The sequence below is a fragment of the Nycticebus coucang genome, chromosome X (genome assembly GCF_027406575.1).
Source record: "Nycticebus coucang isolate mNycCou1 chromosome X, mNycCou1.pri, whole genome shotgun sequence".
Lineage (NCBI taxonomy): Eukaryota > Metazoa > Chordata > Mammalia > Primates > Lorisidae > Nycticebus > Nycticebus coucang.
The window spans coordinates 89753052-89825140 of NC_069804.1; the positions used below are offsets into that span (position 1 = coordinate 89753052).

A 72089-nucleotide genomic window follows, 5' to 3' on the forward strand; every position below is an offset into this window, starting at 1 on the left:
CCAGATGCAAGGAAGCTGTTATTCGGCTGCCATCTTGCTCCACCCACCTCCTATCCACATATTTTTTAAAAGCCATAATTTTGCACAGCTAGAGTATTTTTTTTTTTTTTTGGTAGAGACAGAGTCTCACTGTACCGCCCTCAGTAGAGTGCCATGGCGTCACACGGCTCACAGCAACCTCTAACTCTTGGGCTTATGCGATTCTCCTGCCTCAGCCTCCCAAGCAGCTGGGACCACAGGCGCCCGCCACAACACCCGGCTATTTTTTTATTACAGTTTGGCGGGGGCTGGGTTTGAACCCGCCACCCTCGGCATATGGGGCCGGCGCCCTACTCACTGAGCCACAGGCGCCGCCCAGCTAGAGTATTTTTATAAGTAAATGTATTTGTTTAACACAGTCATGTAATATATGGAAGTATAGGCAGAGACTTTGCAAAACTAAATGTAGCACAAAGGGCTACATGCTTAAAGAAAAGATGCTATGTAAACATGTGTCATTCCATATATAATATTTAATCGTGCCGATTAGAGGGTAGTCAATACAAGATGTAGTTTAGAGTTTAGAATGGTATGAAATGGCTTTCCACTCCCTTGTTTCCACTTCCAAACTATTTTTGTGCTATGCTATAAATAACTATTTTTCCCACTATCAAAATAATTATCAGGGCACAAATCAAACAACTGAATATATTACTTTGAAAAAATTACAATACAGAAGTTTGGTAGACAATTTTTATTATTTCATGTGAATGTAAGTTGACATGTAGAATTGATTTTCTCCACTTTGTTCTAAATAAAATTCTGAAATGCTGTTGTCTTCTTATAATTCTAAAAAGTTTTCAAAATATAAATTTAAGGCAGGGAATAGTTTTCATGAGAGGTTTTAGTTTTATATAAAAATGAGATTGTTTTTGTTGCCAAAATTATGAAATTTAAAACAGATTTATTTCTTTAAAAAATCTCTTCTACTGTCCACAATGAATTTTTTCAGTATTAAGGCAGTTCCTTCACTGTCATAAAAATATTTGTAAGAATTTTTACACAATGAGCTTTTCTTTTATGTAAGAGTTGAGATGTATGTAATAATTTATATATTTGATATAATTTGTTTTAGAAGTTCCTAAAAAGGTGAAAATGCATAAGAATAGACTAGTTAATTAGGAAGTATTGAATTGTAACAGCACACAGAATGGCAATAACTGCAAATCCTATCACAAGGATTAGAATAAATGTATCCTCACTCATCTCTATTCCGGGCTTTTCATCTTTGTTTTCACTACGGTTGCTTCCCCCCTTTCCTCCACTGCCTTTGCCAGGTGCTGGCTGGTGCTTATGAGTTGATAAAAGAGCACTGGGGCTATATGATCCCCAGAGCTCTTGTATCCCAGCAGAATTTTGATATTGACGTCCAGCGCAGACCTTGAAGCGATAATGTGAATTTGTCAGAAAGTTGGAAAAGGAGAATGAAGTGTTTGGTCCTTTGTAAATCTAAAGGAAAAAGAGTCAAAATGAAAATAGTATTTTGCTAACAAATAAAATAATGTATGGTTTTTGACAAGAGGAAAAATATGAAATCATTGATCTCACAAATATGTTCACAACAACAACAAAATTGACTTTTACAAAGCCTCTAAAAGTCCTGAGGACCCAGTACTGTTTTGGAAATTTTGTTTAACGTAAGAAATAACAAAGAGTTAAAATTGTTAAGGTTTAGTTGCATTGGGTTTCGAATTGGGATGTATAGGGTAGTTGATGGAACTGAGAAATACCAAATAATTCAATAGTAATAAAATAATTAAATGGATGATCTGACTGTCCTAAAATAAATACTTAAGTACATAAGCTTTAGGAACTGGATGAAGCTTTTGAATAAGGTTTAGTTACTTTAAACATCCTAAAATAATATCTTACTCCTTCACAAGAGCTCAATCCCCACAGTATATAAAACTATAAATTTTTAAAGACTAAATTTGCAAGGACATACCAGGTCAGTTCCTTTATCACTGGTAAGTTGAAGATTATAAACAATGGGATCTCCTTTTATTGGCTCCAAAGACTCCCATTTGATCTCACAAATATTGCTATTCAGCTGATGTAATTTAGGTGCTAAAAAAAGAGAATTTCAGATTAGAGAGTTCCCATTTTTCCTGGGTGATGTTGAATACATTGTAACCTCATACAATTCCATGGCCATTAAAAAAAGCCTGTATAGGCTTAATCTAAGAAGTATATAACAGTTCCTACTGTAAAGCCTTTTACTGTACCATCAGGCATCTTAATAATTGTAATAAAAACTTTAAGAAATTAAAATGATCAATAATGCATTTTTTGATTTTCTAGTAAGATCTCATTATAACTTTTATGGTACATTATACATTTGTAAGGATTTTTAACATATATTAATAATTTTATTTTAATATTATGGAAAATGTGTGAGGTAACTAGGGTAGACTCTTTATTTCATATAATTAATTGCTGTACACATTAGGGAAATGGTGCTTAACTATACAGGACATTATTCAGGAAGAGAGTAAGGCATTATTATGGTCTTAGACAAGTCATGTTTAATTGTAAAATGTTCCAGTTAGCTTTACATCAAAGACAAATTATTTTCTAATAGTGATTGGACTCATGTGTGGATCAAGTAGAACAACTAAATCTTACAATTAAAAGGAAAAAAAAAATCATCAAACCCCAGGCTCCAGTGACAGTAAATTGGACTCTTTGTTATATATTCTTAATAGCATTTTATTTTGTTATTCAAATGAGGAGAGTATATTCAGAGTGTCAGATATTGATCTTACTAAGCTTATATAGTCTTATATTTCAGCTTTAATCACACCTATCAATAAATATATTTTGTGAAATAATCCATTTGAGAAAAGAAAAGATATAGCAATGAGTGGATATCATGACAAAGTAAATGGGAATCAAGAGTCTACAATTCTAATCTTGGTTCTGCCACTGACTCAGGATGTCCTTTAGCTAAGCAACTTACCATTTTGGAGACTTAACTTCTTTCTTTTGAGAAATGACAGTGGTGGTAGAGTGATTGGCTTAGATTACATGATCTCTAGGATATTCTAAAGATATTGTGATTGTAGGAGTTTCATTAAATCCTATATCGCCTCTTGAATCCATAAGTAGTACTAGTCTCTTTTGGTATTGTATTGTTAAATATTTAAAACAAAAAGTAAAGCTGAATTTTGTATATGAACTATTGGAACTCTAAGACATCTTTTAGTGTCATGGCTTACAATTCTTACCTTTAAGTGTGGCTGGTGGAGTTTTGGTTGTAGTGAAAGTATAGATACCAGACAGTGGTCCTTCACCAGCTTCATTACACGCTTGGATTTTAAATTTGTATTGAGTATATTCACCCAGTCTTTGCACTTTGTGAGTCTGACAAGGTCCATGGTAAATGATAGAAAATCTGGAGATGGGGAAGGAGATGAGGGAAGTAATATTATTAATCAACAATTATACAGATGCAAATAACTATTTGTATAACTAACTTAAAACTGGTTTTAAAATCTCAATGAGGCTTAAGTAAATAAATTAAAACTCAGATAGATAAAACAAAGAAAAAAATCAGGTTGTAAGTATCATAATGGCAAGGTGCTGGCTTTCATACTTTTTGGGTAATCTCTATTCCTTGACACTTAATGTGTGTTATATAAAGGGAAGAATAATTTTGGAAGAGGCAAAAAGAGAGAGATCAATTATGAGCAAGAATTTAAGAAACTATATCTAACATGGTAATACCTGATTTCATATCTGTTAATTCATTGAAACCACTTTGGATTATAGCATGAAGATACATTTTAACTACTCAGGCATAAACAAGAATAAAATATTGTCTTTTGCAGCAACTTGGATGAAACTGAAGGCCATTATACTAAGTGAAGTATCACAGGAATGGAAAAACAAATAGCGTATGTTTTCAAAAGTGGAAGCTGTCATATGAAAGCCATAAATTAGTTTCATAGTAGGGATGAGTACATTGGATACTTTTTTATAACCTAAGAATATGGGGAAGGGGGAGAGGGAAGGGAGGGAGGGGGAAGATGGGCAGAGGGAGGGTGATGGTGGGATTACACCTGCGGTGCATCTTACAAGGGTACATGTGAAACTTAGTAAATGCAGAATATAATCGTCTTGACATAATAACTAAGAAAATGCCAGAAAGGCTATGTTAACCAGTGTGATGAAAATGTGTCAAACTGTTTGTAAAACCAGTGTATGGTGCCCCATGATCTCATTGATGTACACAGCTATGATTTAATATTAATAAAAAAAAGAAATAAAATCTATAAAATCCAAAAAAAAAAAGTGGAAGCTGAACAAAGAGTATACATGATCATACAGAATGGTATGATGGACATTGGAGACTCAGAAGAGGAGTGGGCAGGAGGAGAGTGAGGGATGAAAAAATTACCTTCAATGTATACTATTTGGCTGATTGGTACACTAAAATTCCCAGAATTCACCATTATATAATTCATCCACATAATAAAAAACCACTTGAACCCCCTAAACCTATTTTAAAAATATGAAATTTTAAACCAATTTTATTATAATACATATTAAAATAGTAAAAGTAGGTTACCTGCCAGAACGATCTCCCATTAACAAGTTGTAGCTTATAAGGGTGGAAAGCAACCCCTTGCTCACAGGGTTACCCCATTTCAGTTTGAGGCTCTGGTGTCTAGAGACCACACAATCAAGATGTGGAGGCTCAGGTGGCAGTGGCTTAGTTTTGGTTCTTATTGATTGGCTAAAAGGGCTTAGTCCATAATGATTGATAGCTTGAATTCTGATTCTAATGTTAAGAAGAAAAAGTTAAAATATATTAATTTATATTTAGAAAATAAAATAATTTTCTACATATAACCTAACCCCCCCCAGTAACTATGTAGACTATTGACCAACATATTGTACTAATTATTAGAGACAAATATTCAAAACAAAAATCTTGAATTTGCATAATCACCAATTGTTGATGAGAAGGAAAAACTGGCTATTAGTATGTTAAATTTGTCCAAAACAGTAAAACTCACTTTCAAAGCGAGTTTTAAGATATATAAGATACAAAAGACTATATAAGATATAAAAATGTAGATCTGATCAAATTCTCAAAAAGCCTTCCATTTACCCAAAGTAAGATACATGTGACTTACTTGTATGTGGTGTCAGGCTGTAGATTTTTCAAAAGACACTCTGTTACTCTCTCAACAGTCAAAATTTTTCTATTTCCATATTCAATGTTATAGCCAGTGATTGGAGAGCCATGGCAGTCTGGTTCCTCCCACTGAATAGCAATGCAAGATGATGCCAATTTGGCAGGCACTTTGTTTCCAACTTCATGTAACATTGGTACTACTGCTGGTATTGTTGCTGGTGTGGTTACTATGCCAGTTTCTCCAAACAGTCCAACCCCAATTATGTTTACAGCCTGAAAGCATATACTTGTTAGAGATTCATTATTAATTTTTGTTCATAAACTGTATTTTTGCATAACAAAATAAATGTTCATGAACACATAGTCTAAAAATGTGGTCCGAAGTTGTTGAAATACGTGATGAAATTTTAGGTGGCATATTTAAGAAGGTGAAGAGTATAACCTCAGGATGGTAAGTGAAGAGTGCCAATACAGACATTTCAGAAAAAATATGTCCAAACCAAACTCATCAATTACTCCACCAAATGTTTTTCTTTTCCTTCATCTTGTAGTTTCTATTTCTGTTGGTGGTAGCCAGATGTTCACATACATTCACCAAGTTTCACTAATTTTATAAAAATGTTTCATTTAGAGGTCATAATAGCTTCACATGTACTCTTTGTCCATTTTCCCCCAAAGTAATATTTTGTATAGCTATAGTACAATATAAGAACCAGGAAACTGATGATAAAATTCATTGGAATTATTCAGATTTCATCAGTTTTACATGCACTTATATGTGTGTGTATTGAGTTCTATGCAATTTTTTTCACATGTGTCCTCATATGACCACCACCAAAGTTAAGATATGGAAGTATCCTTTTGTTATTTATCCTTTTATAGTCACAATAACCTCCTTCCCTCTCCCTCTTTCTAACCCCTGGCAACCATTAATTTGTTCTTCATCTTTGTAATTTTGTCATTTGTAGAGTGTTATATAAATAGACAAATTCAGTATGTAAACTTTTCATATAGGTTTTTTTTTTCACTCAGTGTAATTCCCTTGAAATCCATCATAATTATTGTGTATATTGATAGTTTGTTCTTTTTATTTTGGAGTACTATGCTATGGGATGGATGTACCATAGTTTGTTTAACCATTTACCTGTTGAAGGACATCTCAACTATTTCTAGTTTTGGGTTCTTACAAATAAAGGTGCTATGAACATTTATGTAATGTTTTTTTTTTTTTTTTTTTTTTTTGTGTGTGTGTGTGTGTGTGTACATAAGTTCTAATTTCCCTGAGATAAGTGCCCAAGAAGTCTGGGTATATAATAAGTCATGTTCAGTTTTGTAAGAAACTGTCATAATCTTTTCCAGAGTGGCTATAATTCCCACCAGAAATGTATGAGTGATACAATTTCTCCACATTCTTGTTAGTATTTGATGTTGTCACTATTTCTTGTTTTAGCCATTCTGATAGGTTGTCATGGCATCTCACTGTGTTTTTCCCTAATAGCTAAAGATGTTGAACAGTTTTTCATGTGCTCCTTTGCCATCTGTTTTCTTAAGTAAATTATATGTTTGTGTCTTTTGCCCATTTTCTAACTAGGTCATTTGAATTTTTAATTTGTTGTGTTTGAAGAGTTCTTTATATATTCTAGATACTTGTCCTTTGCCAAATAGGCTTTGCAAATATTCTTTCCAAGTCTGTAGCTTATCTTTTTATCCTCTCCACAGGACCTTTTGTAGAGTAAAAGTTATTAGATTTGAGGAAGTCAAATTTATCACTTTTTGGTTTTATGGCTTACACTTTTGTTATCAAGTCTATTTCCTTTTTGTTTTTCAACCTTTTAAATCTATGTTTATATGGATGGAACTGGAACATATTCTTCTAAGTAAAGTATCTAAAGAATGGAAGAAACAGTATCCAATGTACTCAGTATTTTTATGAAACCAATTTATATTTAATCAAGTATATTTTTTAAATTATTTGCCTAGTCATAGATCCTAAAGATTTTCTCTTATGATTTTTCCTGAATTTTTTTACTTTTATGTTTTCGTTTTTATTTTTCTGTGATTCATTTTAATTTTTGTATAAGGTGTGCGAAGTTTAGGTTGATGTTCATTTTTTGCCCATAGATATCCAATTTGTCAGGCATAATACGCTGAAAGCCTATTTCACTTCATTTGCACCTTGTCAAAAGTCAGTTTGACATACTTGTGTGAGTTTATATCTAAGTTCTTTGGTTCTTTATTCTGTTACATTCACTTATGTGTCTGTCTTTCCACCAGTACCACACTGTTTTCATTGCTGTGGCTATGTAGCAATCTTTAACATTGGATAGAGTGATTTCTTTTACTTTTTTTTTCTTTCAAAATCAATTTATCTATTTTAGGTCCTGTGCCATTTCATATAAATTTTAGAGTGAGATGTATGTCTATAATAACCTTACTAGGATTCTTATAGAAATGCATTATACCTATAGATCAATTTGGGGAACACTGGCATCTTTACTAAGTTGAGTATTCCTGTCTATGAACATGGTATATATATCTCTTATTTATTTAGGTTGCCTTTGGTTTCTGTGATCAGCATTTGGTAATTTTCAGAATCCATACACTGTACACATTTATTCTCGGCCTATCCCTACATATTTCATGTTTTGTGGAGCAATTATAAATAGTATTGTGTGTTAAATTTCTGTTTCCGCATGTTCATTGTTTGCATACACAATTGTGATTGATTTTTGTTTGTTGATCATGTATCCTTGAACCTTGCTGAACTTAATGAATTAGTTCTAGGAGGTTATTTTTCCTGCATTCCTTGGGATAATCTATGTAAATAATCTTGTCATCTGAAAAATGGGGACACTCTTAGTGCTTTTTTTTAAATTTCAAAATTAAAGGGGGTAGAATATTTTTGTTATGTGGGTACAATGTATAATGCTAAAGTCAGGACTTTCCATGTGTCTGCCACCAGGATAGTAGTCTTAGTTCCTTTTAATTTGTATACCTTTTATTTCTTCTACTTGCCTTATTGCAGTGGCTGAAGCTTCCAGTAATGTTGAATGGCAGTGTTGAGAGCTAACATCTTTTCCTTGTTCCTGGTGGCAGGGAACAGCATTGAGCTTTTCACCATTAAACATGATGTGAAATGTAATATTTCTATAGAATTTCTTAATCAAGTTGGGGAAGTCCCCCTCTGTTCCTAATGTTCTGAGATTTTTTTTTAATCATGAATGAGCATTAGATTTTGTCAAATGTGTTTTCTGTGTCAATTGATATGATCATATAATTTTTCTTCTCCAGTCTCTTGATATGGTAGATTACATTGGTTAACTTCCCAATTTTGAACCAGTTGTGCAAACCTGAAACAAATCCCACCTGTTCATGGTGTATAATTATTTTTATACATTGGTGAATTTCATTTGACAATATTTTGCTGAGGTATTTTTATGTTTAAATTAATGAGTTATTGATCAGCAGGTTATTTGGACTTGGTGTAATAGTAGCCTCATAAAATAAATTGGGAGTGTCCTCATCTTCTATCTTATGGAAGACAATGCATAAAATTAGTGTTAATTTTTCTTTAAGTGCTTTGTAGAATTCTCCATTGAAATCATATGGGCCTTGGGGTTTCCTTTTCAGGACTTTTAAATTTATGGATTCAATTTTTTGATGACTGTAGGTCTATTTAGATCATCTAAATCATGTTGGCTGAGTTTCAGTAGTTTGTGATTTTTAAGGAAGAGTTCCATTTCTTCTACATTGTTGTATTATAAAGTTGTTCATGAAATTACCTTTTTCTTTTAATGACCGTATAATCTGTAGAGATATCCATTTTTTTCTGTTTTAGTGATTTGTATCTTCTTTCTCTTAATCAGTCTTATAAGCAGCTTATAAATTTTATTGTATTTTTTTGGAGCACCTGATTGTTGTTTCATTGATCTTCTCTATTGTTTTCCTGCTTTAAATTTCACTAATTTTCACCCATATCTTTTTATTTCTTACCTTCTTCTTCCTTTGAACATATTTGATTAATCTATAAAGTTATTGCTCCTCCTACCTAATAGTTGAGATACTAGAAACTTACATAGATTTTATTTTATTTTTTCTTTCACTTGAAATGTGAGCATCTGGTGCTGTGAATGTCTTTTTCAGCACTGCTTTAGGTGCATAACAACATAGGTGGGATTTTAATTTTAACCTGTTCCATGCATTACATTTTTTTGTTTGATATTTATTTTTTGATCCATGGATCATCCGGAAGTCTATTGTTTAATTTTAGAGATATTCCTGTTGATAATATGTTATTGATTTCTAGTTTGATTCCATTATGAACAAAGAACACACTGTATGATTTCAATTGTTTTTCATTTGTTGCAACTGTATTATGGCCCAGGATATGACCTATTTTGGTGAATTTACTATAAGCACTTGAAAAAAGAATGTGTAATCTCTTGTTGGGTAGCATGTTCTATATATGTTTATGAGATCTCAATGTTGATGGTGTTATTCAGTTTCTGCATATCCTTGATCATTTGGTTTAGTAGTTTTACCAATTGCCAATGGAGGGTGGTTTGAAGTCCCCAAGTATACATGTAGATTTTGCCTATTTGTCCTTTCTGCCTATTAGTTTATGCTTCATGTATTTTGAGGCTCTCTACTCTGTAAGGTTTGATTTATCCTTTTATCATTATGTAATACATCTCTTTGTCTCTAATGATTTCTTTCTCTTAAAGTCTATATTATCTAATATCCATGTAGGCACTCAGGCTTTTTGGTTGTATTACTGATGGCATTGTATATCTCTTTCATTCTTTAATGTCTAACATTCCTAGATTATTGTGTTTGAAGTAAGTTTCTTTGTAGACAGAATATTGTTTTATTATTTTAAATGCACTCTGCCAACTCTTTTTTTTAAATAGATTTAATTCTTTTTAATTGTTTGAGATTCATTGAGGGTACAAAATTTAGGTTATACTGATTGCATTTGCTAGGTAAAGTCCCTCTTGTAATTGTGTCTCTCCTCCAAGACATGTGCCATACATTATGACCCCTATCCCCTCTCCTGATCACCCATTTCCCTACCCCACACCTTGCTTTAGATCATCTACTGTCTTCAAATTAGAATTGAGTACATTGGATTTTTGCTTCTCCATTCTTGTGATGCTTTACTAAGAAGAATGTGCTGCACCTCCATGCAGGTTAATATAAAAGATGTAAAGTCTCCATCTCTTTTAATGGCTGAATAGTATTCCACGGTATACATATAGCACAGCTTGTTAATATATTCCTGGGTTGGTGAGCATTTAGGTTGTTTGCACATTTTGGCGATTATAAATTGAGCAGCAATAAACAGTCTAGTGCAAACGTCATTTTGATAAAAAGATATTTTTTTCTTCTGGGTAGATGCCTAGTAATGGTGTTGCAGGATCAAATGGGAGGTCTAATTTGAGTTCTTTGAGTGTTCTCCATGCTTCCTTCCAAATAGGTTGTATTACTTTGCAGTTCCACCAGAAGTGTAAAAGTGTTCCCTTCTCTCTACATCCATGGCAGCATCTGCAGCTTTGAGATTCTGTGATGTGAGCTATTTTCACAGGGGTTAGGTTAATCTCAGCGTAGTTTTGATTTGCATTTCTGTGATGATCAGGGATGATTACCATTTTTTAATGTTTGTTATCCATTACACTGTCTTCGTCAGAGAATGTTTTGTTCATATCTCTTGCCCAGAGGTAGATGGGATTGTGCTCTTTTGTTCATTAATTTGAGTTCCCTGTAGATTATAGTTATCAACCATTTGTCAAATTCATGCCCTGCAAATATCATTTCCCATTCTGAAGGTTGTCTTTTTGCTTTACTTGTTGTGTCCTTAGCTATCCAAAACATTTCAGCTTAATTAAGTCCCATTTGTTAATTTTTGTTGTTGTTACAATGGCCATTGAAGTCTTTGTCATAAAATTTTTCCCAAGTCCAATGTCACCAGGAGTTTTCTCCACCCTTTCTTCTAAGATTTTTATCATTTTTTTTGTCTTAGATTTAAGTCTTTTATCCATCTTGAGTCAATTTTTATGAGGTGTGGAAGGTGTGGGTCGAGTTTCATTCTTACATGTGCTTATCCAGTTCTCCCAACACCATTTGTTGATTAGGGATTATTTTCCCCACTGTATGCTTTTGTTTGATTTATCAAAGATCAGATGGCAAGTAGAGACTGATTTCCTCTCTTGGTTTTCTGTCCTGTCCCATATGTCTATGTCTCTATTTTTATGCTAATTCCATGCTGTTTTGATTACTGTGGACTAGTAATGTGGCCTGAAGTCTGGAAGGGTGATGCTTCTGACTTTGTTTTTATTGCTAAGAATAGCTTTAGCTATATGGTTTTTATTCTGGTTCCATACAAAAAGAAGTACTATGCTTTCTAGTTCTTTAAAATATGATGTTGGTATCTTAATGGGGATTGCATTGAATCTGTAGATTGCTTTAGGTAGAATAGACTTTTTTTTTTTTTCTGTAGAGACAGAGTCTCACTTTATGGCCCTCGGTAGAGTGCTGTGGCCTCACACAGCTCACAGCAACCTCCAACTCCTGGGCTGAAGCGATTCTCTTGCCTCAGCCTCCCGAGTAGCTGGGACTACAGGCGCCCGCCATAGAATAGAAATTTTGATGATGTTGATTCTTCCCTGGAAAGAGCCTGGTATATTCTTCCACTTGTTAGTGTCTTCCACAATTTCTTTTATTAGGATTTCATAATTCTCTTTGAAAAGATATTTTACTTCCTTTATTAGGTATATTCGTATGTCCTTCATTTTCTTCGAAGCTACTGTGAAGGGAGTTGTGTCCTTAATTTGCTTCTCAACTTGGCTGTTATTGGCATATACAAAGGCTACTGGTTCATAGACATTGATTTTATACATTTTAAACCGTGAGACATTACTGTATTTTCTGATGACTACCAGGAGTTTTGTGGAGTTTCTATGGTATTGTAAGTATAAGATCACATCATCAGAAAAGAGGGAGAATTTGACCTCCTCTGCCTCAATTTGGATGCCCTTTGTATCCTTCTCTTGCCTGATTCCATTGGCTAGAACTTCCAGAACTATGTTGAATAATAGTGGTGATAGTGAAAATCCTTGTCTGGTTCCAGTTCTAAGTGGTAAAGCCTTCAGTTTTACACCATTCAGTATGATGTTAGCTGTGGGTTTGACATAGTTGGCTTCAATCAGCTTAAGAAATATGCCACCTATGCCTACTTTCTCAAGTGTTCTTGGTAGAAAAGGATGCTGAATTTTGTAAAATGCTTTTTCTGCATCTATTGAGAGGATCATATGGTGTTTGTTTTTGCTTCTATTGATATGATGTATTACATTTATGGATTTGCATGTGTTAAAGCAGCCTTGCATTCCTTGGATGAAGCCTACTTGATCATGATGTATAATTTTGTTTTCAATGAGTAGTTGCAATCTATTAGCTAAGATTTTCTTTATTATTTTTGCATTGATATTAGTGAAATTTTTTGTTCTACTTTTTGATTGGGTCCTTTCCTGTTTTTGGAATCAAGGTGAAATTTGCTTCATTGAAGTGTTGGGGATAGTTCCTTTCTTCTCAATGTTTTGGAATACATTCTGCACTATAGGTAGAAGCTCATCTTTGAAGCTGTGATAGAATTCTGATGTGAAGCACTCTGGGCTTTTTTGTTGGAAGCTTTTTTTATTGTTCTGCAATTTCAATGCTTGATATTGGTCTGTTCAAGATATCTATTTCTTCCTGATTAAGTCAAGGAAGATGGTAGGATTCCAAGTATTTGTTCATTTCCTCCACATTGTCCAATTTTTAAAGATTTAATTTTTCTATTTCTAGTTAATCTGGCCAATGGTTCATCAATTTTATTTATCTTTTCGAAAAATCAACTTTTCATTTGATTAATTTTCTGAGTGATTGTACTGTTTTCAATTTCATTTATTTCTGATTTAATATTGGTTATTCATTTTCTTTTGCTAAAGTTTGGGATTGGATTGCTTTTCCTTTTCCATTTCTTTAAGTTGATTTATTAGATTGTTGATGTGTTCTCTTTTGGTTTTTTTGGATATAGACATTGAATGTTATAAATTTCCCTTTTAGGATTGCTTTTGCAGTGTTCCACAGGTTTTGGTGTATTGTATCTTCATTGTTGTTATGCTCAAGGAAGTTAATGATGTACTTTTTAAATATACTCTTTGACCCGACTATCATTCAGCCTAAGGTTGTTTAGTTTCCATGCCTTTGTGTAGGGATGAAAATTTTTGTTGGAGTTGAGATCCACCTTTATTGCCTCTTGTTCTGAGAAGATACAAGGTATATTTTAAATTCTTTTGATTTTGTTAAAATTTGATTTGTGTCCTAGGATATGATCTATTTTGGAGAATATTCCATGGACCATTGAGAAGAAAGTATAATTATTTAGCCTTAGGATTGAGTGTTATGTACATGTTTATCAAGCGCAGTTGTTCTAGGGTCATGTTTAAGTCCCTTGTATATTTGTTTAGTTTCTGTGTAGAGGATCTGTTCAGATCTGTAAGAGGAGTGTTAAAATCCCCTACTATTATCGTGTTATGGAATATCATATTGCTCAGACTGATTAAGGTCTGTTTCATAAATCTGGGAGCATTTAAGAAGGGTGCATAAATATTTAGAATTGAAATGTGCGCTTATTGTATTGTTCCCTTGACCAATATGAAGTTTCCATTTTTGTCTTTTTTGACTTTAGTTGCTTTAAATCCACTTGTATTTAAAAATAAGATTGCACCATCTCCCCTCCTTTCCTATGATTTTCATTTGCCTGAAAAATTGTCTTTCAATCCTGAGTTTTACTTTGTCTTTCAAGACTAGGAGTGTTTTCTACAGACAGCAAATGGATGGCTTGTCCTTTTTTATCCAATCAGACAGCTTGTGTCACGTCAGTGGGGAACTCAAGCCATTAACATTTATTGACATAATTGATAAGTGTGGTGGAGTTCTATTCCTCTTACTTTGTGATGATCCATTGCTTAATTTTATCTTTTGCATCATTGCAGAAGATAAGTTTTGTCCTTTAGTTTCTGGGTGTTTAGATTTCTGGTGGTCCACTGTGATGGTCATTGTGGAGAGTAGGTCTAAGTATTTCCTGTAGAGCTGGTATTATTGTGGCAAAGTTACTCAATATTTGCATATCAGTAAATGATTTTATTTCTCCATCAATTTTATTTTATTTTTTATTTTTTTTTTGCTTTTGTTTTTTTTTCCTTTTTTTATTTTTATTAAATCATAGCTGTGTACATTAATATGATCATGGGGCACCATACACTTGGTTCATAGATCGTTTGACACATTTTCATCACACTAGTTAACATAGCTTTCATAGCATTTTCTTAGTTATTTTGCTGAGACCTTTACATTCCACATTTACTAGAATTCACATATACCCTTGTAAGATGCACCACAGGTGTAATCCCATTAATCCCCCTCCCTCCAGTGGCTCAAAGGGGGTAGGGTGCCGGCCCAATATGCTGGAGGTGGTGGGTTCTCCATCAGTTTTAAAGCTTAGCTTAGCAGGATATAGAATTCTGGGCTGAATTTTTTTTTTAAAGTAGATTAAATTTACATGACCATTGTCTTCTGGCTTGAAAAGTTTCACTTGAGAAGTACATAGTCACCTTGGTGGACTTTCCCCTGAGGGTTCATTGGCACTTTTCCTAGTAGGTTGGAGAATCTTCTCTTTCATCTTGAGTTTGGACAGGTTCATGACAATGTGTCTTGGAGAAGCTCAATTTGAGTTGAGATGACACAAGACCCCACCTCCACCAAATAGAGAAGAAAATAAAAAATACTATAAATCAAATCAAAATAAACAAGCAAAAAAAACCTTAAGGGATAAAATGGGGAGGGATGAATAACAGTGGCTGAGAAACTAATAAAAATAAAACCCTTATAATTAAGGAACACAAAAATAAAACATTATACATACATAAGAAAAATGAATAAAAAAAGAAAAAGAAGAATCTGGTGGGAAAAAAGGAGCAATTTTTTTAAAGAAAAAACTATATGTATCTCTTCATACACATAAATGTATGGATATATGTATATGGGTATAGATATATAGATATATCTTGCTGAATATTGCCTGGGCAATAGGTGACCTTCTGGGTTGTGAGATGGTAATCACAACACTGATTCAAGTGTATAAGCTGGAGACTGGAAGCCTCTGCTGACTTCTTTGCCCTCAAACCCCACAGGGTTGGCAGCCTGAAGCTCTCCTCATAGTGCTTAATAAACATTCTTTGACCTTTCCAAACAGTGTATCTTGGTTGGTTAGTGGCTTTCCCAGGAAAGCGTGTGTCACTTGGGTCTCTCCAGATGTGGCTGCCTGCTTATCAGGCACACCAAAACTAGCCTTGCTCTAGGACCCTGAGGGCCAAGCCTGCAAGGCATCTCTCCCACAATGGCTGCACCCAGCCTGCAGCTGAACAATGAAAGCTCTGCTGTGCCCCAGTGGCTTAGTTCTGGTCTCTGGGTGCTGTTCAAAGTCATTTCTTCACTCACTCGAGCTCTCCCAATGTAATCAAAACAAATTGCCCATGTCTTAAACAACAACAACAACAACAACAACAACAACAACAACCACCACCACCACCACCACCTGCAGGGAAGGCCTTCCCTGTCTGCAAACTCTCACTGCCACTGCCGCTACAGCTGCCACAGTCTGCTGGCCTCTGCCTAAATGCAAACACTTGCTAATTCTCCACTGCTTTCATCCTCCTCATTGGGTTCTGAAGTCTCTTGCTGCCTTCCTGTGCCCCTGAACAGATGTTTCTGGGCAGGGCCCACAATCCACAGGTGCCTGGAGGAGTCTTCTCTCCCTAATCTCACTACGCCTGGCTGCAAACAAGCTGTCTCTAGTTTGCCACTTTGCTCTCCACCTCCTGTCTTTTAATTGACAATATTAGACCATATGCGTTTAAGGTATTATTGACATGCTAAGCCTTAATATTATTGTTGTTTTCTGTTTGTTCCTTCTGTTTTTCATTCTCCTGTTTTGCTTTTCTTACCTTTCTGTGTGATAATTGAATACTTTTCAACATTCCAATTTGATTTGATTTATTTATAGTGTTTTTAAGCATTTTTCTTAGCATAGTTTTCTTAATGGTTACTCTAGGTATTAAAATATACATGTGTAGCTTATTACAGTCTATTGGTATTAACATTTGCTACTTTGAGTGAAGTTTAGAAACTTTACTTCAATTTAAGTACCTTTACTTTCCCCAGTTTTAAAATATGACCATCTTAAGTATTTCCTCTCTATGTATTTAGTGCCACAACAGAGGAGGTTATAATTTTTGCTTCTTTAAGAAGAAGGATGGTCAATTATATTTATCCCCATTTTTACCCAAACCTTCTTCTGTTATTTACTTTTTGTGTAGAGAATTTTCATTAGCTATTTTTAAAAGGTAGGTTTGCTGGTAACAAATTCTCTTAGTTTTCTTTCATTAGAGAATGTACTTATTTCTTCTCCATTTCTGAAGGATAGTTTTGCTGGATATGGATATTGTCAGTACTTAAAAATGTGCCACATTTTTTTCTTGCCTCCATGGTTTCAGATGAGATATTCACTATCATTTGAATTGATATTCCTCTGTAAGTAATGTATAATTTCTTTCTGGGTGCATTCAAGATTTTTTTCTTTGACTTTTTCCCCTAGAAGTTTCATAATGATGTGTAGCACAGATTTCTTAGGATTAATTGTATTATAGGTTTACTTGACTTCTTTAATCTCTTATTTTTTACCTCAAATTGGAAAGTGTTCACTATTCCATTATGTACTTTTTCAGTCTCACTGTTTATCTTCTCTCTTTCTATAATTCTGACTTTAATTTATGAATATCACCTCTTTTGTTATTGTTTCATATGTGCCTGAGATTCTATTCATATTACTTCTTTCTAAATTCTTTTTGGTAATTGGGTTGGGTAAATTCTAGTAATCTATCCTCAAGTTCACTGATTATAATCTTCTGTAATCTCTAATATTGAGCCTTTCCAGAGAGTTTTTTATTTTGGCTGTTGTATTTTTCAGTTCTATGATTTGTATTTGGGTCTTTTCTATAACTTATTTATTTGTGGATTTTTTTCTTATTTTTAAAATTGGTTTCATGATAACTCGTAGTTGCTTGTTGAAGTATTTTCATGATGGCTGCTTAAAATCCTCTTCAGATAATTCAAACCTCTGATTTATCTCAGTGTGCTATTTATTTTTTTTTTATCATTCAAGTTGTTGTTTTATTGGTTCTTGTTATAACAAATGATTCCTTATTTATTTTGGGCATTTTGAATATTATGAAGATCTGATCTTATTTAACCAGTTTCTATTATTCAATCTTTCTAGAAATATAGCGAAAGTGTTGAAAGGGACAGAAATTTAGTTCCTGTCTAGGCTCTACTACCACCTTCTCAGAAAAAGTAGGGCAACTATTTGTGCTGAATCCTTGCCTCTGAGTCGGAGTATAAGGTCAGCTCCATACTCGGTCCTTCTGATACCATGGAGGGAGTAGTAGAAAAATTATCCATACTTCTTTGTTCATATAAAGTGGAGTGAAAGCATAGCCCCCACCTGGATATTGATGACACCTGGAGATAAGTATGATGGAAGTAGGTGTGTCACATAGCATAGCTTCCCTATACCTGGATCTGCCTTGTTGATACTGAGTAGGGGTGAAAGATGAGCTCTCCATTGAACCTTATTGACACCAGGTGGCAGGGAGGTGGTGGGGAACTTCAGTACTGACTAGAACTGCTTCCTATATCCTCCTTCAATCTCACTGCTGCTAAGGGGATATGAAGGTCTGCTCTTTATCAGACCTCACTGACACAAGGGTAGGAGGAAAGAGAAGTGTGGACTAGCTTGAATCACATCATTTGTTCAGTCTTTTGCTACTGTGTGTGGGTAGAGGCTTAGCTTGCCAATAAACACCACCTCTGCAGGCAATTAGAATGTTGCTGCTTGTTTCTATCAGAGATGTATAGTAAATCATCAGGTCCCTGCTTGGACACACTGTCACCAGTCTGAAGGGGAATGGGAGTAGAGAACCACCCGCTTTTGCCAATCAGTGGATGAAAGTTTAACATCCTGTTAAGCCCTGCAAAAAGTATTGCATGGGGAAATTGGAGTGTATTTCTTGCTTCTAGGGTAGGTTGGATGGCTGGTCAGCTTTCTGCTTGGTATGTTGAATCCCAGTAGCTGGGGGAAAAGAAGGGATGTTTATGGTTTTTCCACTAATGTTTGGATAGAATAAAGCAAGTATTGCTAAGGTTTTCTGTTGTCAGGCTGCCCTTTTTCCTGGTCACTTTGCTGAAGGTAACAAGTTTTTTAATGGAGTTTTTTTCACTGTTCATCCCTGTTGGCAATTCTGAGTTGGAGGCTTCTTTAGCATCTCCTTTCTAGGATCTATGTGAGGTAATTAGTAGTGGGTTTCACACAAAGGGTTTCACTACTACGTTTTTCTTTAAGTTGTCAGTTCTCTAGGAAGTCTGCTGCCTTCTATCTCCTTTCAGAGTATTCTTATGCTTGTGTGTTGTGTTATATATTAATTTTTAGTTGTAAGAAGGAGAATCTGGGAGTAAAGAGGCTACTCCATTTTGGCAAGAACATATCCCATGGGTTTTTATTTCCTTAATATCTTTTAAAACCAATAATGTCTCAGCATTCCCACTTTCATAGCCTGAATGGTCATAACCTCATCACCTATACTTTGAACTATTGAAATGACCTCTTAACTAATAAATATATATTGTGAGAGAATTTTTTTCAATACAAAAAACAGGGATACTCCCAAAAATATGAGAAAGGATATAAAAATTCCTTAAAGGCAATCTGGGGGATGGAGCTTAGATGCATAGTATTAGGGATCAAGTTATGAGTTACAATTCTATAAATCCAGAAGAGGAAGAGATCACTTCAATATATGGTTATCAGGGAAACATATATGCAATAACTGAGTTTTAAGATATGAGATAGGCAGAGAGCATAGAATGAACAAAAATACAAGGCATATAACTGGATCCACCTTGTTGATACTGAGGTGGTGGTGGGGTAGACTTGTTTGTTTGGAATAAAGAGTTTCCACGTTTTTTTCTAATTCGTGTTAATTATCACTTTGAGTGTTTATTAAATATACTTATTAGCAAACATCCGGATTAGAAATTTTGATCCAATAGATATAATGGGAGGGTAGGAATCAATATTTTTAACAAGATTTCACATGATTCCTAAGTTTAGGAAAATTTTGGAAGCACAGAATTGCAGAGAAAATAATGGCCAATCTAGTTGGAATGAAAATGTAGCTACCAGATTATGTGGGACTTCAAATGTTAGGTGAAGGAGCTCAGAATGTTGGCACTGAATATGAGCAGTATTTAAGATTTGAAATTCCGTGACTCCATCCTTGTTTCTACACTAGAAATGCTGCCAATATTATGAATTTGTATACCATAGGTTAATAGTTGTTGACAAATGTTTACATTGGAAGATCTGTCAGTGTTACCTGGACTCTGCAAAAGTATGTAGTTGCAGGAATGAGGCCTTTAACTTCATAGCTTAGGCAAGGACCAGTGTAAATCAAGTGCATTGATTCTTCAATTTGTCCCCATTCTAGTCTGTAATCAGTGATCTCAGCACCATTACATATAGGAATCTGAAAGATATAACAAACACACAAATTGAGTTCTTTCTTTTTAAGTGGTTACTACATGAGATACTGTGGAGTGTTACAACACAATCCTTTCAATGACAAAGCTTATAATTTATTAAATCATATGAGATATAGACAAGTGTAGAAATAATTATACAAGGAAGAACACTAAAAGGCTCACATAAAATTAAGAAAAAAGATCAGCTAAATCCACATATTAGATAAATGCCTTTAAAATTATTAAAATTATTTTCAAATGGGTTACTTAAGAAAAGTAAACTTAAGATATACTAATGTTGTTTAATATTACTATTGGCTAGTGGGATCAAAAAGAAACCCTAGGGTGGGTCCAGCAGCTCTCACGCTTGTAATCTTAGCCTTCTGGGAGGCTGAGGCTGAGGCTGAAGAATTGCTTGAGCTCAGGAATTTGAGACCACCCTGAGCAAGATTGAGAATCCATCCCTATTTAAAATAGAAAAATTAGCCAGGCATGACACACACCTTTATCTCCAGCTACTTGGGAGGCTGAGGCTGTTTAATATTACTATTGGCTAGTGGGATCAAAAAGAAACCCTAGGGTGAGTCCAGCAGTTCATGCTTGTAATCTTATCCTTCTGGGAGACTGAGGCTGGAGAATTGCTTGAGCTCAGGAATTTGAGACCACCCTGAGCAAGATTGAGAATCCATCCCTATTTAAAATAGAAAAATTAACCAGGCATGACATGCACCTTTATCTCCAGCTACTTGGGAGGCTGAGGCAGGAGGATTGCTTGAACCCAGGAATTTGAGGTTCTGGGAGCTAGGCCAAAGCCATAGTACTCTAGCCCTGGCAGTAGAGTGTGACTCTTGGCAAAAAAAACAAAACAAAACAAAACAAAAACAACAACCAAAAAACAAGTAAACAAACCCTAGAACTCTCTGGCCTTTATTCAATGATGTGATCAGCCCTGTCATTTATGATTGACAGATCAAGGCTTTTGTTTCACTGCTAGAATTTGGGAAAAGTGAAAGAAAAATTCATAGACATTTACATGGCTAAATAATAGACCAGTTTTTATTTTTTGAGCTTAATTACTTTGAAGGGGAAATATTCACATGGATGCTAGAAATGTTTGTATGTTTCTTTCTTTTTTTTTTTTTTTGTGGTTTTTGGCCGGGGCTGGGTTTGAACCCGCCACCTACGGCATATGGGACCAGCGCCCTACTCCTTGAGCTACAGGCGCCGCCCGTTTGTATGTTTCTTAAAGCTTTATTACATTAGCCATATTTATACTGACTCATACTATAGTGTTACATGAAAATAAATAGGACCAGAGATTTCTCAATGACACTTTCAAGAAAATGCTAAGTTCTATTAAATGATTTATCTTTATTATTTCTTGTTTTGGTCTTAGAAAGTTAATTAGTTACTTATTGATAGTCTATTTGGTTTCCCAAAATTATTATCCTCCTCAACAATAGGATCTAGAGAGCAGGATCTCTATTGCCATAATCTTCCTAATACCATTAGTATCAGGGCCTGGGTGTGTTGTAGAAACAATGTTCCAAGATTTGTGGGTTCCTAACTCTAAACTCTGACTCCTTACAGAATTCTAGATGTTCCAAAAAATGTCTAAGCCAATTATATTTTTATATTACTAAAATTAATAAAAATAAATTGATAACATACTCCCCAACTAACAACAATACAGGTTGGACCTTTGCAGGTTAGCACAGGTGTACCACATTGTGAAGGAGGGCCTGGGACTGGTTCAATTTCACATGTCATTGAATGAGATCCAAACTACAAATAAACAGCAAACAAACAAAGAATCAAACACATGAATGATTGTGCAAGAATGGTCACTCCCCAACTTGACAATAAGTAGAAGCACATATTCATCCAAAGTGAAATAAATTACAAGTGTGATAACTGAACAATATAACTTCCCCAGTCCCAAGCCATGGTTGCTGCTTTTCAAAAGACACTATAGATATCTAAGGAATTAATTTACTCACTATACATCTCACTTCTGAGCCAGGATGCTCTTGTGTGTCATCCTGGTTACCTTTTGCCTTTTTTACATAGAGTGCTTCAGAGTTTCCATTATCAAGGGAATTCTCTAGAAAAATACGCAAAATACACTTATTTCTTTTTGCAAATAGTTTTAAGGGTGTTTCTTTAATATGATACAAGATAATTTAAGAAGACTGTATGTTGAAACACTTAAGGTAACAGAAAACTCAAAATACATTAATTTGTGTCAATTAACTTTTTAATTTACATTTAAAAATTATGGTTTCAATTACTATGTAAGAAACAATTTGCTGAGCAATATTTAATTTTGTTCTAAAATAAAATAATTTGCTGTGCTTTAATAACATTTAATATATTAAAAATCAAAAGTTAAAAACAGGAAATTTAGGTCCAGTCATTAAAATCACACAAAGAAGCCTCACCCCCTCGGAGGTTTATTTCTCTGGACGTTGTTTTACCATTCAAGAGTGGAGGATGACAAGATGGAGGAGAAAGAGTAGGTGTTTGAATAATCAATATATCTGAAGGCTAAAAGAAAACAGAACACCTTATGACCATACTGAATTCAAGTTCTGTTTTATAAAACATTTAGGAATATGATACAGTGCATTTCAGTCCTCAGCTTAAAAACTTTCCCTCTTTCTTTTCTCACCTTGCTTTGACCTATTGGTGAAGTACAAAAGACTCTCAGTTTATATGCAGTGCCAGGTTGCAGGTGAGCATATAGAAATTCCCTTGTATTTCCATTATAGATTATGTTCCAGAGATTCACTGAAGGGATACAAGCAAATTTATCCAATGTATTTATAAGTAGCTTATAAAGTTATGGTTTCCCACCATTTCTCATTTATATAATAAGAAGTAACCATTTTGGAAATTAACTTGGTCCAATTACCTATTTACAAATAGTTAAATAATGTATTCTGGTAGAATTAACCATAAATATATCAGTCATAATATATCAGTAAGTAAACATGATATGTTACTAAAAACTGGACATATCCAAGTAAGTTCTGGGGTTCAGATAATAGTATTGTACCAATGTCAATTTCTTGGTTTTGATATTTGCACTATGGTTATATGAGATATTAATATCAGCAGAAGCAGAATGAAGGGTTTATATTAGAAATCTCTGAGCTATTTCTGCAACTTCCAGATGAGTCTAAAATTACTTCAAAATAAAATCTTTAAAATCTAAAAAAATCATTATGACTTACCATCTGAATTTTCACTAACTTCTAAACTGTAATTTGATATGTATGTTCCACCATTATCTTTGGGTGGTTCTGAAAAAAATTAAAATTAACTTCAAAATCTTCCAAAGGAAAGTTATGCTATAAATTAACAAAAAAATTTACATAGGGAAAAATACAAACAGGAATATTAATAAAGACCATACATATTAATAAAGACCATAAAAACATAATCAAATTACATGCTTGTAAGATTGGGAATAAAGCATTTAAATAATATTTTAAAATTATTTGGAAGAGACTAAAAAGCTAGGTATATATGCTTTAAATTTGATCTTTGTAGTTTAGAGGAAAAATAATTTATATATATATATAATTTCTTGTTAACTTGACATTTATTATCGATGTGATCTTCTATTTGTGACTGCTAATTACATGTACTCTTACTTGGAATGATGATAATATTTAAGGACCCATAAATATTCAATAATTTGTTCATGTGTGAATTAATGAGACAGCAATAGAAAACTCAACAGAAAACTAGAAAAAGTAAATGGTTTGCAACTAAATTCATTTATATGGTAGACTATTTCACATATAAATGATTAAGAGAATATTTTATAAATCTAGGGGTTATTAGAGGAAGATTTCTTTTCTATAGTTAATATTAAGACAAGGAAAATTTTAATTACAAAAACTGTACTTACCCCATCCAATTTTTACTTTGTGTGCATGAATCTTTCCCTTTACAAATGGTTTTCCAGGGGATCCAGGCTTATCTGGACAGGTAGTATATTTTACTTCTCCACTGGGGTTGCTTCTTCCTTCCATATTGTAGGCAAAGATCTGTTTGAGTAAAAGAGAATACATTGTTTGACCATTATAAATAAGTTGATTTGAAACTGTTCATAGTTTATAAATATAAAGAAAGTTATTTGAGTGGACTAAATACAAAATAAAGTTTAATTTAAAACAAAGCCACTTGGTAGGAGGCAAGATGGCCAACTGGAGCCAACTTACACAGAGGCTCCCATCTAGAAGGAGAGTTAAAGAACAGAAGTTTATCAAATAAGCTGATAGTTTGGAGCTGAGCCAAAAGAGAAGACTGAAGAGTGCACATCACTCCTGCTGAGGTGAGCTGTGACCCCAAGGAAACAAACAATATGTACAAAACCCATTGCCAAGCGGATGGGAGTCCCCTCTCCCATGAGAATGGCTTGCAGTGTACTTTCTACAAACAAGTGAGCAGATTTCAGATCCCTTCTTATTTTATCTTGTGAGAGAGAGCCACTAAAAACCGGATCTCCTTCCCCAGACAGGAACCACTTGTGTGCCTTGGCATTCTCCCACCAGGAATAAAACTGAACATATAGTCTACCTGCAATTCTGAACTCATGGGGGAAGACTGTCCCCCATGGAGTCCAGATTCTTGGGCAATTTCTTGAGAGGTATGGGCAAGGCGTGGGCTACTTGATACAAGTCTGTACTGAATCAGCAGCATGGGTGTAAAGTGGGGATTGTGGAGTGAGAGAGCCAAATGGGAGAAGGAGAAACAGTGCCCTAAGCAGAGCGCAGTGGTGGTGGCAGTGGTAGTGACAGTGGCAGTGGCAGCAACAATAGGGCTCACACTCCTGGTAATATTTTGGAGAAACACTTCCTGTCTCTCATAGCAACCAGAGGGAGCCAGGCCTCTAACCCAGCGGCAGCTATGGGTGGAACAGATCGGGGATGGAATGTAGGCCCCATGAGCAAAAGGTATGCCCGAAGTGGTACCTGCCTGGGCAGGGCACAGCAAGGACTGAAACAAATATGAATGCGCAGAGGCAGCATACTCTCAGGGTGTGGCTGAGTCAGAATTGCTGCTTCTGTGAGCCCAAGATGCACCCTGCCCCCAGTGGAGCATATCTGGGATAAGAGCATGCATGGCAGTGCATTAACCCAGCGTGGGGCAGGAACTGAGAGCCCTTTGTGCTCTCATAGTGCCTTCCCCAACACAGAGTGCAGCAGAGACAGAGACACAAGCTCCGTGAGAATTGGTGCAGTGGTAGCAGCACAGGGCAGGGCTTAGTCACAGCTTCTGTGAACAAAATTTGCCTGGCCCGCAGTGGAACACAGCCCAGACAGAAATGCAAATTCCGTGAGAATAAAAGTGGCAGCACCATCAGTCTGGGGTGGGGCTGGAACTGAGTGACACTCCCTAGCTTCCATTGAGCACCCAAGGTAGTCAGGCTTCAGGTCCCCTTGCCTGCTGGTGGCCTGATTGAGGAGACATTGATCTTCCTGTGACTGTGGCAGGCACAACCCCCTGGCACATTTGCTTATTGGAGGGAACTGGGCCACAGCTCTGTGGGGTTATGAGTGACTGGGTGTGATGGAGGTGCAGGTGGGGAAGAAGTCATCAACCTCCCCAGACTAACTCATTTTCTGGGTGGACCTTTCTGACTCCACAGAGCACCAGATTGAGCCACACTTGACCTGCCAGAATATCCCTGCTATCCGGTTTCTGGAGACCTGTTGATCTCTCCCACTTGATCTGCATTTGTGTTGACTGGGACAATTGGTTAGAAACTTTGGCCTGGGTCTATCACCCAAAGAACCTCCAAGGAGGCACCCTGGTTGTGTTGTAGTGGGAAGGTTTCATTTTCCTCTTCCGGTTCTTGCCCAAGGGTGGCGGGGTGTCTTAGATGCTTGTATTTCTATACAGCTGAGACTTCAACCCAGAGTCAATGATTCACTAGGATCAGACAGAGACCAGCTGAATACAATAGAGAGCCACCTATCCCCATCACAACAAGCAGGTCCCCAGAGTCTCAGGCTATAGTACTATAAAGATCCTTTGCAAAGCTATAGGGGAAAAACTGCAGTAAAAAGTCCCAGCTCTTTGATAAATGGCTGGTTAATCACAACTCCAGGAGCCCTCAATCCAATTTCACTTTACCTGCTCATCTAGCCAAATGGTGAAAAATAATGCTGAGGGAGAATCAGTGGAAAAACTCTGGCAACATGAATACGCAGAGTAGATAAACTCCCTGAAGGAATGACAAAGCAGACACACCAGAAGATCCCATTCATAAGCAAATGGCTGAGATGTCAGAAATTGAATTCAGAATTTGGATGGCAAATAAGATTAACAGAATGGAAGTAACATTGGAGGTAGAAATTCTAGGAATAATTCAAAAGTTGTCTCAAGAATTCAACCAATTCAAAGAAAAAAATCACCAAAGATTTTAACACATTGAGAAAAGTACTTGTAGCCCTCCAAAGTATGAGAAATACAGTAGAATCCCTCAGTAACAATGGAGCAGGCAGAAAAAAGGATTTCTGACATTGAAGACAAAGCGTTTGAATGCTTCCAAGTGCTCAAAGAGGAAGAGAAGTGGAGAGTAAAAACAGATCATTCTCTCAGAGAGCTGTGGGACAACTCCAAAAAAGCAAACATTTTCCCTATAGGAATTCCTGAAGGTGACAAGGTTGTTCCAAAAGGCTCAGATGCTCTATTCCATGAGATAATTGGGGAGAACTTCCCAAATATCACAAGAGATACTGAAATTCAGATAGCAGACACATTCAGAACCCCAGCACAACTCAATCCAACTAAAGCATCTCCCATATACATTATAATTAACTTCACCAAAGTTAATATGAAGGAGAAAATTCTGCAAGCAGTCACAGGTAAGAAAACCATAACCTACAAAGGGAAGAATATTGGAATGACTGCAGATCTCTCTGCTGAAACTTTTCAAGTGAGAAGAGGATGGTCATTGACCTTCAACCACCTAAACCAAAATAACTTTCAAACTAGGATCCTATATCTAGTTAAACTGAGTTTGATTTATCATGGAGAAATTAAATACTTTAATGACATTCACATGTCAAAGAAATTTGCCATAACTAAACCAGCTCTCCAGGATATTCTCAGACCCATCCTCCACAATAACCAGCACAATGTTTTACCACCAAAGTAAATTCACTTAGAAACTTTTGATCAAATTTCAACTTCCACAGTGGCTTAAGGATTAAAAATGTCCATTGGACTTTCAAAAAACTCAACACCCAAAATTCTACCAGGATTATCAAGACTCTCAGTTAAGGTCAATGGCTTAAATTGGCCTCTAAAGAGGCACAATTTGGCTGACTGGATACAAAAGCTCAGGCCAGATATCTGCTGTATATAAGAGTCTCATCTTATCTTAAAAGATATAGACTCAGGGTGAAAGGATGGACATCTATAATTCAGGCAAATGGAAATAAGAAAAAAATCAGGTGTTGCAATTTTATTCACAGATACAATAGGCTTTAAACCAACAAAAGTAAGGAAAGATAAGTATGGTCACTTCATATTTGTTAAGGGCAACTCTCAACATGATGATATTTCACTTATTAACATCTATGTACCCAAACAGAATGCTCCTCAATTCATAAGGGAAAACCTAACAGACATGAGCAACTTGATATCCTCCAACACCATAATAGTTGGAGATTTTAACAACCATTTGGCAGTGTTGGATAGATCCTCCAGTAAGAAACTAAACAAAGAAACTTTAGACTTAAACTTAACTATTCAGGAATTGGATTTAATGGACATCTAAAGAACATTTCATCCTAACAAAAGTGAATACACATTCTTCTCATCGGCCTGTGGAGCATCCTCCAAAATTGATCATATCTTAGGTCACGAGTCTAAACTTAGCAAATTTAAAAGAATAGAAAATTTTCCTTGTATATTTTGGAACATCATGGAATAAAAGTTGAACTCATTAACAACAGGAATCTGCATACTCATACAAAAACATGGAAACTAAATAACCTTAAGCTGAATGATAGTGACATCATAGATGAGATTAAGAAGGAAATCACCTAATTTTTGGAATAAAACTATAATTAAGACATGAACTGCCAGAACCTCTGGGATACCAGAAAGGCAGTCCTAAGAGGGATATTTATAGCATTGCAAGCCTTCTTCAAGAGAACAAAATAGAGGAAGTCAACAACTTAATGGGACATCTAAAGCAGCTGGAAATGGAAGAACAAAGGATTAAACAACAGATAAATGAATCAAAACATTGGTTTTTTGAAAAAGTCAATAAAATATATAAATCTTTGGTTAACCTAAACTGAAATAAAAGAGTAAAATCTCTAATTTCATCGATCGGGAATTACAGAGGCGAGTTAACAACAGACTCCTCAGAAATCCAAAAAACTGTGGCACCTGTGGCTCAAAGGAGTAGGGCACTGGCCCCATATGCTGGAGATCGCAGGTTCAAACCCAGCCCTGGCCAAAAACTGAAAAAAAGGAAAAATAATTTAAAATAAAATAAAAATAAATAAATGAAAAAAAGAAATAAAAAAAAAATTTAATGACTACTACAAAAAATTCTATTCTCATAAATATGAAAATCAGAAGGAAAGAGACCAATACTTGGAAGCACGGCATCTTCCTACACTTAGGCAGAAAGAAGTAGAAACGTTGAATAGGCCTATATCAAGTTCTGAAATAGCATCAACTATACAAAATGTCCCCAAAAAGAAAAATCTGGGACCAGAAGGCTTCACATTGGAATTCTACCAAACCTTTAAAGATGAATTAGTACCTATATTATTTAACCTTTTCCAGAACATAGAAAAGGAAGGAATACTTCCTAACACATTCTATGAAGCAAGCATCACCCTGATCCCCAAATGAGGAAAAGACCTAACAAGAAAAGAAAATTATCGACCAACGTCTCTAATGAATATTGATGCAAAAATATTCGGTAAAATCCTAGCACATAGAATCCAGCAACACATCAAACAAATTATACACCATGACCAAATGGGTTTTATTTTAGGGTCTCAAGGCTGGTTCAATATATGTAAATCTATAAATATAATGCATCACATAAACAAAATAAAAAAGTTCATATGATTCTCTCAATTGATGTAGAAAAAGCTTTTGATAATATCCAGTATTCTTTCATGATCAGAACAGTTAAGAAAAAATGGATATAGAAGGGACATTTCTTGCTTCCTTCCTTTCTTTCTTTCTTTTTTTTTTTTTTAATTTTGCAGTTTTTGACTGGGGCTGGGTTTGAACTCACCACCTCTAGTATATGGGGCCTGTGCCCTACTCCTTTGAGCCACAGGCACTTCCCTAGAAGGGACATTTCTTAAACTGAGAGAGGCCATCTAAAGAAAACCCACGGCCAGTATTATATTGGAGTAATACTGAAAACATTTCCACTCAGATCAGGAACCAGGCAAGGTTGCCCACTGTCTCCACTGCTTTTTAATATTGTAATGGAAGTCTTAGCCATTGCAATAAGACAAGAGGGGTGATCAAAGGTATCCATATCGGGTCAGAGGAGATCAAACTTTCACTCATCGCAGATGATATGATTGTATACCTGGAAAATCCCAGCGACTCAACTACAAAACTCTTAGTAGTGATCAAGGAATACAATAGCGTCTTTTGGGCTACAAAATTAATACTCACAAATCAGTAGCATTTATGTATACCAACAATAGTCAAGCTGGAAAAACAGTTAAGGACTCTGTTCCTTTTGCAGTAGTGCCAGAGAAGATGAAATATCTGGGAGTGTACCTAACAAAGGACATGAAAGATCTCTATAAAGACAACTATAAAACTCTGAGAAAACAAATAGCTGAAGATATTAAACGTAAATGGAAAAACATACCATTCTCATGGCTGGGAAGAATCAACATTGTTAAAATGTCTACATTACCCAAAGCAATCTACAGATTTAATGCAATCCCTATTAAAGCAACTCTGTCATACTTTAAAGATCTGGAAAAATTACTATTTCATTTTACATGGAAATAGAAAAAACCTCAAATAGCCAAGACATTACTCAGAAATAAAAGCAAATCAGGAGGAATAACGCTACCACACTTCAGACTATGCTATAAATCCATAGTGATAAAAACAGCATGGTACTGGCACAAAAATATAGAGGTAAATGAATGGAACAGAATTGAGAAACAAGAGATGAACACAGACACTTATTGTCATTTAATCTTTGATAAGCCTATCAAAAATATAAATTTTGGGAAAGATTCCTTATTTAACAAATGGTGCTGGGTGAATTGGCTGGTGACTTGTAGAAGACTGAAACTGGACCCACACCTTTCACCTCTAACAAAAATTGACTCTCACTGGATAAAAGACTTAAACTTAAGACATGAAACTATAAAGATTCTTGGAGAGTGTGCAGGGGAAACACTTAAAGATATTGGCCTAGTAGAATAGTTTATAAGGCAAATCCCCTGGGCAATTGAAGCAATACCAAAAATACATTACTGAGATCTGATCAAAGTAAAAAGCTTCTGCACTGCCAAGAACACAGTAAGTAAAGCAAGTAGACAGCCCTAAGAATGAGAGAGTGTATTTGCATGTTATGTTTCTGACAAAGGTCTGATAACCAGAATCCACAGAAAACTCAACCTTATAAATAAGAAAAGAACAAGTGATGCTATTTCATTATAGACAAGAGACTGAACAGAAGCTTCTCTGAAGAAGACAGACTCCTGGTCTACAACAGACACATGAAAAAATGCTCATCATCTTTAATCATTATAGAACTGCAAATCAAAACCACTTTGAGATATAATCTAACTCCAGTAAGAGTAGCCCACATAACAAAACCCCCAAACTACAGATGTTAGCATGGATGTTGAGAAAAAGAATCACTTCTGTACTGCTGGTGGGAATGCAAGCTAGTATGTTCCTTTTGGAAGGAAGTTTGGAGAACACTCAGGGATCTAAAAGTAGACCTGCTATTTGATCCTGCAATTATTCTACTAGGTGTATATACAAAAGACCAAACATCACTTTACAACAAAGATATTTGCACCAGATTGTTCATTGCAGCTGAATTCATAATTGCCAACTCATGAAAGTAGCACAAGTGCTCATTGACCCATGAATGTGGTATATGTATACAATGGAATACTATGCATCATTTAAAAAATGGAGACTTTTGGGCAATGCCTGTGGCTCAAAGGAGTAGGGCGCCAGCCCCATATGCCAGAGGTGGTGGGTTTAAACCCAGCCCCGGCCAAAAACTGCAAAAAAAAAAAAGGGAGACTTTACCTCTTTTATGTTTACATGGATGGAGCTGGAACATATTCTTCTTAGTAAAGTATCTCAAGAATGGAAGAAAATGTATCCAATGTACTCAGTACTTTTATGAAACTAATTTATAGTTACTCACACTTTCTTATGAGAGATAGATCACAACTATAGCCCAGGATGAAGGAGAGAAGTGAAGCGGGGTGGGAGGGGAGAAGGGAGGTTTGATAAAGGGAGGGTAAATGGTGGGACCACACCTGTGGAGTATATTGCAAGGCTACAAGTCAAATCTATCAAAAATAGAACATAAATGTCTTAACACAATAATTAATAAATGAGGTGAAAGCTATGTTGATTAGTTTTATGTAAGTACTCCAAATTGTATAAAAAAATCAACACATTGTAACCCACCAAAGCATAAATGTATTCTTGATCTATGTGTATATGACTTAATTAAAGGGGAAAAATAAAACAAAGCAGCTCATTTTTCTCTAGTGAAGATAATATTTTATGTTAAAATATTACAGATTTATACATTATAGTCACATACCCTAAACTTATATGTAGTACTTCTTTGAAGATTTCTTACAGTGCAAGAGAGATCTTCTCCATTGTATTTAGGCTTAAAACCTAACCCCTGAAATGAAAGGCAATGAACTTAGGAATCAGGAAGGCTTGGGTTCAGGTTCTAATTTTAACTTATTTTTCATATGGGTGATTCTGAGCAAGGTCCTTAGTGTCTCTGAACTCTAGTTTCTCTATATAAAGAAATGAAGCTAATTTCTACTTTGAAGGACTAATTTTTCTTAGGATTTAATGAGACAATGTGTGTGAAAGCACTTAGCATATTTCTTGCAACATAGAAAACTTCTTAATATGAGCTACTCTATTTAAATTGGGGTAAAATATACATAAAATTTTCATCTGTTCTATAAATTGATTAGGGTATTCAATATAGAATTGAAAGTTCAGAATGGAATTAAACAGATGCCCACCTACATCAGGAATCCAGGGAGAAGAGGAAGGGGTAGAATTATGTTGAGGTGCTCAAGATCTGTGTGACCACCCAAGGTTATCTGGTATAGGCCCAAAGTTGAAGAACTGACACACTTCTCTAAGTCTCTATGCTATAGTTATAGCTATTGCTGATTCTAGCTAATTTGCAGGGACTTGGGTACCTTCAGATCTCCCTGTGTAGGCTTGCCTAACCTTAGCTTTGTACTGTTCCCATCAAAAACACAGAGAATCAGGAATCATTCAGTTCCTGACTGGATTGAGTAGAAAATAAATTAATCAAATTTAAAATATTTTCAAGTGTAAATTTCATAAAAAACTAAAACTGAGGTAGATGATTAAAATATATGTAAAGAAAACTTACAGATCCTGCTTTGTCCATTTCTAGTACATAAGTTAGAGTGTCATTTGGGTCTCTGTTAGCTGGGGCACACCATTCTAGCAACAAATTACAGATTCCTGCTTCTTTTAGCTTTGGAGGTAAAGGTGTTGGAGGCATAGTTCCTGAGGTATGGAAGACTGCGATTTCACTAAAATCACTGAAAAATAAGATGAAAATATTAGCTTCAGTTTCTTATTAAAGTATAGAGTTTTAAATATTGCAAATAAGTCAATGTACCTCAAGCCAAAGTTATTTTTGGCAGCTAATCTGAATGAATATTTTGTAGAAGCATTCAGTTTAAGGATCTTGTGTTGTTTCATGGTACCCATATAGCAACTTTTGAAATCTTCACCTTTTCCCTTAATAATAGACAGAAAATATTAGTGTCATAAAATGTTATAATTAAAAACAAAAAATCATAACAATAATCATTCAGAAATAAGTGGTTTTAAAAATAAAACTGTATACCTCATCCCATTCCAAAAGGAAGCTCTTTATTTTGGAACCATTATCATTGGCACCCTAAAAATATCAGAAAAATAAAATTATGATGGGCTGATTTTAGAAGGAATACAAATATGCTACATTTATGTATGTGTATTCATATGATGTGTATATACATTTAAAGTGGTATAAATTACTGTAAAATTAATCTGTTTATAGTTTGGTTTTGAAGCAATCCAGATTTTAAAGTAAAAATTCACTCTTTACACTCTACAAAATGCCCAAATTCTCTTTTGTTATGTTTTCTAAATTGTATACAATGAAAAAAAGGGCTTAAGTAAATTGAGAGGAGATATTAGTAACTACAATTATAAATAACTAAATTTAGTTTATAGAAATAGATAATTCAACTTTAATAATTACTAAAATATTACTAACATTTTTCGATTTACTTGGTTCTTGGTATAAATACAGAGATGCGATATTACTATAGAGAAGAAAAAGGGCTAAGGAATTAGGTCAGATGAGGCATGTATAATTCCATATTAAAAATTCAGGACACAGTAGAAAAATTGTTTTTAAATTATGAAAACATGTTGAGGTGGTTTCAGTAGTAAAAGTCTTACTTTCCACTGTAAATTAAGGCTGCTCTTTGATCGGTTAATCAGCTTGGGTGCAAGTGGAGGGTCTGGTTTGCAACCTGGGGTTGTGAAGCTAACCACTTCAGACATAGCTCTGTGTTTTGAGCCTCTTACGGTGGCGACTCTAAAAATGTAACGACAATTATTGCAAGCTTTTAAATATTTATCATAACATATGTACTATATGGCAAATATGGGATTCCATATACATTTTCTAGGAGCTAATTGTAAAAAATATACTAATGGAGCAAAGTTGAATAGATTCTCTATAATGATTCCCAAAGAACCTCTCACTTGTTCTAAATGAAAGTGAACTAATGCTGGATTTGGGGGTAGGTTGTTTTGAATCATTAATGAAAGGCCACAGGGCTGGCAAATAGCAGGGATGACTACATAAAATATAAGTAGTCAACTGGTACAGACTGAGGAGTCTGGCTGGATACAGAGTAGGGGTAGGTTGTGTAGGACGGAGTTCTTACCTTAAAAAATAGGCCATGGATGGTTGTAGATTAAGTAGGGTAAATGTAACTCCATCACCACTGTGAAGATAACATTTGTTTATAATGGACATTTCACATATTTAAAAACTCAGTAATCAGTCCCAATTTTATACATTTAACTGGCAAAATTAGAAGTAAATTCTCCTTAGAGTTCAGATAACTTTAACTAATTATATATTCATACAAAATAGTGAATTAATAATTCAAAATACTTCATTTGTGTGCCAAATTAATAGAGCTTTAAGAAATGAAAATTTACCATTTTACAACTACATATTCTTTGTACTATAACAGTGCAAATTTACCTTTAATTAGCTTATTTTGAGTAGTATAGATATGAAAAGCTTCAAAGACACAATTAAACATGCAAGTTATTCATTCAGTCACACAAAGCAATTTTTCTGGGTTGGGCACTTATCTGCTATGGTGAATAGAATGACTGTAGTCCCACACCAACATCTTCCTGAGCAAACAGTCACAAGGACCTAAGTGTACTCTGAAGAAATTCCATCAAGTTCTAGACCCTAAAATATCCTACAAAAACCTAAAAGATTGATATTTCTTTCTTTCTTTCTTTTTTATTTTTTTTTGCAGTTTTTGGCCGGGGCCGGGTTTGAACCTTGGTATATGGTGCCGGCGCCCTACTACTTTGAGCCACAGCAGCTGCCCAAAAGATTGATATTTCTAAGTGAAGGCTGATACTTCTGAGGAAAGGCCACATAAGGTGATTAGAGCGATACGTAAGATCAATTTTATAAAAATAATAATGATTTTTGCAAAGGGCATAATTTTAGAAAGAGATCACTGTGTAAATTTACCCAAAAGTTATTTTATTTTATTAATTAAAGATGGGAGTCTTGCTATGTTGTCCAGGCTGGTCTTGACCTCCTGGCCTCAAGCAATCCTCCTGCCTCAGCCACGAGAGTCACTGGGATTACAAACATGAGCCGCCACATCTGGCAAAAGTTAATTTTATAAATAGCTTTTCAACACATTTTATGTATTCATATTCCCCTACCTAATATAGAAGATCATGTATTATAATTCTCAAAAAATTTTAGTTATGGGTGGTGCCTATGGCTCAAAGGGGTAGGACACTGGCCCCATATGCCGGAGGTGGCAGGTTCGAACCCAGCCCCGGACCCCCCAAAAAAAATTAGTTGCTAATTATAAAAAAAAACACCTTTGCACAATATATAGCTAATTAAAATCATCACTTTGAGTCTCTGAATAAAGATGACAAATTCTAGTAAATAAAGTTTAAGATGTGTTTTTTTTTTACAGTGTGACGCAGACAACTCCACTATTTCTGAACTACGTGTGGTCTAGTTGTTTTGTGGGCATAAGAATTTTTCTTTCTTCTCCACTTGGTATTTAATTTTCACAGTATTTCTCTTAGTTTGCTGTTTTTCAGATTTCATGCCTATTCAGTTCAGAAGTTTCTTTGGAGTGGCTGGTTGTCCTCTTTCTGTATCCTACGCTGTATTTCCCTCTCAGCATCCTGCTCCTATCTTTTGAACACATTTCTAAGTTCATCCTGCTATCATAGCTTAGACCTTATAATTAGCTCCTATAATGAATTTATTCAGAAAGCCCAAGTTTTAAATTACCATTGCAATATAAATACCTTGCCTGTGTAACCAAAGCCTTACCATTATGGGAAACTTTCTAAGTAAAAAATGAAAAGGCGAATTAGAGAGAGTCTTTTCTTCCCTCAATCTAAACTTTCCTAATCATAAGTCTGTAAACTGAAGTGAATGAATGGACTAGATATTTAAGATCTTTCTAAACTCTAATATACTTATAATCCACTGAATTTTGTAGACTGGCTTGGCAACCTGCCACCATTTAGAAAAATATTTTTATAGAAAAATGTATTTCAAGTTTAAAAATAAATTGCAGAAAAACCTTTAGAACTTAGCCTAGGTAAGTTTGGGACTGTATGCTTAGAGAGTATATTTGAATTGAATATAAGAAATTATTAAAAAGAGACTTACATATAAACGTTTCTATATTTTCCATTTTTACCACTGTTAGATATTGCCAATTCAAATGTTACAGGAGATTTAGTACGATAACATTTCTCAGAATCATGCAAATTCCATGAAATAACAGCAGATCTTGTTTGAATATCAGAAACCTAAAATAAAAAAAATTGAAGTAGCACACTTAAAAACAGCATAATCTGTAAGTTATGATGTAGTCTTTCCATAAGTCTTATTCAATGCTAATTATATTGTCATAGTAAGTACTTAAATACTGTGATTAAATAATGAGCCATTAATCCTATCTTTAACAATATTAAACTGAATCTTTATTTATTGAATTGCTAAAAGCTTTAACCAGGTAAAGGCTTTAAACTAAAACTGTACTAGAGAAAAATACTGGTGAATTTGCATGTTTTATACTGACAAAGTAAATTCAAAGGAATCCTTAAATATTCACTTTACTTACTAAAGGTTTCTCAATGTTGAAACAGCATGACTTTCCAAGTTCTATTTTGCATTCTAAAAGTAAAAAAGCATCCCATATAAAATATTACATTAACAAAGCCAAGAGAAGGAAATTAGATGTCTATTATCAGCTACAAACATATTATCTTTAAGAGATCTACTAAACACTTAATAGCAATTTACATTAAAAGGTTTAAAAAAGGAGAGAAATCTAAAGCATGTACTATTAAACAAATTCTAACAAAAGATAAACAAAAGTCCCTAATTTAAATACAACCATGTAAGCTTCTTTGGATCATGGAGTAATTTGCAATGTTTCACTGGCATGCAACTAGAACAAATTATGTGCATGAGGAATCATTTCTTTGTGATTTTAAAAGGCAGCTCAATTGTGGTTTTTGTACTTACCCAGCCTTAAAAAGGAGGGAAAAACCTGTCTTTTGCAACAACATGGATGAATCTGGAGGACATTATGCTAAGTGAAATAAGCCAGGTATAGAAAGAAAAATACTGCATGATCTCACTTACATGTAGGATTTAATAAAGTTGAACTCATAGAATTAGAGAGTAGAATGATGGTTATCAGACTGGGGAGATTGAGAGGGAAGGAATGGAAAGTTGATCAAAGAGTACAAAGTTTCAGATAGACAAGAGAATAAGTTTTGAGATCTATTGCACAGAAAGGTGACTATTATAGTCTCAATAATTATGTATTGTATATTTCAAAATAACTAAGAAAGTAAATTCCAAATGTCTTAGATAAAATATGATAGGTAAGTGAGGTTATGAATGTGTTAATCATCTTGAGTTGAACATTCTACATGGCATACATATGTTAAAACATGGCAGTGTACCCCATAAATGGATACAATTATGATTTGTCCAACAAAGACAATATTAATAATAAAATGTAAAAAAGTAGAAGTAGGGGCACAAAGAATACAAGAGGAAATGAAAGTAGAAAATGGCACCTAATATTAAAAATGCACTAGATTCCCAAACTAATGTTTAGGATGTTTATTCACTGGCAACAAAACCAAACTCCTGATCTTACCTTTTTCTGACACATTTGGTGATGGGCTCTTGTTTTGTTTTTTACCTGATTTCTGCTTGATGTTTTCACCTCCTGCAGCTGTCTGTTTCTTTCCATGACTAGTCTCAACCTGAGCTCTGACAGTATTGGAGATGCTGAGAGTATTATTGGAAGTACTGAAAGCATTATAAATGGCAGAAGTACTGGGAGCATTTTCAGAGATGGAAGTATTCAGAGCACTGTCAGAAACAGAAGAGCTTAGAGTACTGTCAGTAACTGATGGTCTGGGAGTACAGTCAATTGTTGATTGCCTAGGAGTTTTATCACAGATGACAGTCTTTGGAGAATAATTAGTACTGGAAGGGCCCAAAACTCTATTAGTGGTGGCATGGCCCAAGGTAGAGTCTATGAGTGAAGTGCCAGAGGCATGGTCAGTGGAAGAATTACTGGGAGTTTTCTCAAAAATATTAGTGCTTGGAGGTTTGTCAACAGTGTAAGTATTGGGAGTATTGTCAGTGTAAGTGTTTACATTGTCCACAGTGTAGGTGCTCAAAGTATTGTCAACAGTGTAGGTGCTTGGATCATTGTCTACAGCATAAAAGCTTGAAGTATTGTCAACAGTGTATGTAGTGGGAGCATAGTTCATAGTGTAAGTGCTTGGAGTAGCAGAAATACTGGAAAAATTATTGGTTTTGTTCACAAGCAAAGAAGTGTTGTTAACCATATAGCTCTTTTTGTGTCCACTAACTTGGCGTTCTCTCACTTTTTTCTTTATATGTTCTCCCATTTTAGCAGCTCTTTCATCTAACTGGTTATAATTTGCTCTTCCATGTGAATAGGATTCTAAAAGAGATAATTGAATACTGTTTAATAATTATAATAATTACATTTCTCAAGTTATTTCTTATCTAATCAATAAAAAGAACATCGCTAAGCCATGTTTTACCTTAAAATTTTTTACTTTGCTTTAAAATAGTCATTAGGTATGTGTGTGTTTATAATGTATTGATGTGTACCAAAGGAAAACACAAGCAAATATAGTGTTTTCCTGGGTAGTAACTCAACTTCCAAATTTTAAGATCTTAATATGGTTCTAATGTTGACCCCCCACTGTCTTTTATATTCCTAGTATAGGGCATTAAAAATTTAAGACATTTAAAAATGGCTTTTCAGTCTCATTTTATAGATGCAGTCCAGTAAAAATGAGAATCACAAATCACGTGCTATATCGAAGTAAAGCAAATATTTGTAGAAAGTTCTGTTTAATGAGTGTTTTTCTGAATATTTATCTCTTAGGTTTCTTCCACTACCTAAGGATAACATACATGCACAAAATGCAGTCATTTATGGAACTGTTACTATCTTCCATTTTGTTTATTTTAATAATTCTCCAAAGCTGCTAATTTTAATAAAATCAAGGTATTTATTGTTTAAGAAAAATATATATTACCATGATGCTCTTGGTATATAAATGTTGCTGGTGATGGTGTCAACAGTGGTGGTAGTGGTGGCGGTGGCAGCTGCTGTGGCACAGTTTCTTGAATGTAAGGTGGTGGAAATTCCCTGTGAGCTGGGGGATTCATCAACTGAGGGGCTTGTGGATACATAGAAGAGGATGGTGTTATGAAGTATGATACTTGTTGCATAGGAGCAGGCATGGACGTGTGATAGTCAATTGTCTGAGGCACAATAATAATTTTGCGAATCCCATTCTCTTCCACTACCTAAGATGGAAGATAGAATCATATAAGTATATTAGAATTCATGAAAAAATCATATTTTTTCAATTAAGTTTTGAATTTATATCATATGCTCTTAATTCAGAAATCTAAAGCATCAAAAACCGATAATCAAGTGACGCTATAATGTCAAGAAGTTAAGATAATTCTTCCTTTTCCTCATGGATATTGGTTCTAAAGAGGTTATTTTTGACAATAGATAATATATTGACATGGTTCAAAATGATAAAGTATAAAAAATGCATGATTAAAAGTTTCCCATCTAACCCTCATCTGCTCAATAGTAGTTATCTCCCCAAGAGAGAGATAACTACTGTTCTTAGTTTCTAGAATCCTTTCAGAATATCTTTATGTCTATATAAACAAATAAGAATGGAAATTTTTATTTCTCCTTCTCTTTTAGGCATGTGGGTTGTTTCTAGACTTTTGTGATTACAAATAATATTATAATGAATAATCTTATATATTCATTATTCAAAATTTGTGAATATATATCTGTAGGATAAATTTTTAAAAGTAGTTCCTAAAGTAGAATTTCTGGAAAGAAGTTATATTCATTAATATTTTTATTAGATATTTCCCAATAGATAATCCATTGAGAATTAAACCATATTATATTGACTTATTTAGCATGTTCATCATCTCCATAGCTGTGTAATAGACACAACCAAATACACCACTAAGGCAAAAAGTATAAAGAAGCATAAAAAGGCATATTCTCAATTATAAAATTTCTTAGGCCATGGGATATTTTATTAATTTCCATAGGAGCCATACCTCCCTGCCCATTTTAGATGTTTGATAAACATTCCAGGAATTTCTTAAGTGAGAATGAAATACTGAGAATGACATACTACTGAACTGAAAATATAATTTTAATGACTAAAGCACATCCACTACAAAAGCAGTTACTGCAGCAATTTTAATGAATAATTAAGATAGGTTAAAGTACCCAAAAGCAAAAAAAAAAAAAAAAAAAAGAAAAGGAAGATTAATGAATAGCAAGAGATCCAAATTAATTAGATGAATTAGATACCATTTACAAGACAATCTAAGGGAGGATGAGTTTTAGAGATTTATTTAAAAGCAGTTTCTTTTTAGCAGTGATGATAACAGTAAAGTGAATTAATAAATAGTATTTCAGAAGTTCTCTTATCATAGACTGACATATGACAAATGTTGAATGATAACTTAGAGCTAAACACCAAATAAAAACCATAGTAGCATACCTGAGACATGTAGCCATTAGGAAGATATATTGGTGGCAAAGTACCACTTGGTGACATCAGAGGTACATCGGCAGGTCCTGAAAGAGAATTATTATTAATAAAAACTTTAATAACTTTAAACAAAGTCCATTACATCAGCCGGTTGACTTTGCATACCTTCAAGCTTAATAGCCAGCCATTTTGAAAATGTATGTTGTTTACTCACAAAGGGGACTTGGTCAGAGTGTAGATGAATCAATAAAAATCTATCACAACCCATGAAAAATATACTGAGTACTGGGTAAAATTTATAAAAATTGTTGGTCTGCTAATAAAAATGAACTAGCAGCTTTCTGGTATAATTGTAATTTTACTTATTGATTCTTTCTCACCTATCATAGTTATATATTGAGTAATAAAAGTTTAACTCTGTAACCTAAAATATATTTTTATAGTGACATTACCTAATAGAACTCAAATAAATTTTCAGTTAAAGTTTCCCACCAAAAATACTAAAGTGAAAAAGGACTTTATTTATTATTTAAATTTTAGATAAATACCAGGGTACAAATAACTAGGTTACACTGTTTGTATTTATCAGGAAAAGTCCAAGTTATAGTTCAGCCCTTCACCCAGGAAGTGTGCCCTATGCGTTTATACTGTGTTCATTAGATGAGAGCTTACCAATCTTCATACCTCCTCCTCTCCCTGCTGCTTCCCATTACCCCACAAGAATTTGTGTTTTTCTTTCGTGTGGACATGTAGTTGTTTTTATATTGGTTTCATAAAAACATGGAACATGTCATGAATTTGCATGTCATCCTTGTGGAGGGGCCATGCTAATCTTCTCTGTATTGTCCAATTTTAGTATATGTGCTGTCAAAGTGAGCATAGTAAAAATGTTTTTAGAAAATAGAATATAATAAAGGACTCAACACTCTTCATGTTATGCCTCACTTTTATATGTGGTATTCTTACTGTCTTTAAACATATGATTTTATGGCAAATAAACATAAAACACAGAATAGAAACTTTGATATGTCATCATTTTTATCTGAAATTACTATAATTAGTGCTCCATTCTAAAAATATATGCCACTTTCAAGTCCTAGAACAGTAATTTACTTTTAATAATGGGAAAATGAATTTGTGATAAACTTTATATAGTAGCCACATGAAATCCTTTGTTAGATGATAATATTTTTAGAAATTCTTCAGACATAGCTCAAAATCACTTTAGGATATAAATAATTGGCATAAAATCAGTAATAATCACTTTTAAAAAAATAAAACTATGTGAAGCAAGTATTTATTAATTTTTATATTACTACTGAAGTAATTCTCTATGCTATACATTTGCTATCTATTATCCACCTATATATACATGGTATATATGCCAATTACTAGTAAAGCAATTTCATGCTAATATTTTTCCCTGTATTTGATTTCAAATGATATATATATCTAATTACACTTTAACTAACCTTGAATATTCTGAATGTTCCCATCATCAGACCTGATGGTGAGGATCTCTCCAGGGTTAACTTGCACCAATATTATCTAGAAATAAATAATTCTTTGATGACATACTTTCCTACTAATCTATGAAAAAATATTGTCTTTACAAATAATATTCAGACTCACTAATTTTGAGTGTCTCAAAATGCTAAAAGAGAAGAGAAGATTTGAATCAATGGAAACTAAGGAGAAGTTCAATACTCTTTTGCAAGATCAGATCCTCCCAGACCCAAGTAAAATTTAACATAATAAGGTCACATAAAATAAGTGCATTTAGGTAGAAAGCCCAACATCCGCCAATGAAAACCTACACAATGAAAAAGACAAATACAACTTATCTTAAGGGAAAACTTAAACATACTTGTTGTATCCAGTACTGAGGACAAGAAGGCCATCTGGTATATCTTTTGGGATGAGTCATCATTTGTGAATAATTAGTAGTATACTGTGTTGCAACAGTGCTATCCAGATGATAACTCTCTATCTAGTAAAAAAAAAATTAATTTCAGTAAGGTCATTTTTATCTCAGTTCCTTTTGATGTGGTAACATCAAACTCATAAGCTAGAAGTAAAATCTTTGGTCTTTTTAAAACTGCAGATAAGACAAGTTAGTGATGCTCTTTTTACATTACATACTGAGATAGGACTTCTCTTGAATAGATTGATTTAAAGAAAGAGAAAATGCTAAATCTGAACTATTTCATCTTTTTTTTTTCCTGGAAAACAATTCTATACATAGAAGTTATGGCTTCTCAAATATAGTACTTTGAAATATTAGAAAGTTGAACCCATATCTCTGAATGAGTACGGAGGAATTTTAATTTGTATTAGAGTCATATTTTTGTTTATGCATCAGAAGAAACTGTGGATAGTATAGAATTTAAGGCACAACACCTCCCTTATCAAGGGAGGCTGAAAAAGCAGCTAAATACACCCCAAAGGAGGTTGTATGTGGCCTAAACTGGTGTAAAATGTCTTAAGCCATTGTAAACGGCCTACAAGAAAGAGCAAGCAATGTTGGTGAAAAGGCTAAAAACTTCCAAAATAAGTGATGAATCATAAAAAGGGACACACTATTTCTAAATAAAAACCCAATAGTACATTGAAGAATATTCTGACCAGTTATAATGAAAAAATTTACCCTTACCTCATTCATGGGATCCCCATTGATAATGGGAGCTATAGGAGGTATTTCAGTAAGAGTAGGTGCAAGCCCATGTTCAGTCATGTCTACAAAGATTGGCTTTCACAATAAGTGATGGTTCTGAAAAAAACATTAAGTCTTAATCAGATGAAGTCATAGTTTCAAATGATAAAACCCAACAAAATACTCATGAGAAAAGCCATTTTTATTTTTCTCCCTAGAAATGTTTACATTACTGAAATTATTTTATGGCAACATTTCAAAATCATCATTGATGTTCATAAATGAAAGTATAAAATTTGGAGTCAAGGGTTTTTGCTTGAGTCTTCATTATTCACGCGTATGAAGGCAAAGATACCTTCATTTTACAGCATGAAGAATGTTTAGTTAAACAAGTCATTGATTATTTGATCCACTCAGATCAAGTTCAAACAACTGATTTCTAATCTATAATGTTAACTGCTAAATAAGACTTCATACTGCTTAGATAGATGCAAGAAGTAACTAGATCTTTTTAAAAATAATTGGAACATAGCTATCTACCTTAACTCTCTCAGATAACTTAAATCAAATATCTAAACATAATTCAAGTCTTCAAACCCATTTTAACTTAAAATACTTTACCAATTCAAATATGTCATGTGTAGATGGCACCAAGTGACAAAATTGGTGTAATTGTCCAGATCTCTGATTCCATAAACACTTGGAGAAAAATAGGAAAGAAAAACCTGAATATTTTGAATTGTGGAGAAAGAGTAAACTCAAAAGAAACCTCTTGAAGCTAGGCAAGTCCTCCAAATGCAGTGTAATGTGGTTCTACAACTCCTTGGCAACACTGATGAAACGCTTGTTATGTCATAATTCTAGTCACTACATATGTCATTTCCTTACCAACTTCCTTTCTTTTTTGGGGGGGTATATAGTCTATAGTACAGCTTTTTGTAAGTGGAGGATTTGATTTGCTGGAAAATAAAATGTTGGGAAGTCACAGAGAAATATGGAGTGTATTTAGGAGGAAAATGTGTGCGTTCTCTTAGGATAGGGATGTAGGGAATAGATACTAAATCAATACTTTAATATATCTACTCAACAATGACAAGCATCTTAGGCTAATTTAAATCACTCTTGTGTCACTGCAATTGGCTTTATTCAGGGCAAACCTCATTGTTCCCTAACTTATTCTAATGGCTAGATTGACAAAATTTAAAATATAACCTTCAGTGACATTTAACAATAAAGACTGGCCAATCAACTAACACACTCTCTCTCTCTGTGTATATATATATATGTAAAATTTTACACAATACTTACAAAATATTCTCCATGTGTTTACCATCTCTTTGTAACATTTTGTAATGAATATTTTGTAAATAAACTTACATTTAGATACAGTTTTCTATTTTCCCTATATGGCAACTTTATGAGCAATCTTTGGGACATCCTATATAGCTATATAGAAACCTAGATATAGATAAATCATTGATTAAATCTTGTGTATAGATAACTGCCCTTCAGTACAAATTAAGAGCAGGGAGTTTTACTTGTTTTAAAACAAAAATTACTTGGTATTAGATTCCCTAAAATATGAACACTTAAAAAATCCCTATCCCTCTCCAAATCAACATTATATAGGATTGAGCACCTCATTTAGATTTATTTTAATATTTCTATAATAAAGGTTAATTTTTTTCTATTATACAAAAATCAAATTTTGTTTTAGCACTTGGACAACTTCTCATTTTTCCCCTTATGTTTTGGTCATTACTTTTAAAATTAACTGCTGAATTCATGTTTAAACCTTAAGTTACTTAAAGATACTATGACCAATTAGTTATATAAGAACAACCAAGGTTTAAGAGTGCAAATCACCTCACAATTATTTTTTCATGAACATATATTTATCCTTTTTAGTATACGCAGTAAAGATATTGAATAATAAAAATTTAGAAGATATAGAGTATAACTTTCATTGATACATCAGTATTATTACAGGCAGAGGTGGAGTAAAGGCAATGTAACATATAATTTTCTTGTCTAGAACCTACTTTAACATGCTCTTTAAGTATAGCTTTTATTCATTAAAGTCAGATAAATAACTACATAATGAAAGGATATTTGACCAAGGCTTAATTGCCAAAGATTTTTATGTCAGTGTAGTGAATTTCTAGTATTGTCTCATTAACTACCCCCCTCTGAAAATAATCTATTTTCCATCTCATTAGGTAGGTCAATTAACTTGTAAGGTGAAGTTCATTTTTTAATGCAGCTTTAATAATTTTTCTTTTCAGGATTTTGAAATCTTCTGATAAAATCTTGTAGAAGCTTGCACTCTGTTATTCTATTCTTACTAAAAATTATTCTCTTGTTACTTTGTACTTTAATTTGTCTTTAAATGTAATGCTTATAAATAAAACAGTTCTAAAGAAAGCAAATACAATGTGAGGAAAACTGCAAAATAATGAGTGACATTTCTACAAGTGAAACATAAATACTTGAAAACTCATCTTATTAAACAGCATATGAACAAAAATCATTAATTTTAGTTGAAACAAGGACTTATAAGAACACAGAAAAATAACAGCATTAGTTTCTTTAGAAGCATTAAAGCCATATGGTTGGTCAGAAAATTGTTAAAATAGATATATTTAGGCTTCTTAGAAGTTGGTATAATTTTTTATTTATTTATTTTTTTGTGGTTTTTGGCCGGGGCTGGGTTTGAACCCGCCACCTCCGGCATACGGGACTGGCGCCCTACTCCTTGAGCCACAGGCGCCGCCCAGAAGTTGGTATAATTTTAATTTCAAGCTGAGTCTAAACTTAAGCACTCTCACAGTTTCACAAATGTATAGACACTTGCTACAGTTAAAAAGTGCTTTTATGTTTTACTGCATGTTGTAATAAAGGATTTTATGCTTACCTGCATAAAGCCCAATCTAAATCATGTGACTGTACACATTTAACACTGACCTTAATGTATCAAAATGGCAAGGAATACAAGTAAACACTTTGTTTTTTGAATTTATTTTTTTATTGTTGGGGATTCATTGATGGTACAAAGATACAGGTTACACTAATCGTATTTGTCAGGCAAAGTCCCTCTTATAAATGTATTTGTCCCCAAAGAGGTGTGCCAAACACTGTGACCCCCCCACTCCCCTCCCTCTTTTTTCTCTCCACGTCCCCGTTCCCCACCCCCATGTACTAGGTCATTAATTGTCCTCATATCAAAATTACGTACATTGGATTCTTGCTTCTCTATTCTTGTGATGCTTTACTAAGAAGAATGTGTTCCACCTCCATCCAAATTAGTACAAAAGATGTATAGTCTCCATCTGTTTTTAGTGGCTGGATAATATTCTATGCTATACATATACCACAGCTTGTTAATCCATTTCTGAATTGATAGGCATTTAGGTTGTTTCCACATTTTGAAGATTGTAAATTGAGTTGCAATAAAAAGTGTAGTGCAAATGTCCATATGATAAAATGATTATTTTATCATGAGAGATTGCAGGATCAAAGAGAGGTCTAGTTTGAGTTCTTTGAGGGTTCTCCATATTTCCTTCCAAAAAGGTTGTATTAATTTGCAGCCCCACCAGCAGAGTAAAGTGTTCCCTTCTTTCCACACCCATGCCAGCATCTGCAGCTTTGAGACTTTGTGATATGGACCATTCTCACTGGGGTTAGGTGATATCTCAGAGCGGTTTTGATTTGAAATTCTCTGATAATTAGGAACAATGAGTGTATTTTCATATGTTCGTTAGCCATTAGTCTGTCTTCTTTAGAGAAGGTTCTATTCATCTCTCTTGCCCATTGATATAAGGGATTGTTGGCTCTTTTCATGTTGTTTAATTTGAGTTCTCTGTAGATCCTAATTATCAATCATAATATGCAAATGTCCTTTCCCATTCTGATGACTGTCTATCTGCTTTAGTTGTTGTCTCCTTAGCTGTACAGAAGGTATTCAGTTGAAGTCCCATTTGTTTAATTTCTGCTGCTGTTGCAATTGCCACTGACCTTCTTCATAAAGTAATTTCCCAGGCTAACTAATACTTTCAAGTGTTGTTCTCCCACTTTCTTCAAGAATTTTTATTGTTTCATGTCTTAGATTTAGATATTTTATCCATCCTTAATTGATTTTCGTGAGTGGCTATAGGTGCAGGTCCAGTTTCAGTCTTTTACATGTGGTTATCCAGTTCTCCCAGCTCCATTTACTGAATAGGGATTCTTTCCCCCAGTGTATTTTCTTCTTTGGTTTATTAAAGATTATATGGCTATAAGATGATAGCTTCATCTCATGGTTTTCTATTTGTTTTTTGGTGTCTATGTCTCTATTTTTTTTCCCAATAACATGCTGTTTCAATCACTATGGCCTTGTAGTACAGCCTAAAGTCTGGTAGGCTGATGCTCCTAACTTTGTTTTCATTATTAAAAATTGCCTTTGCTATATGGTTTTTTTACGGTTTCATACAAAAGGAAGAATTATTTATTCCAAGTCTTGAAAGTATGGTGTTCATATTTTAATGGGCATTGCATTGAATCTGTAGATTGCTTTGGGAAGTATAGACATGTTAACAATATTGAGTCTTCCCAGCCATGAGCATGGTATGTTCTTCCATTTGTTAATGTCTCCTGCTATTTCTTTTCTTAGGGTTTCATAATTTTCTTTATAGAGTTCCTTCACTTTTTTTTCAGATATATTCCTAGGTATTTCATATTCTTTGAAGCTACTATGAAGGAAATTGTGTCCCTGATTAGCTTCACACCTTGTATGTTATTGGCATGTGCAATTTTTGGACATTTATTTCATATCCTGAGACCTTACTGTATTTTTTGATTACTTCCTGGAGTCTTGCAGTTGAGACTTTGGGGTTCTCTAAGTATAAGATCATATTATAGGTAAAGAGGGAGAGTTTGACCTCCTCTGTTCACACTTGGATGCCCTTTATATCCTTCTCTTTCCTGAGTGTATTGGCTATAAAGGTGGAACTCCAACAAAAACGACAGAACTACATAGAATAGCAGTGGTGATAGAGGACAAGCTTGTCTGGTTCCAGTTCTAAGTGCAAAGGCTTTCATTTTACTCCATTCAGTATGATGTTAGCTTTGGGTTTTTCATAGATAGCTTTAACAGTTTAAGAATTTTGCCACCTATGCCTATACTCTCCAGTGCTCTAATTAGAAATGGATGCTGAATTTTATCAAATGCTTTTTCTGCATCTATTGAGAGAATCACATGGTCTTTGTTTTTGCTTCTCTTGATATGGTGAATTACGTTTATGGACTTGTGTATGTTAAACTATCATTGCATTCCTGATATGAAAGCTATTTGAAAATGATGTATGACTTTTTAAATGAGAAGCTGTAATCTATTGGCTAGGATTTTATTGAGAATTTTTGCATCTATATTTACTAGTGAGAGTGGTCTGAAGTTTTTCTTTTTTAGTTGGGTCTTTTCCTGGTTTTGGTATCAGGGTGATGTTTGCTTCATAGACTGTGTATTCTTTCTTCCTCAATTTTTTGTAATAGCTTCTGTAGCTTAGGTATAAGCTTTACTTTGGTGGTTTGATAGAATTCTGGTGTGAAGCTATCTGCACCAGGGCATTTTTTTTTTGGGGGGGGAGTTTTTTTATAGTTTGTTTGATCTCAGTGCTTGAAATAGGTCTATTCAGGAAATCTATTTCTTCATAGTTAAGTCTAGGGAGAGGGAGTGATTCCAAGTATTGATTCATTTCCTCCACATTGTCAAATTTCTGGGCATAGAGTTTATTGTAGTACTCAGATATGATCTCTTGTATCTCTGTGACATTTGTCATTATTTCTCCTTTATCATTTTTGATATAGGTTACTAGAGATTTTAATTTCTTGTTTCTAGTTAGTGTAGCAAATGGTTTATTTTGTTTATTCTTTCAAAGAACCAAGTTTTTGTTTAGTTAATTTTCTGAATGATTTTTTTTGTTGTTTTCAATTTCATTAATTTCTGATTTAATTTTGGTTATTTCTTTTCTTATGCTGCATTTAGGATTATATTGTTCTTCATTTTCCAATTCCATTAGACGGTTTATTAGATTGTTGATGTGCTCCATTTCAGTTTTTTGAATGTAGGCATCTACTGCAATAAACTTCCCTCTCAGGACTGCTTTAGCTGTATCCCACAGGTTTTGGTAACTTGTGTATTGATTGTTGTTATGTTTCAGTAACTTAACTGTTGCTGTCCACTGGAGTAGTCAGAGACACAGAGGCAAGCACTGCATACAAAATGAATAATTTATTAAGGGATGACTGGTGCTCCCTCAGGCACAACAGCAATCAGCCGTCTTTATTCACTTTCTTATATACCCCAAATCATCAGATAAAAATAATCCAAGAACAAGGAAGACAAAAGGTAAGGATTCCTTATCAGCATTAATACAGCAAATTTCATACACACCTTCTAAACCAAGAATAGCTTGTTTGGAGATAAACAACAATGAAGATGACCCACAAAGGGCCAGGTTGTCTGTTCTGTTTGTCTACCTCCCTATATGACTAACTGAAAGTTATTGTGTAAATAGAGGTAGGGGATTAAGTGCAATGCTCCATTTCCCCAGGCAAATGATCTGTCTCCAGCTATGACTTGGTGAGGGTCTCTGGCACATTCTTTCCTTTAAGGCATGACTTCAGCCCAAGTACTGGAAATGTTCTTTCTCAGAGCCTTGTGCCACAAGGAGCACAAATGAGACTGATTCACCTTACAAGGGTGCAGTGGATTGTAACCCTTCATTTCCCCCTTTCTAATTAATGACTATTTGCCTGCACTGCTGTCATAGCCAAAAAGACAGTAGCATTATGATCTCTAGTTTTCTTTATCTGTTGGACTTTTTTGCAAATGATATAAAGTATGAAAATTGTGAGGCAAAACAAGAACAGAGTACCTGCAGAGGTTCCAAACAAAGCATAAATCTTATCTAATGGGTTAAGTTGGGAAATTCCATCAGAAACCCCTCACAATATCTCATCTCCATTGATTTGTTCTAATTTTTGTTCAAACGTGCTGTATAACTGATGTTGTAATTAAATAATATCAGCAGTTAAATTTTCATGGTTTAGCAAATTTTTCCTGACTTTATGCCAAGGAAATAAAGTTTCATTATAAAAAAACGGGAGTATCGGGCGGCACCTGTGGCTCAGTCGGTAAGACGCCAGCCCCATATACTGAGGGTGGTGGGTTCAAACCCAGCCCCGGCTGAACTGCAACAAAAAAATAGCTGGGTGTTGTGGTGGGCACCTGTAGTCCCAGCTACTTGGGAGGCTGAGGCAAGAGAATCACTTAAGCCCAGGAGTTGGAGGTTGCTGTGAGCTGTGTGATGCCATGGCACTCTACCAAGGGCCATAAAGTGAAACTCCATCTCTACAAAAAAACAAAAACAAAACAACAACAACAAAAATACCCAGGAGTATCACAATAAGAAGAAACATTCCAATCACATTTCAATTTCATTTATTTTTCTAGACTATACAATTGATCTAACAAAACTACTGTTTGTTCTAAATCAGCTAACTCATTATGAATTTCTGTGTCAATTTGTCTTTGAGTAACCCACAACCTTTCTGCATCTTTAGATATGAATTTTTCAGTCTTAACAGATTCAGTAAGGGCTATTCCAGTGGTGGCTGCAGAAGCAGTGATGGCTATAATTCCAAGAATTGCTGTTATCAGTAAACTGATAAACTGCTTGGTCCTCCTCATCAGTTTCCGAGCCAGATTCATGAGAATCAAAATCACGAGGGATTCTTCCCAAGGCCTCAACATCTTCACTGGCAGCCAGACCCTGGTCCTGGCCTGCAGAAGAAAGATCCTATCTCAGGAAAAATCAAATCTCATAGAAATGTTCAGACAAGTAAACAGTTAACAAGTTTCTGGACAATAGATCTCTCTAGTTTTCTCATTCCATGAAATGTTGCCCACAAGCCAAATGAAAGGCAGTTTTACACAAGCCTGAGTAAAATGCACTTCTTGCAATTGAAAGTGAAAAGTATGTTGGGAATGATGATGTGGTTTGTAAATGTGGAAGCCCCTGCAGGCATGAAGGCCAAACAGAGCCAGTCCAATTTTCCATAAATCAATTTGGGATGGATATCCAGAAATTCCTGGGGCTGATGGTGAAAAACCACTCTCTTCCCACACTAATTCCTTTGAGGATGAGTATATAATATCAGTTGTGTTTCACTGGTAACTAAGATAATCGTCACCAGTTTCAAGTCTTCCCTTAACATAAGCAGAAGGTCTCTAATCAACAACAGTTCCAAATTTAGTTTCCTGGAAGGCATACAAATGAGAACCTTGACATTTTGACCAATGAATCTAATCTGCAATATCAGTAAACACATGAAGCTTGTAATAAGGCAGATGAGGCAACAAAGAATGTTGTGTCATTATTAATTTAGTAAAAGTCATAGTAGAAAGCATGTACATGTCTTTATTTTTGGGATTATTACTGAAACCGACCCATTGCTGAACTCCAAAAGATAAACAAGGGGACTCGGGCCCAACACAAATAGGAGGTCCTGTAACTCCTGTGGAGTAATTCTTAAGAGTTGTGCCTTCTTCCTCAGGTTTAAATGGACCACAATCATCATATGGTCCAAGAAGACAAGAAGTTTCATTAACATAAATGGAAACAGAAGGCTCAAGCCAGGAGACTCCTCTAAGTAAAGGAGGGTTAGGGACATAGCTCCAATAAGTATAATTTGGGTTAGCACTTACCTGAACATTAAGAATGGCTATCATTGTGAGAAACAGTGCCCAAGGAGTTGCTGGATGGTTGCTCACCATAACTATTGCTCGTGCTTCCCTGCATAGTTGAGAAAGTCCTCTCTATGTCATATGAGGGAACAAGGTCTGCTCTCTCCTGGCTGCATCCTCCCGACAGGTCATTGGCTTTGCTGGATCTCCCTGTCCTCCAGTGTCAGGGAAGACATTCGTACTGCTAAGTTCCTGGCCTGTCTCGAACAGTGGACAGGATGGTCATGCTGGAATTTGATAAATTTGTCTGGGAACCAGAATTAATTTTTTTCTGTAGAGAGAAGAGCATACCCTCTACCCCAACACACTACCACTGCAGGCAGCTATTGATTGGAAGCTAAATCTTTATAATAAATAGGTTGATTAATCAGAGGGGGTGGCTGTTTTACCCATAATTTATCAGCAGGTGTATTGCCTTCAGTGTCCAAATTAAAAAAAAAATAATGTAAATAATTCTGAATGTAATCTATTTCTGGGGGACCTATTATATGCCTTTCCCCCTTTCTGTTTAAGCAACATTTCTTGAAGAGTACGATTATGTCTTTCAATAATTGCTTGACCAGTGCTATTGCCTGGTATTCCAGTTATATGTTTAATATTGTAAATTTGAAAAAAATTGCTCACATTTTCGAGAAACATATGCAGAGCCATTGTCTGTTTTAATAGTCAATAGCACACCCATTATAGCAAATGCTTCTAATAAATGGGTAATAACAGAATCAGCTTTTTCTGATGTAAGGCCAGTAGCACATGAGAAACTAGAATAAGTATTAATTGAATGATGCATATATTTACATTTACCAAATTCAGGAAATTGTGTTACATCCATTTGTCAAATTTCATTAGGCTTTTGTCATTGGGGATTTACTCCAGGAGGTAGATGGGGAATTATAATTACCTGACAAGTGGGGCAAGAGCGAATAATTGGTTTAGCATCTCTCCAAGTTATTGAATATCTCTATTTTAAAGATGAAGCATTATTATGATGCATTACATGTTCCTCTTACACGTTTTTAACAGTGCCAATCAAATGATAAATGGATTCATTACTGGCAGTTAAAGGACCAGGTAAATTAGAATGAGCTCGTATATGGGTGATAAAAATTGCAACATTTCTATTATGAATTAAATTTTGAAGAACATAAAACAGATGAAATAATTCTGTATGATCATTTAACAAGGTGGTAGTTTCAATATTTTGGACAGTATACGTAGAATAAACTGAGTCAGTAATAATGTTGAGAGGAATACTAGGGAAATCTTCTAATACTAATATGACAGCATATAATTCTGCCTTTTGAACCTATTTAAAAGGGGGTTGTTGTACTTTGTCAATATGACCATTAGTATATCCTGCCATACTGAGCTTATTAGCATCTGTGAAAAAATTCTGAGCATTAGGTATTGGATGAAGAGAAATATTTTTTGGAAGAATCCATGATGTCTTCTTTAAAAATTGTAAACATTTGTCTGGAGGGAAATGATTATCTATAGAATCTTAATAGTCAGCTAAACCTATCTGCCAATCTTGGAATACTACAAATAAATCTGAAATATGTTTATTTGTTAAAGGCACTACAAACTTTTCAGGATCTTGTCCAACTAATTTACAAAGTCGATGGCAACCTCAGATAATTAAACTAGCAATCTTTTGGACATAAGTCTGCAATTTCTTGGTAGCTTTATGGGGTAAAAAACACCATTCAATAAAAGCAGATTCTTGTGTTAGTAATCCTGTGGGGGAGTGGTCAGAAGGAAAGACATAGAAAATGAAGTTTTGATAAGTAATGATTCACTCTGTCTCTCCTGAATATGTTTCTCTAACCAGTGACGCTCTTTTTTGGCTTCTTTAGTCAATGTTCAAGGGCTGTCTAATTTAGGATTTACTTCCAATATAGAAAACCCACAGGAGCAAATGAAGAGCAAAAGGAAAAGGAAAAAAGAACCCACAGCTTTGTTGGTGGAGGGGTCGGGCACTTTTCATTTTGGTTGAGTTTTGTATCTTAAGATTGTTGTCTTGTAATCGCAGCTTGCCTCAGCAGGGGTGACCTGCAGTTATCTCTCTTTTCTCTTGGCTGGGCTCCCTTACTTCAGCTCAATTGGATACTTTCTGGATGTTATCCTTCTCTCTGGACAGGAGCTTCTGTCAGAGGCTGCTTCCAGTCAGCCATCTTGCCCCCCACCCTCTACTGGACCTGGTATTGGTGTATGCTGTAATGTGAGTGACATATAAGGGACAAATATGATACTGAAGTAGGTTTTTAATAGAGAGAAAAAGAGAAAAATTTCATCAGTAGAAGTAATAGTGGCTGTCTCTAAATGTTTAATAGCAAAGCAAGAATATTGGGAGTCAGTGATGAGATTCATAGAATAGTAAAAATCCTGGAGTAAAATTTAGGAAGCATACATGGGATTTGAACAATTTTTGAATTAGAGCCATCAGTATATTCAACCTTGCCATTTTTGGTAGCATCTGTATAGAAAGTAATGCCATCCATGATTGGGGAATCTTTTACAATTTGAGGAAGAATCCAAGAGCTAAGTTTTAAAAACTAAAATCTTTTATCAGTGGGATAGATGTTAGTAAAGAGGCTGACAAAGAAAGCTGAAGGTACTTGCCAAGGGAGAGATAATTGAAAATTAAGTTGAATTTGTTTACCTGTGCAAGGGACAATAGTGGAACTAGGATCATACCCAATAAGTTGTTGAATTCTATTTCTGCCTTTTGCAACCAATTCACAAATTTTGCCTAGATACTGTTGTAACTTTTATGTCATTTTAATAGAGAGAAATAACCATTCAAGAAGAGAATATTCTTGATATATAACTCCTGTGGGTGAATGGGAGGCAGCAATAATGATTAAATGAATGGGAAATCTAATATCAACACAATCTACTTCTTTGATAGTAAACTCCTTTTCAATTAACTGTAACTCCTTTATTGCTTCAGGAGTGAGTGATGGTGGACTATTTAAGTCTGCAGGGCCTTGTAGAATTTTAAAGAGATTAGTTAAAGCATAAGTGGGGATTCCTAATGTGGGTCATGGCTAATTAATATGACCCAACAATTTTTGAAAAATCATTAAAAGTGGAATGAATATCTAGTCTAATATTGTCATGTTGAAGAAATATTTTTGTTTCTGTTAAGTTTGTATCCTGAATAGTTAAAGGGAGATGTAGTTTGAATTTTTTCTGGGGTTATTTGAAGGCTATATGATTTTAATACCAACAAGGCATGTTTAAATATCTATTGAAGGATTGCTAAACTTTAATGTGCAATCAAAATATCATCCATATAGTGAATGACATAGGCTGAAGGAAATTTCTTTTTTATTTGTTATAACGGTTGATCAACAAAATGCTGACACAAAGTTGGGCTATTTAACATGTCTTGTCATAGGACCTCCCATTGAAATCATTGATATGGTCTCTGTAGATTATAAAAAGGAATAAAAATAGCAAAATAAGGACGATCTTCAGGGTGTAGATGTATTGTGAAGAAACAACCTTTTGAATCAATTACATATAGATGCCATTTACAAGGAATCATAGATGGTATTGGCAACCCTGGTTATAAGGGTCCCATAGGAACAATTGTTTCATTAAGTTTATGGTGATCAGTTAGCATTCTCCATTTGCCTGATTTCTTTTTTATTACAAAAATTGGAGAATTCCAAGGGCTAGTAGATGGTTCAATATGTTGTTGTTCTAATTGTTCTTGTATTTTTACTTGCAATGCATCCAGTTTTTCTTTAGTTATTGGCCACTGCTCAACCCACACTGGATTGTTGCTTTTTCAAGATTATTTGAGAACATCATTTGGGGCAGTGGCCTCTAGACTAAATTTGACATCTGAAAGGAATTATTTATGGATGGTATAGTAACTATATGTTTTCCATTGTTGGAGTAAATCTCTCCCCCACAAATTAATTGCTATATCAGCTACATAGGGCTGAGTTTGAGCATTTTGATCATCTGTTCTGGAACAGGAAAAAGGTAAAGTACTTTGAAAGACCGAATTTGAAGTTCTGATACCAGTAAAGGAGACAAACTATTTTCTTTGGCCATTCCTTAGGCCATTGTTTTAAAGCCATGACAGACACATCAGCACCAGTGTCTAACAGGCCAGTAAAGGGTTTATCTTTTAAGATGAGTGTTAATTGAGGTCTGTTTGATTAATGGTTGTTTGCCAGAATATACTGCCTGTACTGCCAAAGCCACCAGTGCATTTTTTATCTGTAGTTTGTAATTCCATATAAGACAAAAGTAATAACTGAGCAATCCTTTTCTTGTTAAAATTTGTGTTGGTTGATCTATAGAAATAATAATTTGTATTTTCCCCATGAAATCATTATCAATTACACGAGTGTGTACATGCATACCATGATATGTTAAAGTACTTCTGCCTAGTAATAAACCAACTGAATCTGAGGTTGTAGGGCCACAAATGCCTGTTTTTAGTCGTTTCACTCCCATCTTAGGAAATATTAAAACATATTACAGCTTGGAAGATCTAAAGTGGCACTTCCTGGGGTGGTGTGTAAAAGGGATTGGACGGGTTTAAGTTGCTAGTGAGTGGGTACATCCCCATACCCATATAGTTTGTCTGTGGGCTACAAGTCAGGACTGACTGATAGTTTCCCTGCTGGAGGGGTGTCCCGTTCTTATCAAATTGAGAGTGGCATTCATTTGCCAAATGAAATCCTTTCTTACATCTAGGGCAACTGCCTTGTGGCTTGCATCCACCCTGTCTTTGTTGGTTATTAGTAGTAACATTTCTGTTATTGTTGTCATTATTACTCTTTCCTTTGTGACACTCCTTCCGGACACGGCCTAATTTTCCACAATTGTGATATTTGATAAAATTTGATTTAAATCAGTCTTTCGAGGCAGCAGAAAGGAGATTAGCTTGGTTAATATGGTTAAGTCCCAACATCCATATATGCCCTAATATATTCCTCTAAAAGGGCATTTTGTGCCCCTAAAGGATGTAAAACCTTTTGACATTCTGAATTGACATTTTCAAAAGCTAAGCTTTGAAAAAGCGTATTTCTAAGTTCAGGTTGTTCCACAGCCTTATCAACTGAAGTTTTCAGTCATGCTAAGAAATCAGTATATGGCTCATTCCCTGACTGAATTACCTTAATAAAAGACTTGAAAATATCTCCAGGATCCTGGACTTTCTCCCATGCACTAAGGTAGCATAACCTGGATTTTACTATGGCTATATCATCATATTGTAATTGCCATGGTATTCCCATCTATTATTCAGACTCAGTGAGTTGTTCTGATGTTATAGGAACATTTCTTTGCTGGTACTGTCTACTCATTAAATCAGCCTCTTCTTTCCATCATGTTTTGAATTGTGAATATTGTCCTGATTCTAAGATTGTTCTAGCTATCATATCCCAATCATAGGGAATAAGACACTGTTCTTGTGCCAGTTCTTGTAATATACCTCTAGAAATAGGGGATAGCATGCCATATTATGTTACAGTCTGTTTTAAGTCCTTTAAAGTTTTTTTTTTATTAAATCATAGCTGTGAACAATAATGCAATCATGGGGTACAATATGCTGGTTTTATATACAGTTTGAAATATTTTCATTGAACTGGTTAACATAGCTTTCATGGCATTTTCTTAGTTATTGTGTTCAGACATTTATATTTTACATTTAGTAAGTTTCACTTATACCCTTCTAAGATACACCTAGGTATGGACCCAATAATTACACTCCCTCCACCAACCCTCCCCTCCCCCCTCCCCTTCCTTGCCCCTTTCCTCATGCTCTTGTGCTGAGATCGGATTATAGCTTTCATATGAAATCTATAAATTAGTTTCATATTAGGGCTGAGTACATTGGGTGATTTTTCTTCCATTCTTGAGATACTTTTCTAAGAAGAATATTTTCCAGCTCCATCCATGTAAACATGAAAGAGGTATAGTTTTCGTCTTTCTTTAAGGCTGCATAATATTCCATGGTATACATATACCACAATTTACCAATCTGTTCGTGAGTCGATGGGCACTTAGGCATTTTCCATGACTTAGCAATTATGAATTGGGCTGCAATAAACATTCTGATACAAATATATTTGTTATAATGTGATTTTTGTTCTTCTGGATCTATACCTAGTAGAGGAATTGTAGGATCGAATGGCAGTTCTATTTTTAGATCTCTAAGTATTCTCTAAGCATATTTCCAAAAGGAACATATTAGTTTGCATTCCCACCAGTAATGTATAAGTGTTTCCTTTTCTCCACATCCACGCCAACATCTCTGGTTTTGAGATTTTTGAGATGTGGGCTAATCTTACTGGAGTTAAATGATATCTCAAAGTAATTTTTATTTGCATTTCTTTGATGATTAAGAATGATGAACAATTTTTCATGTGTCTGTAGGCCATGCACCTGTCTTCTTCAGAGAAGATTCTCTTCAAGTCCCTTCCCCACCGTGAGATGGGATCACTTGTTCTTTTCTTGCTAATACATTTGAGTTCTCTGTGGATTCTGGTTATTAAACCTTTGTCAGGGACATCCTGCAAATATCCTCTCCCAATCAGAGGGTTGTCTCCTTGCTTTACTTACTGTGTTCTTGAATGTTCAGAAACTTTTTAGTTTTGTCAAGTCCCAGTAGTGTATTTTTGATGCTGTTTTAATTGCCTGAGGGGTCTTCCTCATAAAATATTAACCCAGGCAAAAACCTTCAAGAGTTTTCCCTGTACTTTCTTCTAGTATTTTTATAGTCTCATGTCTTAAGTTTCAATCTTTAATAGAGTGAAAGTCTATCTTAGTTAAAGGTGAAAGGTGTGGGTCCAGTTTCTGTATTCTACAGGTCGTCAGCCAGTTCACTCAGACCCATTTGTTAAATAGGGAATCATTTCCCCACTGAGTGTTTCAATTGGCTTGTCAAAGATCAAATAATGTTAAGTAGCTGGGTTCATCTCTTGGTTCTCTATTTTTTTACATACATCTACCTCTCTGTTTTTGTGCCAGTACCATGCTGGCACAAAATTTGATCACTATTGATTTATAGAATAGTCTGAGGTCTGGTAGGGTAATTCCTCCTGCTTTGTTTTTATTTTTGAGTAATATCTTGGCTATTCGAGGTTTTTTCTGATTCCATATAAAATGATATATTATTTTTTCAAGATCTTTAGATATGACAATGGAGCTTTAATAGGTATTGCATTAAAATTGTATATTGCTTTGGGAAGTATAGACATTTTGACAATGTTGATTTTTCCCAAACATGAGCATGGTATGTTTTTCCATTTGTTAACATCTTCAGCTATTTATTTTCTTAGAGTTTCATAGTTCTATTTATAGAGATATTCCACATCATTTGTTAGGTAAACTCCCAAATATTTCATCTTTGGCACTGCTGTAAATGGAATAGTGTCCTTGATTTTTTTTTTCGGCTTGGCTATTGTTGGTATATATAAAGGCTACAGATTTATGAGTGTTGATTTTGTAACCTGAGACACTAATATATTTCTTTATCACTTCTAAGAGTTTTATAGTTGAATTCCTGGTATTTGCCAGATATACTGTTGCGTGACTGAAGATGTGAACGAACAGCAGCTTTGCTATGGGTGTAAACTCGCTCCTATAACTAGTAAGTCAAGAAACAGACTACACGAGATGAGATGGCATGTAGCGAAATTCTTTATTCAGGGTTTTGATTTTATACCTTTCTAATCACGTACACACTTAATCTATCATCTGTTAGTTCTGTCATTATCTTATTTTACCTATCTGAAATTAACTTGAAAGGAAATATCCTGTTACCACATCAACACAATCACTTTTACAGTTAACATCTTCTAGACACTGACTAATTTCTGGGCAGGTGTGTAAACAAAATCATAAAGAAGAAAGTAGCCACAGGGGAACAGAGTTAATGGAAGAATATCTTCAAGCATTCACTCAGTTTACTCAGTATGAAGTAACGACTGCATCTTTTCCTCAGGGCAGAGCACCTATAGACCTCTGACAATATGTTCTTAACATATGTCAACCCTCTGGCCCATATCTCTGAGGAAGGGCAGCATGCCCTTTGATTTCAGGCTTCATGGGCACACAGCCACAGAGAATGGGCTTGTGGAATTTTTAACTCCAGGGAAGCCAACTCTGTGTGTGTCCCAGGGGGTCCCAGATCCCTTAAGCCTCTGGAAGAATAGCAAGTCATTTTAAACTCACACTGAGTTCACTTTGTGTGCTTGATGTAGGATATGTTTATTTCTAAATATTATCCTACATCTCCCCTTTCTGTTTTTTGATGAATATTATTCATATCTGTCATCATTAAAGCAAACACCTGAGCATAACGTTCATTTTCACTTTGAGTATGCTTCATTTTCTTACAAATTAAATATAAAATGAATCCAATATTTAAAAATAATGCTAATGATCAAACTGAACTTCCTATACGTCTCTGTATTTTTGGAATAGGATTCATTTGTTCAATTCCATCAGCTATGCCTTGTAAAATCTGATCTCCATCTACTTTTTGTAACTAATTTTCAAAAGTGGAATATACCTCATGTTGTAAATTTATAATTTCCTTAGTTAAATTGTCATGGTTTAACAAATGCTTTTTGACATTCTCCCAAGGAAATTTACTCTCATTATATTTAACAGGGGTTATACAAATAGTAGTTACATTCCAATCACATTTTAACTTCATTTGTTTCTTTAAGCTAACTAACTCATCCCTCAACATAACAACAGCTTGTTCTAAATCAGCAATTTCATTATATAATTTGGTGTCAATTTGTTTTTGAGCAGTCCATAATTGTTCAGAGTCATTATGCCAATCAGCCACAAAATTATGTGTTCTGATTCTTTGAGTTAAGCCACCCCAGAGGTGGCAGCAGAAGCTGTCACTGCAATAATTCCTAGAATGGCAGCAATCAGAAGTCTAATAAATCTCTTAGTTCTTTTTAAGACTCAATCATCCAGAAGTTGAAGGACTGTCAGGGCAGGAGATTCTTGCCATGGTCTGGTTAAATTCACTGGCATCCACACACCTGTCCTGGCTCTCAAAAAATACAGTTTTTTTTTTTGGATCAAAACTTAGAGAACTATTAATACAAGTAAACAGTTGAAACAAAGGACAAAACAATTCTCCTGTTTTTATTTTCATTCCACTTTATGTTGCCCTTAAGCCACACAAAGGGTAATTGAACACAAGCTTGAATGTATCTTTTATCATGGGCAGTAAATTCCATACCATAAGTATGGGGTGTGGTGGTTTGATGATAAAACAATCCACCAGTCCAAACTTTCATAGGTTTTAAGGCTGCTTCTACTTTCCACAAATGATTTTGTTTAGGAATGCCATAAACTCCAGGTGTGGGGGGTGCAAACCCAACATCTGTCCAACTCATAGGTGTTATCATATTAATATTAATTTTATTTTTATTTATAGGCTAGGTAGTCTCATCTCTTGGTAACTCAATGTTAATAGGTCTTTTATTACTGTCAAGTAAATTGCCCTTGGACTCCAGTCCATTATAGGACCTTTAGAAGTATTAGTTAAGAAAAAAGTTTGATCTCCTTTACATCGAGTCCAATGCACCTATTCCTTTTGTAATGTAAAACTGTGCTCTTTACAAGAAGGAGCTTCCACATCTATAGGAGGAAAACCTGGTATAAAACGAGAGATGGAATTAGCACTTAGCATAAACATCTCACATTTGAGGTCATTCCCAGAAGCTGGTATATCATAATGACTTAGCCAGTACTGTACAGTCATATTTAAACACTGATATTTTTGACCAAAAGAAATAGGAGGGCCAGTGACCCCAGAAGTATAATTCACAAGCTTCATTCCCTCTTCTTCAAGTTTAAATGGTACTCGGGTATCATAGGGTCCTGGGAGCCAGACAGTTTTATTTATAAATATGGGGACTGTGGGTTCTGTCCAACTAACCCCTCGCAACAGTGGTGGATTAGGGGCATAAGTCCAATAATGAAATTCCTTTCCTTCTACAGTTGACATAAGGAAAGCAAACATTGCTAAAAAAAAAAAATTCACAGGTGTTAACTTATGATTTGGTTTGCATAGGCTTGTCACAGCGGCTTTTACTGTGTGCAATATGGCTTGCTTTGAACTGTTCCTGAACTATATTATTAAGCATTTCTAATTTTTCATAAGGGAGTGGCCACTGTTCAATCCATATCGGTTTATCTGTTAACCATTTTAACAGCAGGGTGAAGCACTGAACAGGAGTCTCTATATAAAACCCTCATGAAGAGGAGGCAAGCCTAGTCCAGTTTTGTCATTTCCCTTTCTTACAATTTCAGGTTTTAAAGTAGGAGTGGGGTCAATGGGATTATAACCCATATTCATCATTATAGTCTTGGCTGGTTTAGAAATAGTTGGAATAGTAATCATGGCTCCCCACTGTTGTAAAAGATCTCTACCCCATATAGATAACCCAATAGGAGCCACATAGGGGTATAGTTGAGCTTTCTGGCCCTCAGGGCCAGAATAGTCTAAAGCATTAACACTTTGTTAAATTTCAGTTAAGATTCTCATACCAACAAATGTGGCCTCAATTTTCTTTTTTGGCCAGCCCCTAGGCCACAAGAAAGAAGCAATTATCGAAACATCAGCTCCTGAATCTATTAGTCCAGTAATTGCCGTTTTATCAGCAAAAGTTACTGTACACTGAGGTCTGGAGTCATTAATGAAAGTATGCCAGAAAACCTGTTTTCCAGTGCTGCTAAAGCCACCTTTCCACTTTACGGCAGGGGCCTGTACTTTATGATAAGGCAGTATTAAAATTTGTGCAATTCTTTGACCAGCTTTTAATTTTATATTCTGGGTAGAAGAAGCCATAAGCATAATTTCCCCTTGAAAATCAGAATCAATAACTCCAAGATGTATGTTTAAACCTTTCATTATTAAACTGCTTCTACCTAAAATAAACCTCACAGAGTCTGGTGGAATAGGGCCATAAATTCCAGTCTGAAGTTTGTTAGGCTCTTGTCCAGCTAAGAATTCTTCCTCAGATAGTATTGGTATGTCTAAAACTGCACTTCCTTGAGTTGCATGAAAGAGAAACTGAACATGTAATTTCACAGGCTGTATTTCAATTAGTTGTTCTGATTTGCATGTGCATGTTACCCCATTGTCCACTGGAAATGGACTTCGAGTATTCATATTGTTCATTCTCAGGCCCTGAACCTCGTTTTTTGGATCTTGAGCTGGAACAAATTCTACTGTGGGTGGCAGGAGTTTGCCGTCTTTATCCTTAACAGATTTACATTCATTAGTCCAATGTTTACCTTTTCTGCAGCGGCGGCATAGGCCAGGTGCTTGCGGCTTGATATCCTAACTACAGTAGCTGGAGCACTTTAAGTTTTAGCTTTATGACATTCAGAACACAGATGCCCTATTTTTCCACAATTAAAACATTTTGCTTTCTTTTTAGTTCCATTAAGTGCCTCTGGCAAGGCTGCAGCATTAAGCTTTACCTGAAATTTTCCAGAGCCAATATCCCTACAAGTGTGGAGATATTGTTCAATGGAAACATTGTCCTGATTTTTGACAGGTGTCAGGGCCACCTTGCAGTCTGAATTGGCATTCTCAAATGCTAATTGTAATAAAAGCATCTGTCCTGCCTGTTCTCCAGGAACAGACCTTTCAATAGCTGTCTGAAGTCTAGCTACAAATTCAGAATATGGTTCATTGTTTGCTTGCATGATTCTTATAAAAAACTGTTTAACCCCATCTTTTTCCTCTAGTCTTTGCCAAGCTCTAATACAAACATCTTTAACCTGCATTAATTAATCTTATGTTAATTGCAGCTGTTGGTGAATGTCAGCCGCAGGGCCAGTTCCCATTAAAAAGTTAACTGAAGTTTCCTGAGCTCAGTTTGCAAAGTTGCCTCTTCCAGCCACCATGCCTTGAATTGTAAAAATTGACCAGGGCTCAAGGTAGTACCAGCTAAAGTTTCCCAGTCAGCAGGAATAAAATTATGATTTGTGCAATATGAATTTAAAACGCCAATCATAAAAGGAGAAGTAGGTCCATAAGCATAAATGGCATCTTTTATTGTCCTTAAAAATTTTACTTCTATAGGAGCATGTTGAGCAGCTCCTGATTGACCATTCTCTTGAATTTCCCTGAAAAAAAAAAATATGCTTGTATAACAGGCTCTTTGTTAGTACCCAATTCTGAAATTTGAACTGATATAGCCAATTCAGAAACATCTAAAGGAAAGTGATACCGTGTAGTGAAGCAAGTATCTGGGGGATTAGGCCACACAGGATAGATTCCTGGTGGAATTCCTCTTCCTTGCTCTAGAAGAGACTATTCAGCTCCCTTCTTTTCTAAGAAGGCAGTTCTTTGAGTCATTGTTTGAAAATTTTCAGCCATAACCTTTTTAAGATGTTCAAACTCAAACTCTTTTTGAGCTGATTCATCAGCCATTTCTACTAATTCCTGACAGCTCTCTGCATAGCTCTCTAGACTAATTAAGTCACCCACATATTTCTTTTTAGGCTTATTAAGCTGGGGTTCAGAATGGGAATGTGGCATATCATATTCATGTTCCAATTCTCTGAGACTTTCCACAGCCTGCTCTGGCTGGTCTAACTGACCCAGCTCGGACAAAGGAGGCAGGGGTGGAAACTCGTCAGTGCCAATATCCTCAGTCTCAGAATTTTGCTCAGAACATGTCTGAAACAGTTCCAATGCGATATGAACCAGTTGATATGTTGCCCATATTTCCCTGCTTATAAAATTGCCTTTTTGGTGGGCACGACACAGAGCCTGACCCACTTTCTTCCAGACTTTCAAATTAAGCTGGACTTTCCAGTCAGGTGTAAACCAGTGGCAATGCTTAACAACCACATGGAAAAGTTCCTGCAGGTTACTGGTTTTTACCGGAATTTTAGTGATAGAAATCAGAGTTTTTAAAATGGCAATATATTGTTCCTCCAAAGAGGAAGAGAGGTGAAGACTCATATTATTTCCTCCTATGTTTCTTGCTATGCTGGAGACGTCCCACGTACTCTGCATGGCAATTGCATTGTCCCAGTTACAGGGTTCTCAAGCTTACCTCAAACGGCTTCAGCGAAGATCTCTCCAAGGTGTCCTGGTGGCCATCCTCCAGCCCAGCGTCCAGGAAGTCTTTCTGCTTTTTTGTCATCTCCTGATCCTGTGGACTACACCAATATGTTGTGTGACCTGAGATGCGAACGAACAGTAGCTTTGCCATGGGTGTAAACTTGCTCCTATAATTATTAAGTCAAGAAACAGACTACGCGAGATAAGATGGTGTGTAGCGAAATTTTTTATTCAGGGTTTTGATTTTATACTTTTCTAATCACGTACACACTTAATCTATCATCTGTTAGTTCCATCATTATCTTATTTTACCTATCTGAAATTAACTTGAAAGGAAATATCCTGTTACCAGATCAACACAATCACTTTTACAGTAAACATCTTCTTCTAGACACTGACTAATCTCTGGGCAGGTGTGTAAACAAAATCATAAAGAAGAAAGTAGCCACAGGGGAACAGAGTTAATGGAAGAATATCTTCAAGCATTCACTCAGTTTACTCAGTATGAAGTACCAACTGTGTCTTTTCCTCAGGGCAGAGCACCTATAGACCTCTGACAATATGTTCTTAACATACGTCAACCCTCTGGCCCGTATCTTTGAGGAAGGGCAGCATGCCCTTTGATCTCAGGCTTCATGGGGCACACAGCTTCAGAGAATGGGCTCGTGGAATTTTTAACTCCAGGGAAGCCAACTCTGTGTGTGTCCCAGGGGGTCCCAGGTCCCTTAAGCCTCTGGAAGAATAGCAAGTCATTTTAAACTCACACTGAGTTCACTTTGTGTGCTTGATGTAGGATATGTTTATTTCTAAATATTACCCTATATATACAATCATATCCTGTGCGAAGAGTGAAAGTTTGGTACCTTCTGACTCTATCTGGATACCCTTGATCACCATTTCTTCCCTAATTGTGGTGGCTAAAACTTCCATTACAATGTTAAAGAGCAGTGGAGACAATGGTTAACCTTGTCTGTTTCCTGATCTGAGTGGAAATTATTTCAATTTAGCTCTATTAAATATGATATTGGCTGTGGGTTTGCTGTATATGGCCTCTATGAGTTTAAGAAATGTCCCTTCTATACCAATTGTCTTAAGTGTTCTGATCATGAAGGGATGCTGTATATTATCAAAAGCTTTTTCTGCATGAATTGAGAGAATCATATGTCTTTGTTTTTAATGTGTTTATGTGCTGAATTATAATTAGAGACTTACGTATATTGAACCAGCCTTGAGACCCTGGGATAAAAACCACTTGGTCATGCTGTATAATTTTTTTGATGTGTTGCTGGATTCTGTTTGCTAGGGTCTTGTTGAATATTTTTGCATCAATATGCATTAATGATATTGGTCTATAATTTTCTTTTCCTGTTTGGTCTTTTCCTGGTTTGCAGATCAGGGTGATGTTTGCTTCATAGAATGTGTTGGGTAGTATTACTTTTTTTTCTATATTTTGGAAAAGTTTGAGTAATATAGGTCCTAGTTCCTGTTTAAAGTTTTTTTAGAATTCTGAGGTGAAGGCATCTTGTCCCGGCCTTTGTTTTTAGTGAGGTTTTGTATAGTTGATTCTATTTCAGAACTTGATATAGGCCTGGTCAGCATTTCCATTTCATTCAGGATAAGTCTTGGGAGGTGGCATGCTTCCAACTATTGGTTGATTCCTTTAGATTTTTGTATTTCTGAGAATAAAGTTTCTTGTAGTATTTATTAAGGATTTTTGAAATTCTGAAGAGTCTGTTTTTTCTTTCTTCTTTACCATTTCTGATTGATGAAATTAGAGATTTTACTCTTTTTTTCTTGGTTAGGTTAGCCAAAGTTTTATATATTTTATTGATGTTTTCAAAAAACCAACTTTTTGATTTATTGATCTGTTGTATAATCCTTTTGTTTTCAATTTCATTTAATTCTGGGCTAATTTTGTGTTGGAAGCCATATAAGGTACAGCTCGGCCTTACTTCCTCTTCAAGTAAAAAACAGTTTTACCTTTTCCCGGTAACTTTACCTGGCAACTAGCCAACCAATCACCTTATGCCCCATCTTACTTACTCTAGCCAATCCCCAGTTAACAACTCCTCTGAACCTCCCAACAAGACCCACCCACCTTCCCCATAATGCTTATAAGGCACAAGTTTTTTCAATAAAGTTTGAGACTTGATCAGAAAACTGTCTTGTCTCCCTTTCTCGCACCCCTTGTTTGTTTTTCTCCTTTAGGTGGTTCCTGCATCCCCCGTTGCTGTCCCGCGGGTTGGGACATCCTGGCGCCCAATGTGGGGTGATCGGGACCCCCTGGAGGAGAACGCTTGCCTACGGAAGCCCTGGCTGGGCACCCTTCGGAGCTGCAGCGAGGACCCGCGTGCACACCCCATTCAGATCGCCTTGGTTCACCCACTGTGAGACGGATCAGAAGAGAAGGTAGGCAAACGATAACTTACAAGATTTCAAACATTTCACCCCTTTGTCTTGGCTGTTATTATTGGCTATCCCGGATCTAATCCACTTATCAACACTCACATCGCCAAAGCGGGGAAGGACGAGAGGTACCCATTTTGGCAGTGAGAACTCCAAAACACTTGGACTAGTTTTTCTGCCTAACACTCTCTAACAAACTCTGAGCTCACTACGTCTTATATGGTCGTCCACCTCAAGGGCACCCCCAGGGACGCTGCCTCCCAAAGGCTAAGCCTGAGGGCGGTAGGCAGCTGTCCTGCCTGAGAGGGTCCGAGCGGGCAGATTATACCTGCCGACCTATGACACGCGAGCAGAGATTGTAAGGCACAGGGAGAGTGGTCACAGAGAAACTTAAGTTCCGAGTCGACTGGAGACTTGCATGAACCGAGATCCTGAGAGAGCCATCCAGCCAACATAATGGGGAATTCGCTTAGTACACATGAAATGTTCCTTGACGGACTCAAAGGATCACTCAGAGTGCGAGGAGTAAGGGTTAATAGAAAGGACCTTAAAGAATTTTTTAATTTCATTCATCACACCTGCCCCTGGTTCCCTTTAGAGGGAATAATCAGCCAAAAATGCTGGGAATGAGTAGGAGATGCGTTGCAGGACTTTTACCCCACCTTTGGTCCTGACAAAGTCCCAGTTACAGCCTTTTCCTACTGGAATTTAATTCATGACATGTTAAAAGTTCATTCACTAGATCCTGACATTCGAGATGTCATCAAAGTAGGAGAAGAAGTCCTTAAAGAGGCTTCTCACCCTCCTTCCACCTGCCCCTCTGTCATGGTAGAAATTCCTGACAACCCCCCAGTTTCCCCTAAACCCCTGAACAGCCCCGACAACACTCTTAAAACTCCAAATGTTACCAACCCTTTCCCTCAAAAACCTTCATCTCCCAAACTCTACCCATCGCTCATTTCTAATAGTCAAATACATCATTTAAACCCTGAGGAAGAAGAATCCCTAGAAAATCAAGCTGTCCATTACCATAACCCCTGGGGCCTTATAGCCCCTGTCATCAATAACCCCCCCACTATAACCCACACTCTTACAACCTCAACACCTCAGTTATTCCAAAACCTCCCTCTATACCCAATAATCTCCCACTTGTCCCCATCCGACTAGCAAAAACAACACTCACTCAAGAAGTCTCCTCCCTCAAAGAAATATTACAAACCAAGCGTGAGCACCTTCACCTTATTAAAGAAATTCAGGCCCTTGAAACTGAACTTTTTAAACTAAACCCCAACCTCACTGCCAATAATCCATCTCCCTCACCACCACAAAAAATAGGGAGAACAAAAAGGGCCAAAGACAACCCCCCTGTTCTTACATTTCCAGTCACCCGTAGCCAAAATTCTAACCCTGCCATAATATTCTTTACCTTATTAAACACTACCCTAGGTGGCATGGGGCCCCCAATTACCACAGAACAACTACTCCAAAAACTATATGGGGCACCTTGTGACTGTAAGGGAGGAACAACTACAATAATACCCACCTCCCATACTAGCCAAGTTGATTGCAGTGGCAAAACCGCCTATTTAACTTTCACGTCACAGGTAGGAGGAGGACATAAACAAAACTGGCAGTGTGTTAATGCACCCAAAATAATACTCCCAGTTCAAAACGAACCAGGACCTTGTCACACGGAGTGCGAAATAACCGATCAAATGCACTCTATGTGCTACAATAGTGTCCAGCAGTGCACCCACACAAACGGCAACACATATCTAACAGCCATTTTACAAAGAACTTATTCTGGCTCCTTTGGAGGTGAGCTTGATTCTACTCATAACCTGGGACACTCCAAATATGCCCAAGCCTCCTGCTTGGGCACTATTGGCAAAAATGTTTGCTGGCCACTAAAACCACCAATTCACACATCTGATGGCGGTGGGCCATCAGATAGGATAAGAGAAGATGCAGTTCAAAAACAAATTGAAAAAATAATTAGAGAAAAATATACTCCCCTACAATACCACCCCTTAGCTTTACCTAAATCTCGAGACATAGATCTCGACGTCCAAACCTCTGATATTTTAGAAGCCACTTTCAAAGCTTTAAATAATTCCAACCCAATCCTCGCGGAAAACTGCTGGCTATGTCTAACTCTTGGCATACCTATGCCCCTAGCCCTACTAACAAACCCTCCACTTCACATCTAAACAACTCACATCTAAACTGTAGTGACAGTCTACCTTTTAGAGTCCAACCTATAGAATTTACACAAACCCCTTGTATATACAAACCTCTCCAGAACAATAATTATGACGTAGACTTAGGAAGCATCACCTTCACAAACTGCTCCTCCATTTCTAACAACACCTCACACCGGTGCCCCCCTCCCAGACATGTTTTTGTCTGTGGAGGAAATTTGGCCTACACGGCCCTACCAGGTAACTGGACAGGCTATCGCGTAACCGCCCAACTACTCCCTGATATCTCTATTATACCAGGAGATCAACCTGTTACTCTCCCCAGTCTTGATTATATAGCTGGACATCCATGCTCTAAAAGAGCTATTCAACTTATCCCACTAATAGCAGGTCTAGGCATCACTACAGCAGTAGCCACAGGAGTTACTGGAACAGGAATATCTATACATTCCTACCACAAACTGTCTCATCAACTAATAGAGGATGTCTCAGCTCTTTCTGAAACAATTCACGATCTTCAAGATCAAATAGACTCCCTAGCAGAAGTAGTCCTACAAAATCGTAGAGGCTTAGATCTCCTCACGGCAGAGCAGGGAGGTATCTGTTTGGCTTTACAGGAAAAATGCTGTTTCTATGCCAACAAGTCAGGCATTGTTCGAGACAAGATAAAAAACCTGCCAGACCAGCTCAAACAAAGAAGAAAGGAACTTCGAGATAACCCCCTTTGGACAGGACTCAATGGATTTCTCCCTTATCTCGTCCCGCTCCTAGGCCCCCTTTTAGGTCTTCTATTAATCCTTTCCTTCGGCCCCTGGCTATTCAAAAAGGTCACCACCTTCATTAAAAAACAAATAGACTCTGCACTAGCAAAACCAATTCAATTTCACTACCATCGCCTGGCTCTGTCTGACCAAGAAACCAACTCTCATGGCTTCCCCTCATAATGAGGGCAGTGTATAGATCAGAGGTACACTTACCCATTCCTAATAAAAGGAAAAAAGGGTATGGGCACCGAGTTGAGTGCACAGCAAGGCATTGCAAGAGAAGGTCCCACAATCCTTCGACCTCCCGATCCCAAGGAGAAGTCAAATGAAGGATCAGACCCCCTCTGATTTTTCTCTGAGAGCAAACCTGGCTTGCATAGAGGTTGGTATCTAAAATTTCGCTTACCTCTCCTCTCCAAAAGATACCGCAAATAACAAATGTGGATCTGGGAAGTCCATGAGAGGAGCCAGGTCACTACTCCCTCTCTTGGTTAATGCCCACCTCCCTAAAACAAAAAGGGAGGAGATGTTGGAAGCCATATAAGGTACAGCTCGGCCTTACTTCCTCTTCAAGTAAAAAACAGTTTTACCTTTTCTCGGTAACTTTACCTGGCAACTAGCAAACCAATCACCTTATGCCCCATCTTACTTACTCTAGCCAATCCCCAGTTAACAACTCCTCTGAACCTCCCAACAAGACCCACCCACCTTCCCCGTAATGCTTATAAGGCACAAGTTTTTTCAATAAAGTTTGAGACTTGATCAGAAAACTGTCTTGTCTCCCTTTCTCGCACCCCTTGTTTGTTTTTCTTCTTTAGGTGGTTCCTGCGTCCACCGTTGCTGTCCCGTGGGTCGGGACAATTTTGGTTATTTCTTTTCTTCTGCTGTGTTTGGGAATGGAATGTTCTTCCCTTTCCAATTGCTTGAGATGTCCCATTAAGTTGTTAACTTCTTCTCTTTCTGTTCTCTTGGGAAAGGCTTGCAGTGCAATAAATTTCCACCTTAGGACTGCCTTTGTGGTATCCCAGAGCTTTTGATAATTCATGGCTTCATTGTCATTTTATTCCAAAAATTTGTTAATTTCCTTTTTAATCTTTTCTATGACCCTGCTATCATTCAGCATGAGCTTATTTAGTTTTCATGTTTTTGTATGAGTATGCAATTGTTGTTACTGAGTTCAACTTTTATTCTATGATGGTCTCAGAAGATTCAAGGAATAATTTATATTCTTTTATATTTGCTGAGGTTAGATTTGTGACATAAGATGTGATCTATTTTGGAGTATGTTCCGTGGACTGATGAGAAGAATGTGTATTCAGTTTTGTTAGGGTGAAATGTCCTGTAGATGTCTGTTAAATCCAATTGTTGGATGATTAAGTTTATATCTAATATTTCTTTGCTTAGCTTCTTATTGGAGCATCTATCCCATCCCACTAAAAGTGTGTTAAAATCATCAAGTAATATGGAGCTAGAGGAAATCAAATTGCTCATGTCTGTTAGAGTTTCTCTTATAATTGAGGTGCATTTCGTTGGGTGCATAAATATTAAAAATAGAAATCTCATGATATTGAGTATTGCCCTAAAAATATGTAGTGACCCTCCTTATCTTTCCTTACGTTTGTTGGTTTAAAGCCTTTT

At 35.6% G+C, this 72089-nt stretch overlaps 1 protein-coding gene and 1 non-coding gene across 2 annotated transcripts; both read right to left on the bottom strand.

Moving 5' to 3' along the window:
• Positions 1–1149: 1149 nt before the first annotated feature.
• LOC128576896 (fibronectin type III domain containing protein 3C1-like) lies at positions 1150–43295 on the bottom strand. Its single transcript, XM_053579033.1, has 26 exons — positions 43215–43295; positions 42429–42551; positions 42034–42109; positions 40571–40647; positions 39053–39326; positions 37624–38445; positions 36571–36623; positions 36114–36256; positions 34096–34155; positions 33602–33740; positions 33000–33053; positions 32769–32890; positions 32514–32688; positions 31686–31772; positions 23775–23913; positions 23092–23160; positions 22527–22645; positions 22297–22402; positions 21856–21959; positions 21527–21640; positions 19711–19860; positions 5181–5455; positions 4610–4822; positions 3267–3433; positions 1985–2106; positions 1150–1488 (listed from the first exon to the last, which is right to left on the bottom strand). The coding sequence occupies exons 1-26, from the start codon at positions 43293–43295 to the stop codon at positions 1150–1152; spliced, it is 4203 nt and encodes a 1400-aa protein (XP_053435008.1).
• Positions 41336–41441, bottom strand: LOC128578717 (U6 spliceosomal RNA). Its single transcript, XR_008377853.1, has one exon. It is a non-coding gene; the product is annotated as a U6 spliceosomal RNA (small nuclear RNA).
• Positions 43296–72089: the final 28794 nt, after the last annotated feature.

Coding starts and splice junctions, on each gene's coding strand:
- LOC128576896 (XM_053579033.1), bottom strand. CDS start 43,295: ATGACTGAACATGGGCTTGCACCTACTCTTACTGAAATACCTCCTATA. Junction 40,648..42,033: donor GAACATTCAGAATATTCAAG/GTTAGTTAAAGT, acceptor ATTCTCTTTCAG/GACCTGCCGATGTACCTCTG. Junction 36,257..36,570: donor TCAACATTGAGAAACCTTTA/GTAAGTAAAGTG, acceptor TTTTTATTTTAG/GTTTCTGATATTCAAACAAG.